This window comes from Pinus tabuliformis, chromosome 2_2 (genome assembly GCF_031772625.1).
Source record: "Pinus tabuliformis cultivar Carrire ecotype Pingquan chromosome 2_2, CPIR1, whole genome shotgun sequence".
Classification (NCBI taxonomy): Eukaryota; Viridiplantae; Streptophyta; class Pinopsida; order Pinales; family Pinaceae; genus Pinus; species Pinus tabuliformis.
Window position 1 is genome coordinate 613,176,090 of NC_142300.1, and position 72,089 is coordinate 613,248,178.

Here is a 72,089-nt window from a genome sequence, read left to right on the forward strand (position 1 = left end):
TATGTGTGTGTGTTGAGAATTGATATTTCCTTCCTAATGATCTCTAAATAAAATTCTTTTATTCTAAATCTAATGTAATTGTATTCTAATGAATAGAAATATCTAATTCTAAAACTAACCCGAGATTTAATCTTTCAGTTATGCGATCTAAAATAATTTCAAATGGCAATTTGTAATAAATATCATTCAATTGCTATGAGAAAATAATTCAATAAAGATAAACCATTTCATATAAAAAGTTAGACGAAACAATTGTGAAAAACATATCGCATAATAAGTTACTCATATATTAAGCATAAATAAATAGCTATCGTCGTACAGAAGTTCCAAATGATAACTCAAGCATTCAAGCATTCATATATAAATAACTGAACATGAATATCACCTTAACACATAAGCAGAAATAGTTAAGAGATAAAAGTACCATTTATAACTAGTTCTACTCATGAGCTTCAGCAATAATGATTTATCTCTTCTTAATCCAACATCTACTAAGAGTACAAAAGTGCAACATCAGTAGTAGATATTAAACGTAGATATCAATAAATCCTATTCCATTCATTCATCAAAACCTCCTCAGAGGGTGCAAAAGTGCATGTTCTGAGGACAAGTTTTTGACAAATTTCAGGACCCTTCTCTAAATGCATGAGAAGGGTTTAAATACTACTAGCTAAATCTAAAAATAATTTATTACAAAAATGTAGGAAACGGTTTAAATGACCGTCCTCATTTTAGGCAAAAATAAAGCAAAATTAAAACTAAAACTGAATCTAAAACTAAAACTGACAACTAACTATCTATGTATCTGTTCCTTGTAGTCACAAGCGTTTAGCATTTGCTTGAGGAGAGTTGGCTGGCCGACCTCTGACTTTAGCTATCCTACGAAAACGGAATCGGCAAGAACTAGTGCCATCTTCTCGGCAAAATTAATGATACATTTGAGAGTCATGCACTGGCTGTGTGTTTTTACCAAGTACGTCCAGTAAGAATCCCAATTTAACCTGGTTACCTTTTGATGGACTCTACTTTTTCTTGAGCCTTCTGTCTCCAGCTTGTCTGTAGATGATATACATTTGGTAAATATTTACATACCACTTGAGGATATAAATACCACCAGTTTTAGAGTTCAGGTTTTGCCTTTCACCTTTAGCACTTTTTCCTACAATTTTCTGGGCTTACAGGCAACTGAGCAATTAGAGGCTTTTCTTCTCAAGGGATTTTGCTTGGCGATGCGTGATTAGCCTCTGTTTCTCGATCTGGGCTTCCCTGGTGCGATTTTTTCCTCTTGCGTGCTTTTTGTTAGAGGATATAAACCTTAAATTTTGTGGAAAGAATGACTTCGTAAGTTCTTGGCTCTGAGTCTTAAACTGTCGGTTTGTTATCTCAGCCTTATCCAGTACCCGTTTGACCATGTCTGTGTATGGAAGAATCTTGGGCCTTGCCGCTATCCGGTGCAAGAACGAACATGCGAGTTCTGTAATTGACGCCTCAGAAGACCCATGTGAGCTTGCAGTAGCTGTAACCTCCATTATTCTGGGATTTTCTTCCTCAAGTAGACTGTACATGCCCTCCCAAGTAGTAATGCCGACATTTCTGTTACAGGTGGTGTCTGTGTCCAAGGGCATCATTTCTTTATCTTCAGAACTCGGAGCTTTACCCTTCTTTCCCATAATGTTCCGAACATTGCTATGTATATTTCTCTACTCTTCACTCCTGCAGTTTACAAATGAGGCAAAAGTAATGATAAGAAAAAGGTGACGGGAAAGCCTTAAATGCCGAAAACATATAAAATATATCACCCTACATGAAATGGCTCTTCGATCAGATAAAAACCATATTTCATTAATGATTGCCAACTAACTCATTAATTAACATTAACGCACATAACTAGGCATCGGTTTATGGAAAAAGCTTTTTCAAACAACGAGCCTTGTAGATCTGCGATAAGGCGATTTTGCGATTTGCTTCGCAATATCTCTAATCCGTTGCATGTGGAAATCATTCGTTATAATGTGTCTTCTGCAATTTGCGATTTGCGAGATGCGCCATCGCATATTGGCGATTTGAGGCATTTCAGCTTAAGTGATATTTGAGGCATGAGATGTGATGAGGGTCTTTTGATGCGTGATCTTGCATCGCGATTTCACAATCTTAGGATTCCGCTTGTAGGAAGATATCCATTACCTTTTTGCGATGTGACACTCTTTATTGAGAGAGTGATTTTATTCTAACTTATCATAAACTTAAGTCTTTTTTATATTTTTCGGGTACTCTCCTAAGTTTATGATAGTAAGTTTTAAAAAAGGTAATACTAACGCTAATTTATTTCCTAAATTTTTTGAACAAGGATCCCCATTTATTTAGTATTAGTGATAAAACTAAATAAAAAGGGGGGTTGTTACTGGCCACAACACCTCCTTAGATTATTCTTCTTCCTCCTCAAAACTAGAGGTTGGGTCCCTCTCATATTCAATGGCATCAATTACAACCTCGCTATCCATGTCCCTAAATGTGGACCATAGAATAGGGACTCTTAACTAGCTCAAGGCATCTTCTAGTATGAGCTTGATGAGTCCATGATGTGTCAGCTACTGAAGTTTTCATTCCTATACCTTTATGCTCATGTATATTATTGATTGCAACAAGAAGTAGGGTACACTAAGTCTTTTGTCAAGGGTTAACTCCTCTCCAAATCTCAGCTCATGGAGGATTCTAAATTGGCAACCATAGATTTTAATGAGCCTTCCTTCACAAGAAATATATTTCAGAATGTGATAGCTTACTTCATCCCAAGGATAGGGAAGGATATCCCTTATAATCCCATTTTTGTCCTCAGTTGGCTCTTCATCTATCAAGAAAAAAAATTTCTTATCAAAAGTGTTGCTATCTTTTTCCTCCTTTCTCCATTACATGCCTAGAGGAAGTGTAGTGGTTCTGCTAATGATTTCAGGGGCAATTGTTATTGACAATCCTCTTACCACATAAGTAGCACTGATTCTAGCATGAGGTGTGAGTAACATGGAAAATTCTCAAGATACATCATCATCATATCCTCTAAGAAACTCAAATAATAACAACCATTGATGCCTTCTAAATATCTCTACCGCAGAGGGATGGAGGTGTATTATGGATGTCCCTGTGGGCTCCCTTCTACTGAAACCTCCTGTCATTTTCTCCTCCCTTACAAGCTAAATGTAGGGAGTTTGGTGGCCTATCTCTAGATATTTCCAAGGTGACTGAGGGTTTAGTGTTTAGGAGGGTGACTACAATTCTCTCTTTATCCCCACACAATTCCTTCACACAATTTTATCTACCTCCAGGCCCACTGTAATTACTAAATAAAAACACAGATTTCGTTTTTTTTTCTTTCCTAGATATCAAGTCAAAGCATAGAGGATATGGGCCACCTATCTTTCACTGTGATGCACTAGGTGAGGAGAATTTCTGAATAGCTAGGCCCTAGGCACCCCTTGCATAGTTTTTTGACAATTCCCACAGTTTCTTGTAGGTTGGCCCTATCATGTTGTTTCCTATAGGATGGATGAAACTGGTTTTCTTCATTGATGCCTCTTCTAGGTGGTCCCATTTCTCTTGATCTTGAAATGAATGATGTGTGCAAGAAAGTTAGGAATTTTTTCTATTTATGGTTAATTCCTTGGAACGTTGTGTTGGATGGCAGTGTATGTGATTTCACCTTTTGCACCATTGTCCCACAATTAGTTATCATGCAACCTTCCCTCGTAATCATCACCCACTCCTGTACAACTTAACTTGACCACCTTTTCGACTCATTTGCTTTGATGTGACCTTGCCACGTGGCCTACTGACTAGGATTTTACTTTTTGTTTTTGTGCAATGGGTGGCCAAGTTAACAAGACACCTCTAGCTTAAATAATTAACATTTTCATATTTCTACACTTTTATCATATTCGTACTTAGGAAAGAATGTGGATGAGATTCCATACCTGTGCCTTCCTTCGCTTGGTCGATGCATGCTAGAGGGTGGCTCTGTTGTGCTTCTTCTTGTTCAGGTACATGTTTTTCCTTGGCTCTTGTTTTGTTGATTTCACCCAGCTAATATATTTGTCTTATTTGTTGTGGTGTGTAGGTGCTTGGCCTCCTCTGCTACTGCTGAGCTCTAGATAGGTGCCATAGTGCCTACAGGGGTGCTAAAACTCTTTTTTTGCATGGATGCTGAAGGAGAAGGCATGGAGAACTGTTGCTATCATAACACAGGCTACTACAGGGTTTCCTATAGTACTACAAGAAATCTTGTAGTTGCCTCTTTCATCATTTTTTTTTCTTCAATTAGAGGAGGGATGGTTGGTGATGAAGGAGTGTAGGAGATGGAGTGGTATGTGAGTGAGGCCAATGACTTGGACCTTATTTTTTTTGAGTGGTTTTTTTTTTATGGAAACAGAATTTGGTATGGTTATGAGATGGTGTTGGGCGAGAGGTGTAGGTTTTTTTAACATTAGAATAGGCATGCATCACTTAGAATAGGACTACATCATCTTTTTTTCAATCGAGACTTCTTTCCTGCATTTTTTTGGACATCCTGTAGTTCTGATAACTAAAGGAAACTCTATAGTAGTCAGAAAAATGCCTAAAAATTGATTTTTGATGCTTGGAAGTGAGGATGGATGATGGAGACATGGTAGGTATGGAGGATATGAAGTGAATGGAGAAAGAATAGGTGTGATGCTTGCCTTATTGTCCCTTGAGATTTGAGTCCTTTGTAGGCTTTGAAAACCTGCAAAAATCATGGAATTTTATTAGTGGGTAGGTTCCAGGTCCCTGCCATAGCATTTTCTTTTTTTATTTTTTTTTTCCTCCTTTTTTTTGAAAGATACACAAGTCACCTCAAAGGATGTTTTCAACCTATTAACCTGTCGTAGGCGCCTCAAGGGGGGTTTTCACCCAGGGATCTTTTATTTTCCTTTTTCACTCTTGGGTTGCCTCAAGGAGGTTTTCAACCTAAAATTTGGCCATAGGTGCCTCATGGAGGTTTTCATCTATGTCCCTTATTGTTTTTTTCTCTTTTTAAAATTTTTTTCTTCAAAAATAAAATAGTCTTCAAGAATTCGGTGAGTTGGAAGCTGAGACACTTCCAATCACATTCAATTCCTTACTGATAGTACTGATAAACTCTTCCCTTAACAGAGGTGTTTTTTAGGCTTTCAATATGTATCCATTGACAAGCAAGGGGATACCTTCTTCATCAATGGTTCTGATCTGAACAACCCCATTGTCATGGCACTTTTCTATCACATATGGGCCCAGCCATCTGGTCATCAAATTTCCTTTGAAGTCCTTGAACCTGAAGTCATATAGAAAAGCCCAATCAACCTCTTGAAAAACTTTGTCTGTGATGTTTTTGTCACTCCAAACCTTTCTTTATACTTGAGTCACCTATGTGTGTAGGAGGGCCTGCATCCTGAATTCATCCAAACCATTGAGTCTGTTATCACCAAAATAAGAGTTTACATTGTTCATAGTCATGGCCTTAGATAAGTGTCATGTCACCCTATTTTTTAATGGGTAAGGTGATAGGTTAGAAGTCTCCAAGGTTTCATTTTTCATATCCAAATAAAGTATAACAACCTTATTCCATGTTTCATGAGTCTTACATTCCTTTTAGAAACTCATAGCTTAAACCATTTTGAAAAATTTTGGAATTAGCCCCAAAACCACATTTTCCTAGTGCAGACAGTGTAAAATGTTTGTTTTGTGCTACGAAAACGCTACTCTTTTCGTAGCACTTTTTCCTGCGTGCTACGAAAGCGCGGATTCGTAGAAAAGTCTTGTCAAACATCAATCGTTAAAATTTTTATTATTAGGTGTCAGCTAGGAGTCAGTCCTTAAGCATGTCGCCATCCAAACTCATCATTTCAAATTTAGGGCTCATTATGAAAGGTAATTTCAAATTTGAAAGGGATGGCTAGTCTCTCATTTTAGTTTGCATGCAAACCCTCAAATAGAATTTGTTTTCGAACGGTAAGCTTTGGTAATTTTTCACCAAGGTTTTCCTCATCCATAATTCAGGCAAGGCTGACCACCATTGGCAAGTGAGGCTAATCAACAGAATCTCAAGCGAGAATGGTTTGTTATAGGAATTCAGAAGGAAAGACGACAGAGGAGAAGAAAAGTCACAGGTCTGGTCATTGTTTAAGAATAGAGCCTAAAAGCACCAAGGTCCTAGTTAGAGATAAATCAGTTGTAGAAGCCTTCAAGAAAGCAGGATGCTGGAAGTTTTGTAAGAAATTGCAGGGAGGACATACTCAGGTGACAAAGGAGTTTGCACTACATTTCACTGGCTCAAGCACAAAGGTCGAAATCCTGAACTTGCAAATTTCTCCATATGTCATAGCTTTGGTGATAGAAATCCCTAGGGGGCAAGATATATGGTTCAAAAACTTCAAATTTGACATGGAACCATGTAAGGTGTTTCTAAAGCCAAAATTTGTAGAAACAAACTTAACCAAGGTAGTTCCCAAAAGCTACATCAAGGACAGTTATGCCAACTTGCTCTTCAACATTCAACGTTATTTTACCTGTGAAGGCAGATATCAAAAGGTTTATTCATATAATTTTAAACTCATGTTGCATTTTACTGGTATGATTTCTTTATATTTGCCTTACTTCTTATATCGAAGTGTAGCTAAGATGGCAGATAAGGTATAGTTGAAATCTCAAGGATGTGAAACTTCCATGTTTCATCATGGTCTAATTAAACTGATAGTTCTACATGAACTCAAAAGGATCAACAAAGATTGGTATTCGTTTTTGTTTTTATGTGACTTTGGAGCAGAAAAACAAGGTGTAGACATTAGCCCTAAGGTTAAAGGAACCCCATCAGCAAAAACTAGCAAGTTTGTAATGTCCAGGGCAAAAAGGTATGTTAAGTTGAAACCTAGGAAGCAAGTGAAAGAGAAAGTAAGCAAAACCCCAGTAGTTATTCTTGAAACTCCTAAATCCACAAAGGAAAAGATATATGAGGTTAAAGGAATGACACAAGAATAGTCAACCAACAAACCAGTTCAAAGGAGATTGACTAGAAGTCAAATTGCAAAGGAGAAAGGTAAAACAGTGATCTCGGGAGAAGTTTCAAGCTTGAAGGGTGATTTAAATGATATTTTAAAAGCCATTGATATTGCATAATCCCCTTTGGTGCAGGAAAATGTGATAAAATTTGATCAAGGAAAGTCAAAGAAAATGAAACCCTCCAAGAAACTGGAATTTGAGGATGATGTTACAGCATTTGTTTTCAAACCCAGAAAGCCCTTAACCAGGAAATCCAAGAAGATGCAAGAGTCAAATATTGAGTTGGGAAGAATAGAAGAAGCCTCCATTGTTCAAGAATATTTGATAGATTTTCCATCTCCTAGACATGAAGGTGACAAAAACACAGTTCTTTCCACTCAAACAGAAAAAGCCAGTTACAAGGTAATGGAAGAAAGGTTAAAAGCTGCTAATAATGAAATTGCTAGACTAAGAGTGAGAGCAAGAAGGCATGTTGTTGAAAGGACAGATTTCAAAAGGATAAAGGCTCTCTAGGAAGTTGAAAAAGTTTCCAAACCAGAAATAGTCAACAGTGAAGCTCAGTACTTTACCTGGACTGTTCCTGCAATCAAAGAAGCCAGATTTTTAAGGAGGATTAATGTTCAATTGAGAGCTACTAATAGGAGATTTAAGAGACAAATTGAAGATCTAGAAATACAGTTAACAAAATCTGGAAAAGGGGCTACAACAATAATGAAACAGGGTGATGAAAAAGGGTAGTGAAGGATATATCTTAAAACAGTTTTGGCATATAAAAAGAAGGACAGTTGTGAAGAAGAACATATTATAAGGGTAAGTGGTTTTGATTTTTTGTTGATTATATCAGTCTTTATGGTATTTTGAAAAACTCCCAAACTACATATTTTTGAAGGCCGTGTTGAAAAAGAGCATACATAGTAGTTTTGTAGCGCGCTACGAAACTGTTGAAGATGATCATTTAGCACTTATAAATGCTTTTCGGAGGTAAGGTCTGATTAATTTCAAATTTTGAAGTTGCTAGTAGACATGGGATCATATATGAAGTTTCAGATGGCAGTGGTGTAGAAAGAAAAGTTCCAAGAATTATTTCATAAGTGATATAAAGGTTGTGCTATGAAAACAGAGTATTTTCGTAGCACAGTCATGTTTCATCCTTTCCTCCATATATTCGAGTTTCCTTTTTGCACAAGTGGAAAATGATGTTTTAATGGATTATTAATGCATGCCACATGTACACCAACAAAACTGCTCGAAGATAAGCATAAAGGATTAAGGGCCTTAAAAGGAGGAACTCTGTCTCCTAGTTTTCAGGATAGTTAGGTCATGACTCAGCAGGTTTTGCAATAGCACTATGGACATCATAAAGCTCAAAGACATGGGTTGGAAACTGATTAAAGAATGTATTGAAGTCATAGATAAGGTTTTTGAAAGCATGTTTTAGGAGTTTCACTCCTATTTGTATTAGGACTCTTAAAGACAGCTAGCTGTCAAGTTGTAATTAAGTAGTTTGTTTTATGAATAGATAGGTGTCAAAGTTAGGAACTTTAATTCCCCTAAAGATGTATCATAGTATCCAAGGTTGTAAAACTCTATATAAAGCTTGAGAATTGAATTCCTCAGGGTTGGTAATTTCATTAGCAAAAAAGAAAGTTGTGTTATTGTAAGAAACTACAGTTTTTCAAACATAATACAGAGATCAGTTTGACTACTCAAGATTCACAAGGAGTTTATGTGTTTGATGTTCTTATGGCCTTTTCAAAATTACTTATTTGCAGTGGTACGAGCTTGTGATACTTAGAATTCATTGGAAAATGCTCTAACTTCCTTCACATGCTTGTAAGCTATGTTGATTCACTATGTTACTGTTTCATTTATAAACCTAAACTCTAAGTGCCTTGACTTCCATGTTTTGTTGACCATGTTGTTTTGTTGAAGACTATCTTGACTCCATAGCCTAATAGATGTTTGCTAATATTTGATTCAACCAGTCAACCAGTTATACATTTATCCATTTTGTTCCTAGAGTTAGCCATCTAATCATTAATCAAAAATCTTAAACCTATTGAGAGAGCCCTCTCAGGTTGAGGAGGCTAAGTCTCAACCAAAAGATTGGTTTGAAAGAGTTACTCAGAGTCTACTTGATCAGCAGCCTATCAGGGTCAAATTTTGTGATAACAGAGCCAGAGAAACCTCTCTTGTTGTGCCCTTGTAACATCCAAATCCAACTGTGCTTCCATTCTTAAAGTGTTTTACTCAAACTCAATGGAGAGAAAAGCCTTCTTCCAATAGACCAAATCATAAGGGGTGAAGCAAGTGGTTGTCTTCCAAGTTGTATTATAGGCCCAAGTGGCCTCCACTAGTCTGACAGCCCAAACTTTCCTGTTTTTTCTCACAACCTTTGTGAGAATGCTTTCCAATGCTCTGTTGTTAACCTCTACTTGTCCATTTTCCTGAGGATGGTAAGAAGTTGACTTCTTGTGCTTGATCTTATGCTGACTCAATAGATTCTCAATCAGGTGTGAGGTGAAATGAGCACCCTGATCAGTAACTAGCTCTCTAGGGTACCCAAAATTGTAAAACACATTCTCCATTAAGAACTCAACCAGTTTATCTTATGTTTATACCTTGACAACATTGGTTTCAACCCACTTTGTTAAGTAATCAATGCACACAATTATGTACTTTTATGCCCTGATGGTGGATCAATGGGCCCAATGAAATCCATGCCCCACTTTTCAAATGGCTCAAGATTCACTTAAGGTTGCAAAGGCATTTCATCCCTAGGAGTAGGTTTCCCCATTCTTTGGCACTGGTCACATCGACTGGTATATCTTCTTGCATATTGATGGAGAGTGGGCCAATAGTAGCCAACTTGTAGTACCTTGAAGGTTGTCCTCTTGGTTGCAAAGTGACCTCCATAAGGTCTATCATGACAAGCCAAAAGGGTGTCAAAAACTTCCTCCTCCCTGACACATCTCCTCAAAATTTGATCTGGGCCTAAATTGAAGAGATTTCCCCCAATCCAAATGAATAGTGTGCTTTTTCTTATAATTATGCTCTTTTCCTTGGAGGACGGATTTGGAGGGAAATGTGCAGCCACTAAGTAGTTGGCTATGTTAGAAAACCATGGAGAGAGAACTGAAATAGTGAATAAATTATCATCTGGCAGTTGATCATCAACCATTCCTTCCTCACCTGCAGGCAAAGCATGTCTAGACAAAAAGTCTACAACTACAATTTCTCTACCAAGCTTACCTATGATAGTTAGATCAAACAGTTGTAACAAAATCAACCATTTAATAATTTTGGCATTCACATCAGGCTTGTTCATCAAATATTTAATAGCAGCATGGTCAGTATGTACAAAGGTCTGGTAACCAGTGATGTAATTTCTAAATTTATTCAAGGAATGGACAACAGCTAGGAGCTCTTTTTCAGTCATAGTATAGTTCAATTCAGCCTTGGACATATTTTTGTTGATGAAGTAAATGGAATAAGGTAACTTGTCATCTATCTGGCCTAGAGATGCTCCTATGATTTGTCAGAGGCATCAACATGGATGTGGAAAGGAAGAGCCCAATTTGGGCCTCAAAGTATAGGTGCAATAGTCAACTTGTCCTTTAGGGTTTCTAGGGCCTCTTGGTAGCTTTCTGACCATAAAAATTCGAAGTCCTTGGCCAATATTCCAAACAAAGGTGAGGCTACTTTGTTGAATTCCTTTATGAATCTCTTATAATATCCAACTAAGCCCAAGAAACTTCTGACATCCCTCTACTTCTAAGGATTAGGGACCCTCTTTATGATAGCAATTTTATTTGGGTCCACTTGTAGTCCTTCCTGGGATACTGAGTGACCTAGAACAATCCCTACATTTATCAAGAACTCACACTTCTCAGGACTAAGGGATAAGTTCATTTCAATGCATATGTTTAATAACTTCCACAAGTTAGAGAGAGCCTCCATGAAATCACACCCATAGGGGGTGAAATCATCCATATAAATTTCCACAGAGTCTTGGACTATATCTACAAAGATGCTTAGGACTGCCCTCTGAAAAGTGGCAAGGGCATTTCATAATCCAAAAGGAAGTACCCTATAAGAAAAGGTACACTAAGGAAAAGTGAAGGTGGTTTTATCTTGGTCTTCTGAGCTAACCTAAATCTAATTGTAACCACTGAATCAATCTAGGAAAGAAAATAACGTCTTTCCTGCAAGACCATCTAATACTTGGTCAATGAAAGGTAGAGGGAAATGGTCCTTTTTTGTGGGTTTGTTTAGCTCTATGTAGTCCACACAGTTCCTCCATTTCCCATTATTCTTTGGGACCAGAACCAGAGGAGACACCCACTCACTATCTGAGATGGGGTAAATGAACCTTGCATCGAACAACTTTTGTCATTCCTGTTTAAATATATCTTTGAGGGTTGGGTTCATTCTCCTCTGAGGTTGACACACTTTCTTGCAACCTTCCTTGATGTAATTGTGGTGAGTACACACTGAACGGTGCAGTCCCTTCATTTCCTTATAACTCCAGACAAAGGCATCCAGATGCTCTCTAAGCATGTCACATATCTCCTTTTCCTGTTGTGCAAAGAGAGAGGGGTTGATTTTAAATGTTATTTCTGGACCAAATTCTATCATCTTGACATGAGTAGGACTTGAGTCAGCTAGGCACAAATCAATCCAAGGGTTAACTTTAGCTTTCTTTACTAACTCCTCAAGAGACATGGTGTTGGGAGGATTCTTCTAGAGGATTTGATCAATCAATTCACCTTAATTAGGTTTCCCCCCTCCTATAGTAGCATCTAGGATACATATTAGGTAAGAGGTGGCAAAGTAGACTTCATCTTCCTCCTCCTCTTCCAACCATAAAGGTAAGTTGTGCTCTAGAGATGGTTGAGCAGGAGGATACAAGACCAATTGTTTGGATGGTCATATTCCCAGCCATACAACTTATGTAAGAATAAAAAGTGGCTAATAATGGTCTTAGAAGGATGAGATGATAACCATTGAACTTGGTCTTAGGTTGGAGAACTAAGAATTCAACGGGGTATTCCCAGGAATCAATGGAGACCATCACATCCTCAACGATTCCCTCAGGAGCTACTGTGGATATGTCTACAAGAAACAAGACTGTTGTGGTATTCCTTAATGATCCTTGGAGATTCAGTTTAAGCATAGTCTCCTTAGTCATCACATTGATGGCAGCCCCAAGATCGATCAAGGTACGAGGGGGAAATGATGCCATCTATGTGTGCATCTACCATAGAATTTCCAGGATCTAGATACTTTGCGAAAATCACTCGCCCCAGCATTAAGTCAAACAATTATCCAATGACATTAATGGTAGGGGTGTCTTTCTTTTTCCTTCCAGGATCTTTGAAGCATTTCCCCTTGATTAACTTGTTGTAGATGGGAACATCCTTGATAGCTTGGAGGAGTGGGATTTTAGCACACAAGTTTTTCAATTCACCCAGAAGTTCATTCTCTTCTGTGTTGTGCTGCATAGGATGGATTAATCTCTCAGGGAAAGGAGGTGGATTGGCTTGAAGAACACTCTCCACCTTTTCCTCTTCAAGCTCCACTAGTGGATATGGAGGTTGATTATCTGGAAGCACTTTTCTAGACCTGAGGTTGATTTCATGAATTTCCAAAGCATTTGCAGGGTAATATGTTTCCCCACTATAGACGTGTTGTGCATTTTTGTTGTTCGGGTTCAGATTTGGTGGAGAAGGAATATGAGGTTGCTTAGATGGAGAAGGGTGAAGGAGTTGTGGCTGATATGGAGGTGGAGGAAATAAGTATGGAGATTGGTTGTATGGGGGCCTCCACCCTTGGGATGGTGTATTCCACTGAGGTTGTGGGGGAGAATATGGCTAAAATGATTGATTGGAAAGTTGGGAATGGTATGGAGGTGAAAACAACTAGGGAGAAGGTGTGGACCATGAAGGATGAGAAGGAGGAAACTAAGGGGGAATGGTGTTTTAATATGAATAGGATGCCCCTTGCATGCCTTGCTAGTATGGTTGAGGTCCTGGAGGCCTCCTTTGGTTGATATAGCAAAGTTGTTCAGTCACACCTTCAATTCCTTGATAGACAAATTTTAATCTAGATAGAGAAGGGCACTTGTCTATAAGATTCAATGGACGTTTGTTTCTAGGGTGTCTTCTAGTGCATGTAGGGCAAAAGACAGTTAAGGCTATTTCTGCTTCCTCTTGCTTCCTCTTGATTTGCATGGTGTCCATTTGCAAAGTAAAGGTATGCAAGATTTCACTCTTGAAGTCTTCCAACATGTTCCCAATTTCACTTTTGATGGATGTGTTGGAGGAGGATGAACTGGCCAAATCTTGACTAGCCCTACCCTTATTTTTGTCTGCCTAGAACGATTTTTGAAAATTGTCTTTATATCATCATAGGATAACTGGTAGATGTCCCCTCCCGAAAACATGTTTAGATTTTATAGGAGATCTTCCCTGATCCCTCTAAGAAGGACTAGCTTGAGTCATTCAAGATCGAGGGTGCATCTAGCCCTTTTGTAGCTGAGTTGGAACCTTTCCTCATAATCTTCCAAAGACTCATCATGTCCTAAGGTCATTCTAAAGATTTCCTCTTTGGTATCTTTAGATCTACAATAATCCTCGTACTCATTGTTGAAGGCTTGTTGCATTTGAGCCCAAGTAGTGATTTTATCCCCAGGTAAACCCATGAACCAGCGCAAGGATGCATATTTAAGGGTGGATGGGAACAATTCCAACTTCTAGTCGTAAGAGGTATAATCATAAGTTCTGCATATGACAGCAAACTCAAACAAAAAGGTATCAGGGTCCTCTGAGGTTAAGCCATGGAAGTGAGGAAGGGTAGAGGGGCTTATGTTTTTCATCCTAACATCTCCATTAGTTTCTTTGATGGGAAAAGCACCCTCAGTTCTATTTTCAGCTCCATTTTTGTTTTCAATCCCATTTCTATTTTCAGCCATGGTGTAGGTTGGTGGAATGGTTTCTTCTTCTTCTTCCACAATAGGCTCTTCGAAGATCTATGGTTTTTCGCCTAATGGGTCCTCTAGCTCACAGCCACTGAAGAAGAGGGAAGGTTGGTTGTTAGATGCGGTAGGCGTATTTGGAAAAAAAATTCCTAAGTTGTCTCTACTCTTACGGGGCATGAAGGAATTTGTTTTTTCATTTCTTAGGGTTTTTTCAGAACTACTTGCAGATGGAAAGAAAGCAGGATTTGTAACTATTTGTTGAATGGAACTACTTGCAGAATGGAAAGAAAGCAAAGATTGCATCTATCTATTGAATGCAAAACAAAAAGGAAAGCAATAATTGCATCTATTTATTGAATGTTAAATGTAAAGGAAAGAATAAATCACATCTACTTAGACACCTCCCTAGCAATGGCGCCAAAAAGTGATGAGCTCCAATATTGCACCAAGGATGTTGCAACTCCTAAGGCTAGCAACTTTAATTCATCAACCCGAAGTTCGTAAAAGCTTGGAGGTGATAGTGTTGTATACAAAGTAGATGCAATGGTATACTCTTGTCACTTTTCATCTGGGATGATAGACCACTAGGGTTTTTCAAACCAACCTTCTATTGACTAGAAGGAGTCTGACTACTAACAGCAAATGGAAAACTATCTGTAATGTAAAAAGTAAATGCTTCCTATATTCGGAAATGAAAAAGCTGAATGGGAAAGTTCTATGAAGTAGCATGGAATTATCTAGCTAAGAATTTACACATTACTTGTAAAAAAGACCTAATTTAACCTTGCATTCTAGCACCTAGTTATTTAGACTAAGTAAGCATGGAAATTAACCTCAAACTACTCTGGCTCTTGTATGCATGTACTAATTAGAAATTGCAGAAAAGAGTTTTTATTTTTTTATTATCAATTTTATAAATGTAAATACTAAGTGAACCAATCTGATCTTGTGCAGGGAAGAAAGGCATGTGGAAATAGGTCCAGAATGGTGTTGAGGGTATGGAATCCGAATGGAGGCCTAACATAAGCTCAGATGATCATTTCTTCTTAATTTGGGCTTAAAACATGCTACTACAAGGTTTCATGTAGTACTACAGGATGTCCTAGTTTACTACAGGAAACAGGTTGAAAGCTATAGGAGGGTAGGAGAGGTGGAATAAAGTGTGGGAAAGGTGTTTGATGGTGGGATAAGGCATAGACGAGGTGTATACTACCCAAGGCTCAACCTAACTTTTCAATATGGTTGGATTTTCTCAAGGGAGATGTCCACTTTGCTACAAAATAGAAATTCGGATTAGGGGTTGGTAGATTTGGGTAGTATGGGTGAAGAATACTTGGATGAGGCTAGCGAAATGAGTTCTCCCTGCAAGTCAAAAACTCATGCAACAACATACATTATTTCCTTCATTTATGCACAACTTCATTTACATATGGAAAAGATGAGTTGAATTTAGGAAAAACAGAATTATTGATGGCTAATGGCGAAATCTGTGAAATGCAATGCTTTCTAAACTACAACAACTTAAAAAAAAAATGAAAATTGCAGGTACTTCTAAGGAATTATAAACAATAATCTTCTCAATCAAGAACCCTACCCATGTAATGATCTAAAGAGACAAATCTGTTTTTGGGGATCTGAGAGTGGGGCCCTCAAACCCTAATCCCATGAGGGGGATGAGGAAGAGGCCACTATCACAATTTTTCTGAAGTATTCACCTTCTCTATTGTACCATTGATCTACCTTTTCAACCAATGGGAGAAAAACTACACAATCATTCAAGTACTTGCAAAATGGGATAAAACATAAATAACTTCAACAACTAACTACTAATGTAATCTAAGCATACGTATAAAAAAACAAGAGGAACCTTTGTTGCTAGGGTTGGGACCTAACCCAAGAGCTTCATCCCTCTGAGTCAACTCAGTTCTGGATCAAATAAACCCTTTCCATTATCACCAAAATTTCAAAAATAACATGAGAATAATAGTCACAATATCTTATGCTCAAAATTGCCTCTTGGCTATAATAAAAAGTTGAATCCTAATGAGGCCCTATGCCTTCTTATTTATACAATTGAAGCTACCAACAACTTCCTTAATGTTATGAAACTAGCTCAAGAAAAGATAGAAAAGATAGATCAACGCCTTAGAATTCAGCCTCTTCGAGGGGGCAACCTCCTTTACATTACATAAATGAACAATTCTTGGATGATACAAATGACAAAACCTCCTTTCTATATATAGGAGTCTAAGGAGTCACAATATAATCCAGCCGACCTAACAATAATAATATAAAGCCACCAAAATAACAATAGAGGGATTCTATGGGGCACAGAAATAACAATATGGGGGTAATAGGGGCACAACAATATAAATAAGGGGTATAACTACAATAGTAATGGGGTAATCACTAGTATTATAGGGACCCAACATGCCCCTCTCCTTCAAAAAAATGTTGTCCTCAACGCTTGACTGTTCTAGATACTTCTGCATAAAATTCTCATCCTCCCATGTGGAATCTTCAGCGGATAAGTTCTTCCACTTGATAAGATACTCTGAAATTGATCGATTTCGTAGCTGTCGAGTTCTTGTTTCTGTGACTGCTTCCGGTTCCAATATAATTTTTCCTTCCTCGTCAAGTTCTGGCAATATTGTTTGAATTGGGAGCTTGTCACCTATAACCTTCTTTAAACATGAAACATGGAAAACTGGGTGCAATCGAGAAGCTGCAGGAAGCTCCAATTTGTATGCCATAGTACCAATCTTTTGCAACACCTTGTACGGACCATAATACTTTGGTGATAATTTATTATCCTTCTTAGCTTGCTTTAGGGACATTTTCTTATATGGTTGTAGCCGTAGGAATACCCAATCACCTACATCAAAACTTCTTTCACTGCGATGTTGATCTGCCTGTTGTTTCATTCTATTTTGTGCCAACACGAGGTTATCCTTTAAGAGTTGGAGGACTTGTTGTTGATGTTCGATGTGATGTTCCACTGCCTGAACCTTAGAATTTTCTCTTAAATATGATGTGATGGATGGTGGTTGATACCCATAAAGTGCCATAAATGGGGTCATTTTTTTTGCTGTATGGAAGGAAGTGTTATACCACCATTCAGCCAGAGGCAACCATTTGACCCATTGTGTCTGTTTATCAGATACAAAGCAACGAAGATATCCTTCCAAACATTTTTTTACTATCTCAGTTTGCCCATCAGATTGAGGATGATAAGATGAGCTATGAGCTAACTGAGTACCAAGACAAGAAAATAATTCTGTCCAAAAATTTCCAGTGAAAATGGGATCTCTGTCACTTACAATAATCTTTGGGTTTCCATGTAGCTTTTGAACTGTTTCCATAAATGCAGTAGAAACTGTACTGGCTTTAAATGGATGTGATAATGCACAAAAGTGTGCATACTTGGTAAGTCTGTCAACTACCACCATGATGACACTCTTTCCCTCAGACTTGGGTAAACCTGTGATAAAATCCATTGAAACCTCCTCCCAACGTTGGCTTGGAATGGATAAAGGTTGTAATAGACCTGGTGTCTTAATTGTTTCAACTTTATTTTGCTGGCAAACCAAACATTCCGCCACAAACTTTTGAATATCTGATTTAAGGCCATCCCAAAAAAATTCCTTCTTAACCCTGTGGTAAGTTTTTAAAAATCCTGAGTGCCCTCCTAAGGGAGAAGTGTGCAATTCCATAAGAATCTTTTGTTTTAGCTGGGAATTCTTACAGAGGTATAAGCGATCTTTGTACCATAACGAATCATTTTGCCAGCTAAATGTATCAGAAGTACTGGAATCTTGTTGTAGCTTTCGAATAAGTGCCCACACTTCTTCGTCATTCTTCCATTCCTCCCTTGCTTCGTTTATCCAATCTGGTTGGATAATAGAAATGGCACACAACAATGCTTCCACATCCTCATCCTTTCTTGAGAGTGCATCTGCCACCACATTTTGCTTCCCTTTTTTGTAGATGATTTCAAAGTCATAACCCAACATCTTTGTGACCCACTTTTGTTGCTCTTCAGAGGATAATCTTTGTTCTAAAAAGTATTTAAGGCTATCATGATCCGTTTTTACCTTGAAGTGTCTTCCCATTAGGTAGGGTCGCCATTTCTTAAGTGCATGGAGTATTGCCAACATTTCCTTCTCATAAATAGCTTTGCTTAAAAACTTTCCCTTGATTGGACGACTTTCAAAAGCAATGGGTCTTTCATCTTGCATTAGAACAGCACCAATTCCATTTCCTGAAGCATCACATTCCACAATAAAGGTTTTTGTGAAGTCCGGTGTAGCTAAGACCGGTGCTTGGCACATTGCCTCTTTAAGATGTTCAAAGGCCTTTGTTGCTTCCGGAGTCCATGAAAATGAATCTTTCTTCAATAATGTTGTTAGAGGTGCTGCTATTCTCCCATAATTCTTAACAAACTTGCGATAATACCCTGTCAACCCAAGAAATCCTCGCAGATGCTTTATGGATGTGGGGATTTTCCATTCCTTAATGGCTTTAATTTTGCTAGGGTCTACCTTAACTCCTTCATGAGATACAATATGACCCAAATATTCCACCTCCTGGACTCCAAAGAAACATTTGGATCTTTTTGCATATAATTGTTTCTCCTCCAATAGTTGTAGCACCCTGTCAACATGTTCAACATGATCCTTCCAAGACTTGCTGTAGATTAGTATATCATCAAAAAATACTAACACAAATTTTCTAAGGAATGGTTTGAAAATTGAATTCATCAAACCTTGAAATGTTGAAGGTGCATTGGTAAGGCCAAAAGGCATGACCAAAAATTCATAATGACCCTCATGAGTTCTAAATGCCGTTTTCGGAATGTCTTCAATCTTCATTCTGATTTGATGATATCCCGAACGAAGATCCAACTTGGTGAAGTAAATTGATCCATGCAATTCATCCAGTAATTCATCAATAACAGGAATGGGGAACTTATCTTTAATAGTGAGCTTGTTGAGCTCCCTATAATCCGGACACATGCGCCATGATCCATCCTTCTTGTGCACCAATACTACTGGAGCTGAGAAAGAACTTTGACTCGGTTGAATTATACCAGCCTCTAGCATTTCTGCAACCATACGTTCAATTTCACTTTTTTGGACATAGGGATATCTGTACGGCCTGATGTTTGGAGGAACACTTCCTGGAATCAGATGAATAGCATGATCATGATCACGCATAGGTGGGAGACCTTTGGAGTCTCAAATACCTTGGAATGATTGTCCAGGACTTTTTGGAGATCTGGAGAAATAGATGATTCCAATGTGGAAACATCTAGCGAACATAATTGTGCAATTACACCTCTTTGCTCCTTTTTTAGAAGCTTTGTCATGCCATTAGAGCTGATTATCTTTCCTGGTTTCCCTGCAATACCCCTTAATTCAACTTCCTTTCCTTCCGTAGAAAATTTGATGAAAAGTTCTTGAAAATTAAAAGCTATTGTACCCAAGGATTGTAGCCATTGGACTCCTAGTACAACATCAGCACCTCCCATTGGAATGGAAAGCATTGGGCTAGTCAATACATATTCTCCCATGGATAGCTTGATATTATGGCACTTTCCAGAGAAATTTATTGTTCCTCCATTTGCAATCATCACTTGACACTCTGGTGCTGGATATAGGAAGCAATTCAATTCTTTTGCTACCCTACAATGAATAAAATTGTGGGTGCTTCCTGAATCAATCAACACTATTACCTTTTTCTTCTTGATTTGTCCTTCTATCTTGATGGTTTGAGGAGTGGTAATTCCCGCCAATGCATTACAAGATATGGTCGGATTTATTTGTTCTTCATCTAGGCTTTGTTCCTGGAGTATATCTTCTTCTTTTGACCTTTCTTGCTCCTTTTCTTCTTCCTCTTCACAATCTATGTAGAATAATTTCTTCTCAGCACACTTATGACCTTTAGTGTATTTGCTATCACAACTGTAACAAAGCCCTTTTGCTCTTTTTTCTTCCAATTGTTGTGGTGTCAACCTTATAGGTTGTGGAAGACTAGGGGCAACAACACTTCCGTCTTTATAGTTGTGAGTGGTATGCTTCCTGGTTGCCATAATTTTGCTTTCCATTTTTCTTGCTAACCTGAATGCCTTCTCTAATGAATCAGGTTCCCAAAGGCGAACATCATGTTGGATATTATCCTTTAAAGACCCTATGAACACATCAATCCTATGCTCCTCTGGAATATCTTTTACCCTTATGTTCAATTTTTGGAACTCCTCAATGTGCTCCATTATTGAACCCTTTTGTTTGAGACTTATCAATTGGCTAAAAAAAGTGTTGCTTTTTGTATCTTCATAATGTGCTATCAATTCTTCCGTAAAAATTGCCCAAGTGATAAATTGTTTACGAGAGCAAAGCCATTGATACCATACAAACTGATTTGGTTCCAAATATACAGTTGCCATACGTACCTTTTGTGTGTTTTGCACATTATTGAGATCGAAGAATTGCTCCATCTGTAATATCCATGTGGCGGGATCCTTGCCATCAAACTTCCTCATATCGATTTTTGGAATATGGTGATTCTTCGATCCAACATTAGCGTCTATGGAATCATGATTAACATTTCTTTTGTTCTCATCATGAGTTTCCTTTACTACCTTTTCACCATTAGTGACCCTTTCTTGTAGCAACTTCTTCAATTCTTCCATGTCTGTCTTCAAATCTATCTTCAAATCTGCCATGTCTCTCTTCAAATCTGTCTTCGAATCATCCATCTTAGCTTCCATGCCCTTTATCTTAGATTCCACGCCACTTATCTTAGCTTCTGTTAGCTTTTGTGAGCGTGACATTTGTTGCACTTGTTCTTGTAATTTTGATATATCATGTAGCATTTCTTCCTCTTCTTCATGAGTCATGCTAGAGCTTTCAGGTTCCTTACTAGGTGTTTGCATTTTCTTTCCTCGGGGCATCAGTTACCGATAATAATGCTTTACTATGCCCTTTGAATTCCGTTAAACCAAGCTTACACAAAAATTTAAAAAAAAACTACACACCTTTTTTCACTTTATAGAAGCCTGATATTGAATCTGATGTATCTCTGTAATTTCAGATCATCTAGTTCTGAAATTGCTACCTGTAGTAGCCTTCTGCATCCTCTTTCCAATGCCACAAGTCTGAGCCAAATTGGATTCTCCAAGGAAGAGTTATGTGAAATCTCCCACAGTGACTTGCTTTTAGACTGGTTCAGTAGAGCGAAATTGTACGACGTGCCACGAGTCACTGTTTCAACCTTTGAATCTGAAACACACACACAAGAAACTACAGTCCGTCCTCTTTCTACACCTTCTTACGAAATTTCAATCCGATCTCCAGAGAGAAAGTTATGACGATTTTCCCCAGGTCACCTGTTTTGAATGTAATTCAGGAGTCTGCAAAAAGACCAACTTCCTCAGATCATATCTCCGCAAATATCGCGCTAAAAGCTCTGAAATTTGGACCCAAGGTTCAGCACGATTTCTTCTCAAATGGGTTTTTTTGCAACTTCTGAAACGTCACAGAAAAAGTTATAGCGAAAATGCCACGATGACCTGTTTGGAGCAGCGAAACCCTAGAATCCAAAGCTCTGATACCAAATGTTATGAAACCAGCTCAAGAAAAGATAGAAAAGATAGATCAACGCCTTAGAATTCAGCCTCTTCGAGGGGGAAACCTCCTTTACATTACATAAATGAACAATTCTTGGATGATACAAATGACAAAACCTCCTTTCTATATATAGGAGTCTAAGGAGTCACAATATAATCCAGCCGACCTAACAATAATAATATAAAGCCACAAAAATAACAATAGAGGGATTCTATGGGGCACAGAAATAACAATATGGGGGTAATAGGGGCACAACAATATAAATAAGGGGTATAACTACAATAGTAATGGGGTAATCACTAGTATTATAGGGACCCAACACTTAAAATTATGGAGGCTTGGCTCCCAAACTTGAGATTAACTTGTCTTCAACTATCACTGACTTGGCTGCCAATGAACTCAGTGGGGTTGGCTGCTTATAACTTCGAGCTGATGAGATCTGGTGGAGGAATCTTGAAGTGATTGAGGAGTTAAGGAGGGAGATCCAATATCCTAAAATCCCTCCTGTTTGTCTATGTTGGAGTGTCTTCTTCTCAAAGGTGTACGAAAAGAAACCACTTTAGGTTATGGATGACAAACAACCTTAACAATAAAAATGGTTTAAACAAAGTCTTTCGATAGAAATCACATGAGAGAATTTTTTTAGCTGATGTGTTTCGAACCAACAAGTGTGGTTCATCATCAAGACCAAATGAAGAGGCAGGCCATGGCAAAGGCTTAAATAGAGAGCAATGTAGAGACATAATTTCAAGTAATGGATATATTTGAACAATAATGTTTAAATTATAATATTAATTTATTAATATATTAAAAACAAATATTTTTAACGGTTACATTAAACGGCTAGTTTTTGAAAAAAAAAAATGATATTATTTAATTAATTTATTAAAAATATTAATAGGTAACGACTATATTAAATGACTAGTTTTTGAAAAATAATATTTAAATTAATTTATTAAAACCAAATATTACTAGTTCTTGAAAAATAATAATTAAATAATGATATTAGTTTATTAATTTATTAAAATATTAATATGTAACGACTATATTAATGGATCACAAAAACTTGAATACAGAAATAAAAATGGTTGTTAAACATTATAGATATGCAACAAATTATAGAAACAAAACCTGCCAAAGCCTTGATATATGCCACAATCATAGTTAAACAACAAAATGAAATAGTAAAATAAGCACAAATAACTCCAATAATCCAATGGAAACCAGATATATAATGTTACCAGCCCCCCTCTATGGGATGGGTTCTTGGCTATCCTCAAATGTCTTTAGCTCTTGTAGAGTCTCTCTCCTCTATAATGTGTAAAACCCAGCAAACAAAATGTTTGAGATAAATGAGAACTCAAATAAAAAAAAAATGGTGTGCGACAGTGATAATAATCAGAGCTGCAACAGTGAGTGCAACAATGAAAATAATCAAAAGTGAAGAATGAATGGAAAACCCTTATATTTATAAGAAAATATTAGGTTATCCTCGAATAATGAGCAATAATAAAACATTATTAACCCCATTATAAAATTAACCATTTGGAATATTTTATTATATTTGGTTTGGAAGCAAAAAGTATTTAAACTTTTATTTAGAAATAATAAATAAATAATTTATTTATCATCTCAAGAAATATGGTTAAGGAATAATAAACAAATAATAATTTATTTAATTATTTCTAAGGGATTGGTTCAAACTTGACAAAGAATAATAACTAATTAATGATTAATTAATTATTCCTAGAGAAAAATAAGATAATTAATAATTTATCTATTTATTTCTCATAATTGGGTCAAATGTGACAAGAAATATTAATTAAACAATGGTTTAATTAATTATTCCTAGAAGATAATTAAATAAATAGTGATTTATTTAATTATTCTTCATGGGTTTAATTATAAATGACTTAACAAATGTGGTTTATTAAGTAATTTCTCACAATGAAAACAATTTTACTATAGTAAAATTGGCCCTATATGGTGTACTTTGATCCATCTAGTAAATCATAGTTAGATGATCAATTTTTTGTGATAATGGTCTACTTCGAGTTCCTGCACTTAAATTAGCCAAAAAATGCTCCAAATCCTACAATTAATGCACAGGCCATATGACATAACATCTCACCTATACCCTTCTTACTAAACAAAATATAATAAAATATGTAAAGAAATGTGAGAAAATTTGATTTAATAAGTTGGAGAGTGGCATTGAGGTCCATATAATTTACCTATTGATGAGCCTCATCAATACTCATGAAGATGAGACTATCCAATTAGTCTCCACAGTTGTGAGCACTCAAATACACAGGTGGAAAATAACTTGGTATAATAAAAACAAACTTTGACGTCGGTTCAAACATTCAAATCAGGGGATAGGCATCTCCAGGCAGTCAATTAAAAGGTGTGTACTTGGTTTCCTCCATCAAAAATGAAGTAATCAGTTCCATAATTTTTAGGCATCGAAACTAAATAGTGGTTGAGTTTTTCAAGGCAAAAAATAAATAATCAAATACCACCTAGTAGCAATCCAACAGATTTCCAGCAGTCTTTGAGAAACTCAAGATACATTGCAACCAATTTAGTTTAGTTTTTATCTTTTATGATTTTAATTGATTTTATTTCCAACAAATTACAAAACAGTTTAAAATTTGTATTTGTATATATTCAAGTTTGAAAGTGTAAGGATGGGTGGTTGATAGTGAGGAAAAAGAAGACTTTATTTTTTACTGTACGCTATGGAGCTCAAACAGAAGTAACTAATTCAGTGATACAGAGGTAGTTTGGTTTCAAGATTCTTGTGTCAAACAAATGGTGATGTTTTCCTTTTTATAAATAGTTATGCTACCAGCTCACAAAATAGAAGAAAAGATAGATCAAAGACTTTAAACTTATCCTCTTCGAGGGGGCAACCTCCTTTACATTACACAAATGAATAATTCTGTGATGATTCAAATGAAAAAACCTCCTTTATATATATAGGACTCTAAGGGGGTCGCAATATAATCAAAGCCGACATAACAATAATAATGTGATGGCACAACAATAAAAATAAGGGCTACAATGACAATAATAATGGGGGAATACACCAGTATTATACGAACCTAACATGCCCCTCTCCTTCAAAAAAGTGTTGTCCTCAATGCTTGAGTAGTTTTGGATGCTTCTGTATAAAATTCTCATCCTCCCATGTGGAATCTTCAGCCGGTAAGTTCTTCCACTTGATGAGATACTATGAAATTGATCGATTTCGTAGTTGTTAGGTTCTTGTTTCTGTGAGAGCTTCAGGTTCCAATATGATTTTTCCTTCCTCGTCAAGTTCTGTCAATATTGTTTGAATTGGGAGCTTGTCACCTATAACCTTCTTTAAGCATGAAACATGGAAAACTAGGTGCACTCGAGAAGATGCAGGAAGCTCCAATTTGTATTTCATAGTACCAATATTTTGCAGCACCTTGTACGGACCATAATACTTTGGTAATAATTTACTATCCTTCTTAGCTTACTTGAGGGACATTTTTTGGTATGGTTGTAGTCGTAGAAATACCCAATCACTTACATCAAAACTTCTTTCGCTACAATGTTGATATGCATGTTGTTTCATTCTATTCTGCGCCAAAGTAAGGTTATCCTTTAAGAGTTGAAGAACTTGTTGTTGATGCTCGATGTGATGTTCCACTGCTTGGACCTTAGAATTTTCTCTTAAATATGATGTGATGGATGGTGGATGATATCCATAAAGTGCCATAAAAGGGGTCATTTTTGCTGCAGTATGCGAGGAATTGTTATACCACCATTCAACCAGAGGAAACCACTTGACCCATTGTGTCTATTTATTAGATACAAAGCAAGGAAGATATTCTTCCAAATATTTGTTCACTATCTCAGTTTTCCCATAAGATTGAGGATGATAAGATGAGCTATAAGCTAAGTGAGTACCCAGAAAAGAAAATAATTCCGTCCAAAAATTTCCAATGAAAATGGGATCTCTGTCACTTAAAATAATCTTTGGGTTTCCATGTAGATTTTGTATTGTTTCCATAAATGCAGTAGAAACTATACTGGCTTTAAAAGGATGAAATAATGCACAAAAGTGTGCATACTTGGTAATTCTATCAACTACCACCATGATGACACTCTTTCCTTTGGACTTAGGTAAACTTGTGATAAAATCCATTGAAACCTCCTCCCAACATTGACTTGGAATGGAAAAAGGTTGTAACAGACTCAAGGTCTTAATTGTCTCAACTTTATTTTGTTGGAAAACCAAATATTCCACCACAAATTTTTGAATATCAAATTTAAGGTCATCCCAAAAAATTCCTTCTTAACCCTGTGGTATGTTTTTAAAAATCCCGAGTGCCCTCCTAACAGAGAGGTGTGTAATTCCAAAAGAATATTTTGTGAGTTGGGAATTCTTACAAACGTATAAAATATCTTTGTAGCATAAAAAAATCATTTTTCCAACTAAATGTGTCAGATGTACTGGGATCTTACTACAACTTTTGAATGAGTGCCCACACTTTTTCGTCATTATTTCATTCATGCCTTGCTTCGTTTATCTAATCTGATTGGATAATAAACATGGCACAAAGAAATGCTTCCACATCCTCCTCCTTTCTTGAGAGTGCATCTGCAACAACATTTTGTTTCCCTTTTTTGTAGATGATTTCAAAGTCATAATCCAACAACCTAGTGACCCATTTTTTTGTTGCTCTTCTAAAGATAATCTTTGTTCTAAAAAGTATTTAAGACTATCATGATCGTTTTTTACCTTGAAGTGTCTTCCCATTAGGTAAGGTTGTCATTTCTTAAGTGCATGTAGTATTGCCAACATTTACTTCTCATAAATAACTTTATGTAAATACTTTCCTTTCATTAGAAAACTTTCAAAAGAAATGGGCCTTCCTTCTTGCATTAAAACAAAACCAATTCCATTTCTTGAGGCATCACATTCCACAACAAAGGTTTTTGTGAATTTTGGCATAGCTAATACTGGTGCTTGGCATATTGCCTCTTTAAGGTGTTCAAAGGCCTTTGTTGTTTCCGGAAAACAATAAAATGCATCTTTCTTCAGTAATATTGTTAGAGGTGTTGCTATTCTCCAATAATTCTTAACAAATTTGCGATACTACCCTATCAATCCAAGAAATCCTCGCAGTTGCTTTATGGATGTCGGAATTTTCCATTCCTTAATGACTTTAATTTTGCTAGAGTCTACCTTAACTCCTTCATGGGATCTAATATGACCCAGATATTCCACCTCCTCTACTCCAAAGAAACATTTGGAATTTTTTGCATATAATTATTTCTCCTCCAATAGTTTGAGCACACTGTCAACATGTTGAACATGATCCTTCCAAGACTTGTTGTAGATTAGTATATCATCAAAAAATACCAACTCAAATTTTCTAAGGAAGGGTTTGAAAACAGAATTCTTCAAAACTTGAAATGTAGAAGGTGAATTGGTAAGGCCAAAAGGCATGACCAAGAATTCATAATGACCCTCATGAGTTCTAAATGATGTTTTCAGAATGCCTTCAGTCTTCATTCTGATTTGATGATATTCTGAACGAAGATCCAACTTGGTGAAGTAAATTGCTCCATGTAATTCATCCAATAATTCATCAATGACAGAAAAACAATGTAAACTTTGAAATGGGAACTGATACGATTACCCGTTTCGTAGAGGTAGCCAAAAAGTCAACTGATTTTGAAAAATGGTGATGCATAATTCACTTTTTTTTTCAAAGCATATTTTTGACACTTTAAATTTTCTTATGTATCAAATATAAATATTTGTTTTTAAATGTTAGTGATTTTCATGCTAATTTTGAAACATGTTGATGCAACATCACCCCTTTTTTTAGAGGACTTATTTTTGACACTTCAAATTTTTTAATGTATTAAATGTGAATATTTTTTTTTTAATTTGACATTTCTTGACGCTTTAAAATTTTTTATGTCCAATTTTTTTTGAAATCATGATTTCTTAACAAATTTTATAGTTGTCTTATTTTTCTTTTTTTTTTTTAAATGTTGATTACTTAAAAAAGAAAATATAAAAATATATATATAAAGGACAAAAAAAAACATAAAAAATGTTTTAAAAAAAAAAAATTATCTCATAAACCATTAAAAAAATTAGAAAAAAATAAAATAAAATAAAAACATTTAAAAAACTATAAAATTAAGTAAATAAAAATAGAATTTTTTTAAAAAGAACTAACATAAAACTTAAAAATAAAAGTTTAAAAAATAAATAAAAACAAACTAGATTAAATAACAAAAAATAGAAACGTTGATTCCCACAAACATGAATGCAATGACTCTGGAAAATAACAATACACAGAATATAGCTCGCAGAAGCCTCAAATCAATAAAAATATAAAATTAACAAAAAAAACCATAAAAAAAAAAAACAAACAAACAAACAAACAAAAACAAAACAAAACAAAAATATACTAAAAAAAAATACAATTTAAAAAAATATATATTTTTTCAATTAAAAAAAAAAAAACAGAAAAACATTTAAAATTTTAAAATATATATATATATATATATATATATATATATATGATTTTAAAAAAAACCATTTAATTTTTTTTTTAATATATATTTTGATTTAATAAAAAAACATTATATATATATATATATATATATATATATATATATATATAACAAAAACATTTAATATTTAAAAAAAACACATATAATTTTTTATTTTAAAAAAAATGAAATTTGATTCCCCTGCCACCCTGCCCACCTATGGGGGCACAACAACAAGGAATCAATTTTTTTATTTAATATATATATGATAAAAATTTTAAATGTTTTTTTATTAAATCAAAAATATATATTTAAAAAAAAATAGTTTTTTTTTAATCCAAAATATATATAAATTTAAAAATTTAAAAAAAAAATATTTTCCTAACTTTGAAAAATATATATCTTTTTAAATTTTAATCATATTTTGGTATTTTTTTTTAATTGAGTATATTTTGGTTTTTTAAGGTGTTTTTTTAAATGCTTTTAATCTTAATTTTGATAGTTTTTAAATTTTCTTTTGGTTTTTTAGGTTAATTTTCTATTTTTATTTTTTTTTCATCTAGTTTGTTTTTATTTTTTTATTTATTTTTCTAGTTTTATGTTAATGCTTTTCTAAAATATTCTATTTTTACATACTTAATTTTATAGTTTTTTTAAATTTTGCTTCTTCTTTTTTTAATCTAATTTTTTTATGGTTTACAAGTTTTTTTTTTTTTTTTTGACATCTTTTTGGAAACATGTTTTTCTTATTTATTTCTTTATATTAAAAAAAAAAAAAAAGGGAAGAAGAAGATTAGTTTTTCAATTCTTATCTTTTTTTCTTTTTTTCTTTTTTTCTTTTTTCTTTTTTACATTTTTTTGAAAACATATTTTTCTTATTTACTTCTTTATATTTTAAAAAAAAAAAAGAAGAAGAAGAAGAAGAAGAAGGTGGTTTTTTAATTCTTATCTTTTATAGGTTTTTTTTGTTTTTTTTTTTTTAATATATATTTTTATTTACGTTTTATTATTTTCTTTTAACTTTTTTTTTTTCATTGTTTTTAGTTTTTATTTTATGTTTTCATTATTCTTTTGAAATTTTAATGTTTTTTGGAGTCATGATAAAATCTTTTATGCCATTATTTCAAAATGTTGAAAATTTACCCAAAAAAAAATATTCCAACATCAACACTTTTCGTTTTGAGGGTGTTTTTTTGCACAACTTTTGCACAAAAAATTGGTTTTCACTGCCATTTGTAAAACATGTTGAAAATTTAACCTAGAAAAAAACAAAGTGTTATTCTAGCATCAACACTTTTCATTTTTAGCACTGTTTTTCATGGTTTTTTGGGTTTTTTTGGCTACAGTTCTCGTTTTGAGTTTATAGTTCCCATTTCAAAGTTTACATTGTTGGAATAGGAAAATTATCTTTGATAGTGAGCTTGTTGAGCTCCCTATAATCTAGACACATGTGCCATGATCCATCCTTCTTGTGCACCAATACTACTGGAGCAGAGAAAGAACTTTAACTAGGTTGAATTATACCAGCCTCTAGCTTTTCTGCAACCATACACTCAATTTCACTCTTTTGGGCAAAGGGATATTTGTAAAGGCCTAGTGTTTGGAGGAACACTTCTTGGAATCAAATGAATAACATGGTCATGATCACGAATAGGTGGGAGGCCTTTGGGAGTCTCAAATACTTTGGAATGATTATCCAAGGCCTTTTGGAGATATGGATAAATAGATGATTTCGATGTGGGAACCTCTAGTGAACATAATTGTGAAATTACACCCCATTGTTCTTTCTTTAGAAGCTTTGTCATGTTGTTAGAGCTAATTGTCTTTCTCGGTTTCCTTATGATGCCCCTCAATTCCACTTCCTTTCCTTCCCAAAAAAATTTCAAGAAAAGTTATTGAAAATTAAAATTTATTGTACCCAAAGATTGTAACCATTGGACTCCTAGTACAACATCAATACCACCCATTGGAATGGAAAGCATTGGACTACTCAATACATATTCTCCCATGGATAACTTGATATTATGTCACTTTCCAGAGCAATTTATGGTTCCTCCATTTGCAATCATCACTTGACACTCTCATGCTGGATATAAGAAGTAATTCAATTCCTTGGCTATCTTACAATGAATAAAATTATGGGCACTACCCAAATCAATCAACACTATTACCTTTTTATTCTTGATATGTCTTCTATCTTGAGAGTTTGAGGAGTGGTAATTAGTGCCAATGCATTATAAGATATGGTCGGTTCATTTATTCTTTATCTAGGGTTGGTTCCTAGTGTATATCCTCTTTTTTTGACATTTCTTATTCATTTTCTTCCTTCTCTTCACAATCTATGTAAAATAATTTCTTTTTGGAACACTTACGAGCTTCAGTGTATTTGCTATCACAACTACAACAAAGCCCTTTTTCTCTTTTTTCTTCCAATTGTTGTGGTGTCAACATTGTAGGTTGCGGAAGGCTAGGGGCAACAACACTTCCATCTTTATAGTTATGAGTGGTAGGCTTCCTTATGGCCATAATTTTCCTTTCAATTTTTCTTGCCAACTTGAATGCCTTCTCCAGTGAAACAGGTTCCCAAAAGCGAACCTCATGTTGAATATTATCCTTTAAATTCCATATGAACACACCAATCCTATGCTCCTTTGGAATATCATTTATCCTTATATTCAATTTTTGGAAGTCCTCAATGTGCTCTACCATTGATCCCTTTTGTTTTAGATTCATCTATTGACTAAAGAAGGTGTTTCTCTTCATATCCTTATAATGTGCTATCGTTTCCTCCATAAAAATTGACCAAGTGACAATTATTTTACAAGAGAAAAGTCATCAATAGCATACAAATTGATTGGGTTCCAAATATAAAGTTGCAATGTGTACCTTTTGTGTGTTATTCACATTATGGAGATTGAAATATTCCTCCATCTGTAGTATCCACGTTACGGGATCCTTGCCATCAAAATTCCTCATATCGATATTTGGAACATGATAGGTCTTCAATCCAATGTTAGAGTCTATGAAATCATGATTAACATTTCTTTTTTTCTCATCATGAGTTTCCTTTACTACCCTTTCACAATTAAGAAGCATTTCTTGTAGCAACTTTGTCAAATCTATCTTCAAATCTTCCTTGTTGTCTTTAAGCTTTGCTTCCATACCATTCATCTTAGCTTCCATGCCATCTATCTTAGCATCCATGCCATCCATCTTAACTTCCATTCCATTCTTTAAACCATCCATCTTAGCTTCAATTACTTTTTGTGAGAGCGAAACTTGTTACACTTGGTCTCGTAATTTTGATATATCATGTTGCACTTCTTCCTCTTCTTCATGTGTAATAGTAGAGATTTCGGGTTGCTTACTAGGTGTTTCCATTTTCTTTCTTTGGGTCATCAAATAATGATAATTATGCTTCACAATGCCCTTTGATTCAATTCAAACTATTTTTTTAAACAAAACTTATGCAAATTTTAAAAAAACTACACACCTTTTTTTTTCACTTTCTAGGATCTCGATAATGAATCTGATGTAGTCAGAAAAATCAATTTTTAGGCATTTTTAGGCATTATTTTCATGTATTTCTCATTTTTCATGTAGCAGGGACCATCGAAAGTATGCAACATGGGTACTCTTTGGATGAGGAATCAATTTCTGCATCCAATGAGCGTTGCCGCCTGAAATTTGAGTAAACCCATAGGAAGATAAGTTGAAAATATGAGTTGGAAAAATAGTTTTTTCTTTTTTCCCTCTAAAATTTGATGATGTAATCTAATCTTATTTATTATTTCCACTATTAGTTTATAATTTCCTTAGGAGGCCCATTTTAGACCTCAAAAATCCCCTAATGTATGTGTTGAAGCCCCGAAAATCGTTGTATCAACATTGGGGTATAACCACACGGTCCGGACCTTAATACAACTCCTTTTCCGTTTGGAATGGTGGCTCTGACTGGGATAATGGGACCAGTTTCCCAGCAATGGATAAACGGAATGGATGAATGATTGATTGACTAATCTAATGATAGGCGAATAACTTAATTTATTGGCGAAATAAAAGAACTACTACTAATCCCGGGAACTATTGTACTTTAAAGTGTAGCGCTTGATGATCTATGTTTAGAAACAGGCATGTAGATGACTCTATTCAACAAACATGGACTTTTATTCATTCAAGAATTACTTTTCTTAAATCGTTAAACAAAGGGATTAGCGCAATATTGCTACACTTATATATCATCGATACATATATGATCAAAGGAAAAGCATCCCATAAACATCCAATAGTGGAGGGAATAAAAAAAATGTTGTTAAAACACATACATATATTCGATAATAGCAAAGGCAATCAAATAACAATTCATATGAAAAGAATGAATTCAGACATAGATAATAGTACCATATGAGCTGCTAGTCACTCTCAATATGAATCGCTATTTGAGATTCTTCTTCCAACGCAGAAATACTTTCAAACAAAGACAGTAGTGCACATTTGCATAAAAGCTTTCTTGTCAAAATTAGAATAACTGGTCCAGTTTTATAAAAGAATATGGTTGAAGCACAATAGTGCAACTTCAGTCTTTAAGTCAAGTACAAAACTTTACGACTCTTTCCAAAATAATGAAAGGGTCTATAAATACTTAATTAATCTAACTATCTACGAAACTGAAATCCTACTTAATTGGTATCGATTGATTTTGATCATATTCTTCTCAGCAACCTGGCAGTCGGCGGCATGAATCATCAAGGTTGTTTACCTTTAAACCTGAGCTGACTTATCGCGAGCATTGGCTCCACTTCGGGCGGTCTGTTGAGGCGAGAGTTAAGCTGGGCGGCATAGGTGGCATCCTGAATATCGGGGATAATATACCCGATTGCATCTGTAAGGCATTTAAGGGTGGCTCTTTGGCTGTGTGGTTTTACCAAGAAGAACCAATAGGTGTCCCATGTTAAACTGTTAATTCCGGCAATTAATCTCCCCTTTTCCTCTAGATCTGGATAACATGACTGCTCCAATGTTTTCATCGCTGTCAATTTTCCTGGAGTGCATTGGGAAATCATGTTTGACAAGTAGAGAGTATTATTAACCAATTCAACTAAATTGCTTGTAGTTGATTTGCACCTTGCAATTGCCCTCTCTGCTTTCATTAACTGGGACTACCATTCTGTAAACAATATATCTTTATGTGACTCTAAAATTCTTGGTAAATTTGCCGCTTGTCCCTGATCAGTATCTTGCCAGTCAAGAAATGCAGCTATCTTTTCTTCAGCTTGATCCAATTCCGCTCTAGCCTTTTCTGTTTTCTCACTTATTGATGCCGTCAATTCGCATAGTGGTTCCGCCTGGGCAATTTGTTGACATAGAAGCTTGATTTGGGCTATTAATGCCATATCTATCTATAGTGCCTCTACTCTAAATTCAGTTATTTGTGGAACGCCCTTTTTCTTCTCAAGTTGTGCTGATAGCTGAGCAATCTGCTCATCTTTTGTTTTCAGCATTTGTTCATTTGCTGCCCTCAGTTGTGCCAAGGCCTCTGACAACTCTTTCTGCTTCTGGATTGCACTGTGATCAATCCTTTGTTTCTCTGCCTGGAATTGTTGAGTTAATTAATTATTTACTTGTTGTTGTGTCAACAATTGCTGTTCTGCCTGCTCCACTTTCTGTTGTGCTTCTATTCGCTGTGTCTGCAATGAAAAGATTTCCTGGTCTTTTATTTTCAATAAAAGACTCACCTCTGATGCTTTGTCTATTGTTGCTGCCGAATAGGCTCCAGCATATTGTGATAGTTTTGTTAAGTCATCAGAGGGGTCAAATTCCTCCTTCCAAACCACATTGCCCATGACTGTCTGTTCTGGGAAAAGGGAAGGTTGATCAGTCCTTCTTCTCTTCCTCTGTCGTTTTACTACAGCTTTATGCCTTGGGCTATAGAAGACATCCAAGGGAGGAATCTCTTCTACTTGCAAAATGATTTGATCGGAGGGGTCCTTTGGTATTATTTCTACTTCCTTTGAACTGGGTAGGCCGCTGGTTCCACTTGGAACCTGTTGTGAAGTGGTTTCCTGTGTGTCTGCTGCTTTCGAAGTTTCGGTGTCCTTTGAACATTCCAGACTGCTGATAATAGAATCAAATTGTTGCCATTCCTGGAGCAGTTTTGGATCAATATGAGTATCCACATTTACTTCTATGTTGCTCTATTTCTGCTCTTTAGTCTGGGTCTCCTCTCGCACTTTCTCCTGCTCTTTAGTCTGAGTTTCCTCCTATGGTTTCTCTTGTTCTTTTGTTGTAACCGGAGGTTCCTTTGACTGTTGCCGTTCAGGCTCGCTTGATGCTGTTGTTGGGGTTGTTGCTAACAGATCTAGAGGCAGAGTTTGCAACCTCTGTTCTCTAAGTCTGTTGAATTCAACCAACCCTTCATCCTGATATTTCATTCTGGCTAGTTCCTTAACCTGCAATATTGACTCAGCTGAGGAGAACAGGTCATCGAACATATATTCTTTATGATCAAACTTTGCCAATTTGGCCTGTTCAAGTGCATTATAGGCGACTTTGTTGGGATCAAATTGCCTATTAGGGAGAGTTGCTAGAGTTAATGATTTTATCCTTGTAGCTTCTTTCTCTGCATGTTTGAATCATGCAACATGTAGACACTGCATATCAAAGGAAAAGAGGGCCAGCCCTGCTTCTTATTTTTCTTGAAAGTCTATGTAACTCCCTCGGCAATGATCTGATAGGCTATTTCCCTTGCCAGCAGTTTATCAAGTATGTAAAAGGGAAGGACATGAGGTTCGGCTTGGCTACCGAAAACTCTTATATAAGTAAACTTCTCCTCCCTGAACCATCTTCCTATTGATGTTAAATCAATCCCTGCTTGGTAGGAAATCTTGGGAGCAGGTTTATGAAAAATAGAGTAATGAATGGGTAACATAAAGCCATTGCAGACTTGGTATAAATGGTGCTTATAAGAAGATTTCCACACTTTCTGATGGTATATGTGAATAGGCATGGGGTCTTGTGATGTCCACCTCCAGCCGAGCATGGGAAATTCAGAATTAAAACACAGGGTATCTAGAATATAGGCACTGTAGTAGAACAGGGGAATTAACCTTTCAGTAATGCGGGTCTTGTTTCTAAAATCAAGAACAGTTGTTGCTAGTTTATCTGATAGTATAGTTGCCCAATCCATTATTTCACTGTTACACGCCGCTTCCATCAAGGGAACCATTTCTATAGTGAAATTAGAGGAATCGTGCAACCCCCACAATCTACACATCATTATCCCAGCATAACAATAAGGAGAACATAGGGAATCAACCGAGTACTTACTGGAAGATTCATGCTTGTGTTTTGTCGGATTTTGTCTCCAATCCCGGATGGGTTCGGATTCAATTTCGTTCTCTTTTCAGAATTTCTCCAAAAACGCCTTGTTGTACTTCTTCTCTAGCTCGGGCAAATGATACATTTGCCTTAAATCATCAGCCTTGAATGAACTGAAGATTCTCCCATCTCTGGTGCAGAAAGTTCTGTCTGTGATTGGGATTTCCTCAATTGCCCACCTCACTACATCCGTATATGGGAGAATTTGTTCCCGAGCTGCTATCCGATGAAGGAAGGAGTCGGCTAAGTCCTTTAAAGTACCATCAGATTTCCGAGTTGCATCTGCCGTGGCTTGTACTGTTGTCACTTCAGGTTCTTCGGCCTCAATCAAATTATAGGTACTTTGCCAAGTAGTTTTGCCGAGACCAGAACATGTAGTATCAGATATCAATCCTTTCTTTTTATTTGCTGGATCAGCGACGGCTTGTCCTGTGGCTGGCGCAGCGGAAGCGACTGTGGTTTTCTTAGACTTCTTCCCCATTCTGCTTGAGTTTTCTGCTTTGGAAGAATTCATCACAGGAGTGAAAATAAGCGTAACACAGAGATTTGGTAGTGAAAATCAAATATGAGCAAGATATATTGATCAATGCGTGATGAGGGATTAACTTTAAAGTGGTCGCGGATACAATCTATGGGAAGATTTTAGGACTTACTATTACATTAAATGGCCGTTAAAACCTGCCAATCCTTTAAATTCCCATCATATCATTAATCGGCCGAATGATTTGTTTAAGCGTGCCTTGGATGTTTTGGCGGTTGAGCGCAGGTAAATCACTGTTCGGTAGATAAGGCCTTTAATATGAATTAATCGTAATATCCCTCTGTTTTAACGACTTTTTTGAAGTTTGCGCTTCTAGCTTTATAGCAATCGGGCGTCGGGGAAAGCTTAAATCCTTATATTGGCACCTTTGGAAATCCCCGACCGCCGATAGCGATATCGCATCGCATCGGGAGTATGGGCACTTTACGAACGCATGGATGGTATATCGACGATTGCCGATAGCGATATCGCATCGCATCGGGTGTATTACCTAGGGTGCTTTAAAAACATGCATAGTATATCGCCGATCGACGATAACGATATTGCATCGCATCGGAGCGGAAGGGACTTTATCGCATCGGGGAAAACCAGTGGGCCTTTAAAGTATGCCTCCTATGTCATTGCGATATGCGATCTTGCGATCGCTTTATCGCAATGATAAAAGATTAATTATTTATATTATAAGGCCAAAATTGGTTTGTCCAAAAGGTTTTTTTATAATGTCTTCATTTAGTTTTCGGACCTTTTTTGAATAATACAATGTTGATACCAATCAAAACTAAAAGGAACCCATTTCACATGATAGTTTTTTGTGAATAACAATGATATGAAATGGGGGGTTGTTGTAGAGCACAACAATTGGCGATTCGCTGGAAGAAACAATTATCTCTGAAAAGTATGGAAATACTTAAACTTTTTCAAAATAGAGTTCTCATTAAAGGGGAAAATTCTAATATAACTAGGTATATATGCATTCTAAATAAAATGAATCTATCTTTGTTAATTTCCTCTCTTGTTTAAGATTAGATACATTCTAAGTTTTAAATTGGCCATTATTGGTTTATAATGATAAAACAGAGAACCTTTCCAAATCAGCTTTTAGAATTGACTCCTTTGTCATAGGTAGAGCCTCTGCTGCCAGCAAACGTTCATAGTTTCGACAGGGATACCTTTAAACCATATTATTGTCCATTGTCCCATCCATTTAAGAGTGTGATTAACAGAATGAATTCAAAACATGTTTTCATATTTTGTATTTCCTTTCTTTTTCTATTATTGCTAAGATAAAAAGCCATTGTCCTGGTTTGGTGGCCAGCTATTGACAATGCCATTCACTGGTAGTAATCTAACTGAACAAGCTGGCTCGTGATGAGACCCCTTGTCTTATAATTCTAAGCCATTACCCTGTTTTGGTATGCAGTATTGGTAATGTCGGTTAAACTATTTCCCTATGAACATGGTAAGCAGGCTTGTAATAAGACCTCTTATCTTTAATATCAGATATTTTAGAATTACACTCTGAGTAACCATAAACTTTGGTGAATGGGATGGACAATTTTCTCCTTAAGAGTAAATGGATGACAAGGTAAGAGTTAAAGATGCTGAAGTTGGATTAGTTTCTGTTTTGATATTGATAACCTTTTTGTGACCAATCTGAAAACATAAAATGATTTACAATACTTCTAAACTTTGAGAAGGGTTCACAAAAATTGAAGTGTGGTTTTGGAATGCAATTATACCTAGTTTCCTAGAAATTATCCCTCTTGTGTAAGACTTCTATTATTTTAAAAGTAAATATCCTCACTACTTCTGTTGAGCAACTTTTAAGTACAGCAAAGGTCAATGGAAGATACCTTACAACTTTATTTTCTAATGGTCCTACAAACTACAAAACTCTATTAAACTAAAAGGAGAAGGGGTTACCTCCTCAATTAAAGAATTTCTTTAAGATAAGGCCATTAACAGGGAGAGAATCTCTCAAACCTGATAAATCTTGTAATATGAAGGTCGAATGGCCTATCTTCTCACAGATCTGAAATGGCCCAAGCCACATCTTCTGGAACTTGGTGTGTTTTCCCTTGTCCTCATGGGCTTTGTCCCATTTCAGAACTAAATCACCGACTTGAAATTGTTTTGAACCGGATGAGACTGAATCAAAGGATGACTTGATGATTTGCTGATGTTTTGCATGAATAACCTTGGCTTTTTCCCTTTCCTCTTCTAATTTTAGAATTTGGTCATGTCTAAGTTGAATAGAAGAAGAAGGGCTTTCCTCAATAAACTGAACTAGGGCTAAGGAAGGAAGGACAAGATTTGTTGGTAACACTGCTTCTTTTCCATACACAAGGTTGAACGGAGAAGATCCTATGGAAGCCTTCTGTGTTATCCTATCAGCCCATAGTGCGAATATTAAGGATTTGTGCCATGTTTTATGGTTCTGTTCGATAGTTCGCTTAATAATTTTAATCAGATTTTTATTTGTAGACTCTGCTAAACCATTACCCTGAGGATAGTAATTAGCAGAATATTTTAATTTAAATCCTCTTTTAATAGCGAAATCAAACATAGCATTGCCTGAGAAGTAAGATGCATTATCAAAAACAAGAGCATTTGGGACACCAAACCTGGTAATGATGAATTGATCTATGAATTCAATGATTGCCTCAGAATTTGTTGTCTTCAAAGGAATTGCTTCAACCCACTTAGTAAAATAATCAGTAGCAGTAAGGATATACTTATGTTGTTTGGAAGAATGCGGAGTAATTTCCCCAATGATATCCAATCCCCATTGCTCAAATGGTTGTTCAATGTTGACCGGCTGCAAAGGAAAAGCTGATTTTCTTTGTCTTCCACTAGAAGTTTGACAATTTCGGCATTTCCTTACATATTCATGAGCATCTCTAAACAGAGTGGGCCAATAATATCCAGCATGAATGATTTTATGGGCTGTTGTGTCAGCTCCAAAATGTCCTCCTGCTGGTCCATCATGTAATTCCTGCAAAACCTTTTGTGCTTCAGGTTTTTCTAGGCATCTTAATAAGATTGAATCATAATTTTGCCTAAAAAGCACATCATCAATAATTGTGAAATTTTTTGCTTTCAATCTAATGGCCCTTTTGTTTTTGTAAGACAGGTTAGGAGGTGCATATCCATTTTTCAAATAAAAGATTAAGTCAGCATATTGTGACTCAGAATCAGTAATACTTATCTGGTTGATTTCTTCGGTTTGATCTGTATCACCTGATTCTGGAATGTTGGATGCTCCTGCCAATAACCTGCAAAAACCTTGGCCTCTAACAATCTTTGCTGGTTTAATTTCTAAGTCATATTCTTGAAGTGTTGTAACCCAATTTGCCCTTTTTTCACCTAGTTCCCTTTGGATCAATAGTTGCCTTACTGCAGGAAAAGGAACTATAACTTTTGTGTGGGTTTTTAAAAGGAAGGGTCTGTAATGTTTGACAGCTTTATATACAGCAAAGGCTTGTTTTTCTACTTCGGAGTAATTCAATTCAGCACCCTGAAGATTTGAACTATAAAATGAAATGGGTGCTTCCAAATTGTGATCATTAAGCTGTGTGAGTACTGCTGCATAAGACAAGTTGGATGCGATAGTATACAGTGTGAAATGATTAGAAAAATTAGGAGTATTTAAGGCTGGGGCATTGATTATTGATTGTTTGATTAAATCAAACGCTTCCTTTTCTGCTGATCCCCACTTAAAGACTGAATTTTTCTTAATCATAGTTTGAAGTGGCAAAATGATTTGAGAAAAGTCTGGAACAAATCTTTTGACAAAATTGATTTGGCCTAAAAATGACTGCATGGATTTTTTATTATGAGGGAAAGGGATTTCAGAGATTTCTTTGATCCTGTCAGGATCAATATAAATGCCATCTTTAGACACAATAAAGCCTAAGAGCTTTCCTTGGTCAAGAGCGAAGAAAGATTTTTTAGGGTTAAGAGAAATACCATATCTTTTGCAGCGTTGAAAGATTTGATTTAAATCATGCAAATGATTGGACTTCTCCTTAGAAAATACAGTAATATCGTCTAGGTAGACGACTACTGTTCTATTAATCAACCCTTTAAAAGCTATATCCATCGCTCTTTGGAACGTCGCTCCTGCATTAATAAGTCCGAAAGGCATTTTCTGATACGCATATGTTCCCCATTTTGTTCTGAATGTGGTTTTGAGCTGGTCATCAGGATGGACCAAAACTTGGTTATATCCTGAGAAACCGTCTAGAAAGGACATTAACTCAGAGCCTGCTACTGATTGGAGTATCTGCTCCATAGTAGGTAATGGGAAATTATCTTTTAAGCTTGCCTTGTTCAAATTTCTGAAATCGATACAAATCCTAATGTCGCCATTTTTCTTTCTGACTGGCACCATATTGGAGACCCAGTTTGAGTGCCGAACGGGAAAAATAATCTTAGCTTTCAAGAGTTTGTTAAGTTCAGATTTTATTTGACTCTCTAAGTTCGGATGTATTTTCCTCAACTTCTGCTGAATTGGTTTCTGTTCGGGAAGCATTGGAATGGTATGCTGGATGATGGATGTATCATATGTCTTTAAATCATCATATTTCCAAGCAAAAACCTGTTTATTTTTCCTTAACAGTCTAATGAATGCCTCCTTTTCTTCCAAGGAAAGTCCTAATCCTAAATTAATGTTTTGAGGAGTTTGCTCAGTGCCAAGGTTTATCAACTCAAACCTTAGGGTAGAACTTTGGAGCTTTGCATTAGTCACAGGTTTAAACCTGTCTTTAATATCATAAAGATCCTCAAGCTTCACCACAGGCTTAGGGATTGAATTTTCCTCAGGTTTACCTCTCATTTGAAGGTCATGCTCGTTTTCCTCGATGATTTGATCATCATAGGACTTTTCGGAAGTTAAGAACTGTAAAATGTCTTCATCATGGTTGAATACTCTCCAATTAGTGACATTGTCAGGAATTGATGGCCTAAAAAGCAATTCTACTGAAAATCTATCTGGGCTGTAGTCTTCGGAAGGTAGGAGCTTGGAAGCAACATTGGCTAGCAGGTCAGCTGCCGAATTTTGAGACCTGGGAATAGAAGAAATATTGAATGCCAAAAAGTGGGAGGTGAGTTCCTGTATCAGCGATTGATAATGCTTGAGATGGGTGGAAAGACAATGAATTGTATTCCTTACCTGTTTGATAATAATTTCAGAATCTCCAAACACTTTCAAATATTGGACCTTGAGGCCAATAGCTTTATATAGTCCTTGGACTAAGGCTTCATACTCTGCTGTGTTATTTGTGCATTCAAATTCTAACCTACAGGACAACATTGTTTTTTCCCCTTGTGGGCTAATCAAAATACATCCTGCTCCTGAGCCCTCACTAGATTTGGACCCATCGAAATATAACGACCAAAATAAAGAAGTATTAACAATTTTATTTACAGTTTTCTCAGTATCATTGAAACATCTTGACCTATCTGTTTGTGAAAAATTTTCAATCTGAGATGTAAAATGGTTTACTGAGAAAGGGGATGGCTGGGCAGCGAAGTTGCCAAAGAATGACTCTGATGAATAATTCCCCAAAATGTTGTTATTAAATGCTATTGGTTGGTTTTCTTGTTCAAACTCAGTAACTGTATGGGTCATATGTTTTTCCCGATCGATCCTTATTTGATTTGGCTTTCCCTTATAGGGAAGCCACATATGTGACCAATCAGTAGAAATATACCCATGTAGTTTCTCAGACCAATCCCTACTCAAGATTAAACCATAAAATTCAGGTATATCGGCTATTAGGATATCAATCCTTTGTACTATTCTGGGATCAGCAGATAACCTGATAGTTACGGAATTAATCTCTCCCAAAACCTGTACTTTAGTCCTGTCCAACTGTACAATATGAATAGCAGACTTCTGGGGTTCAATGTTCAGTTTGGAACAAACTGAAGCTGGCATTATGTTAGAAGATGCCCCTGAGTCAATCAAGCAGTTGTGCAGGTTTCTATTGTAGATCTCATAGGTTAGAAGGAAAGGTGGAGTATGAGAGTTTGATCTATCTCCTATTAGGACTGCATCAGTAGCTTCAACCATACCAGAAGGTGGTTGACCTGTATCGTTTGCAGCTTTAGCACTGGGAAGAGGTGAAGTAGGAACAACATTTAATTCTTTGAGAAGCAATTTCTGCTGATGTTTTAATTTGCTAAGTTCAAACATGGTAATGTTTGCCTTAGTTTTCTTCATATCATCAACAATATTGTAATCCATTGAATCAGATACTACCAAAGTTTTAGATGTTGAAGGAGTATTTGAGGTTGAAGGTTGGTTTTGAGGAACTGCTGCAGGTGGCTTCTTTGTAGATACTTTTTCCTTTGTTGTAGCAGCACCTGCACTCCTTTTCTTTGAAGTTGCCTGAACAGGTTCGGAGGTACTTTTACTCCTAGTAGTGACAGGAAACGCTTCTTCTTCATTATCTGTATCGGAGTTAGGCAGTATGAAATCCCACATTCCATGACATTCAACAACTTCCTCTTCTTCATCAGTAGGTGTAGCTGTTTCTTCTTCTCCTTCTTCAAGATCTGAATCTGCATTTGATATAACATTTGGTGGTTTTGATTCAGTTTTCTTATAATTTCTAAAGGGTCTTTTGGTCGAGGTTTCGGCTACTTGTTTTTTGATTTCAACCATTTCGTTTGACATAGTCTTGAGGACCTTTTGCAGACCCTCCATGTCATATGGATCTTTTGGGGTTTTCTTCTTTGAATCATCTTTAAAAGAAACTTTTTTGGCTTTTCTGTCTTCCAGAGCAGCTTTCTTTTCTAGAGCATTAATGCGTTTCTCCACAGCAAGTGCTTCTTTCATGTTTTCAGCTAAAGTAGGTTTCCCAGCCCTGTCTACAAAAATAGCTATATTGGCAGGTAGGGCAGTTATATACCATTCGCTTCGGATTTTCTCACTTGGTTTGGAGGCCGTTGGGATTTTATTCAAGAGTTTATTGAATCGGGCGTTAAATTCCTTAATTGGTTCCCTATGCTCTATCCTAAGATTGGAGAGATCATTTATTAGTGTAGCCAAAGACCTATCATCTCCATACTTAGTAAGAAACTGTTCTTGGCAAGTGTTCCAACTGGTAATGGAACCAGAAGGTAAAGAAAAATACCAGGATCCTGCTGATCCTTGCAAAGTATAAGGGAAAAGTCTAACAACAACATCTTGCTCTGTTACTCCCTTCAAGTTGACTGCCAACATGAAGTTATTAATATGTTCCTCAGCTTGCGTTCCATCATCTGGGTTAAACTTGGGTAGCCATTTTTCAGGAGCATCAGGTAATGCATGCAATGGTGCAGGCATGTTGACTGCACCAGGCCTGGTCCATGGATCTGCCATTATAACAGCAGTAGTAGATGATACTACTGTTGAAATTCCAAATGTCTGGGAAGGAAATGATGTTGCGGAGTGAGCAGGTTGGGATGTTAAAGTTCCTAATCCCTGATGAACAACAATATGTAATGGGGGAGTGGATGGTTGACTTCGCACAGGGGAAGGTGAGATGGAGGATGTGGATGAAAGCTCTTCACTGTCAGATCCCTCAGTATATTTCTTCGCCTTTTTCCTTTTGGGTAAAGGGAACTCAGTGGGTTCAATACCGAGCTTTTCGCTCTGAAGTCTGGTGAGAGGGTAAATTGAACTGCGAAGTCGCACTGCTTTGTGATACCTCAGATTTCTGTGGTGAAATCGAGAAGCTCTGAAGTTTGTGGATAAGAGACTGGACTTCAGGGGATTCAAGACTTAATTGTTCTGGAGTATGATGGGTTTGAGCAGTGGTAGTTGATTCCTCTTCTTCTTGTTTGGATACTAGAGAACCAGCATGCAATTGGGAAGTACGAGGTGATACGGAGGGAGAATTACTCTTAGAATGGCCTGCAGATTTGGGTTTGCTTGCCATTCACAGTTGGGGCCCTCCTTCTAGCGCCAAAAATGTTGATGCCCCGAAAATCGTTGTATCAACATTGGGGGATAACCACCCGGTCCGGACCTTAATACAACTCCTTTTCCGTTTGGAATGGTGGCTCCGACTGGGGATAATGGGACCAGTTTCCCAGCAATGGATAAACGGAATGAATGAATGATTGATTGACTAATCTAATGATAGGCGAATAACTTAATCTATCGGCGAAATAAAAGAACTACTACTAATCCCGGGAACTATTGTACTTTAAAGTGTAGCGCTTGATGATCTATGTTTATAAACAGGCATGTAGATGACTCTATTCAATAAACATGGACTTTTATTCATTCAAGAATTACTTTGCTTAAATCGTTAAACAAAGGGATTAGCGCAATATTGCTACACTTATATATCATCGATACATATATGATCAAAGGAAAAGCATCCCATAAACATCCAATAGTGGAGGGAATAAAGAAATGTTGTTAAAACACATACATATATTCGATAATAGCAAAGGCAATCAAATAACAATTCATATGAAAAGAATGAATTCAGACATAGATAATAGTACCATATGAGCTGCTAGTCACTCTCAATATCAATCGCTATTTGAGATTCTTCTTCCAACGCAGAAATACTTTCAAACAAAGACAGTAGTGCACATTTGCATAAAAGCTTTCTTGTCAAAATTAGAATAACTGGTCCAGTTTTATAAAAGAATATGGCTGAAGCACAATAGTGCAACTTCAGTCTTTAAGTCAAGTACAAAACTTTACGACCCTTTCCAAAACAATGAAAGGGTCTATAAATACTTAATTAATCTAACTATCTATGAAACTGAAATCCTACTTAATTGGTATCAATTGATTTTGATCATATTCTTCTCAGCGACCTGGCAGTCGGCGGCATGAATCATCAAGTAGGTTGTTTGCCTTTAAACCTGAGCTGACTTATCGCAAGCATTGGCTCCACTTCGGGCGGTCTGTTGAGGCGAGAGTTAAGCTGGGCGGCATAGGTGGCATCCTGAATATCGGGGATAATATACCCGATTGCATCTGTAAGGCATTTGAGGGCGGCTCTTTGGCTGTGTGGTTTTACCAAGAAGAACCAATAGGTGTCCCATGTTAAACTGTTAATTCCAGCAATTAATCTCCCCTTTTCCTCTAGATCTGGATAACATGACTGCTCCAATGTTTTCATCGCTGTCAATTTTCCTGGAGTGCATTGGGAAATCATGTTTGACAAGTAGAGAGTATTATTAACCAATTCAACTAAATTGCTTGTAGTTGATTTGCACCTTGAAATTGCCCTCTCTGCTTTCATTAACTGGGACTGCCATTTTGTAAACAATATATCTTTATGTGACTCTAAAATTCTTGGTAAATTCGCCGCTTGTCCCTGATCAGTATCTTGCCAGTCAAGAAATGCAGCTATCGTTTCTTCAGCTTGATCCAATTCCGCTCTAGCCTTTTCTGTTTTCTCACTTATTGATGTCGTTAATTCGCATAGTGGTTCCGCCTGGGCGATTTGTTGACATAGAAGCTTGATTTTGGCTATTAATGCCATATTTATCTGTAGTGCCTCTACTCTGAATTCAATTATTTGTGGAACGCCCTTTGTCTTCTCAAGCTGTGCTGATAGTTGAGCAATCTGCTCATCTTTTGTTTTCAGCATTTGTTCATTTTCTGCCCTCAGTTGTGCCAAGGCCTCTGACAACTCTTTCTGCTTCTGGATTGCGCTGTGATCAATCCTTTGTTTCTCTGCCTGCAATTGTTGAGTTAATTGATTATTTACTTGATGTTGTGTCAACAATTGCTATTCTGCCTGCTCCGCTTTCTGCTGTGCTTCTATTAGCTGTGTCTGCAATGAAAAGATTTCCTGGTCTTTTGTTTTCAATAAAAGACTCACCTCTGATGCTTTGTCTATTGTTGTTGTCGAATAGGCTCCAGCATATTGTGATAGTTTTGTTAAGTCATCAGAGGGGTCAAATTCCTCCTTCCAAACCACATTGCTTGTGACCGTCTGTTCTAGGAAAAGGGAAGGTTGATCAGTCCTTCTTCTCTTCCTCTGTCGTTTTACTACAGCTTTATGCCTTGGGCTATAGAAGACATCCAAGGGAGGAATCTCTTCTACTTGCAAAATGGTTTGATCGGAGGGGTCCTTTGGTATTATTTCTACTTCCTTGGAACTGGGTAGGCCGCTGGTTCCACTTGGAACCTGTTGTGAAGTGGTTTCCTGTGTGTCTGCTGCTTTCGAAGTTTCGGTGTCCTTTGAACATTCCAGACTGCTGATAATAGAATCAAATTGTTGCCATTCCTGGAGCAGTTTTGGATCAATATGAGTATCCACATTTACTTCTATGTTGCTCTGTTACTGCTCTTTAGTCTGGGTCTCCTCTCGCACTTTCTCCTTCTCTTTAGTCTGAGTTTCCTCCTGTGGTTTCTCTTGTTCTTTTGTTGTAACCGGAGGTTCCTTTGACTGTTGCCGTTCAGGCTCGCTTGATGTTGTTGTTGGGGTTGTTGCTAACAGATCTAGAGGCAGAGTTTGCAACCTCTGTTCTCTAAGTCTGTTGAATTCAACCAACCCTTCATCCTGATATTTCATTCTGGCTAGTGCCTTAACCTGCAATATTGACTCAGCTGAGGAGAACAGGTCATCGAACATATCTTCTTTATGATCAAACTTTGCCAATTTGGCCTGTTCAAGTGCATTATAGGCGACTTTGTTGGGATCAAATTGCCTATTAGGGAGAGTTGCTAGAGTTAATGATTTTATCTTTGTAGCTTCTTTCTCTGCATGTTTGAAATCATGCAACGTGTAGACACCGCATCTCAAAGGAAAAGAGGGCCAGCCCTGCTTCTTATTTTTCTTGAGAGTCTGTGTAACTCCCTCGGCAATGATCTGATAGGCTATTTCCCTCGCCAGCAGTTTATCAGGTATGTACAAGGGAAGGACATGAGGTTCGGCTTGGCTACCGAAAACTCTTATATAAGTAAACTTCTCCTCCCCGAACCATCTTCCTATTGATGTTAAATCAATCCCTGCTTGGTAGGAAATCTTGGGAGCAGGTTTATCAAAAATAGAGTAATGAATGGGTAACATAAAGCCATTGCAGACTTGGTATAAATGGTGCTTATAAGAAGATTTCCACAATTTCTGATGGTATATGTGAATAGGCATGGGGTCTTGTGATGTCCACCTCCAGCCGAGCACGGGAAATTCAGAATTAAAACACAGGGTATCTAGAATATAGGCACTGTAGTAGAACGGGGGAATTAACCTTTCAGTAATGCGGGTCTTGTTTCTAAAATCAAGAACAGCTGTTGCTAGTTTATCTGACAGTATAGTTGCCCAATCCATTATTTCACTGTTACACGCCGCTTCCATCAAGGGAACCATTTCTATAGTGAAATTAGAGGAATCGTGCAACCCCCACAATCTACACATCATTATCCCAGCATAACAATAAGGAGAACATAGGGAATCAACCGAGTACTTACCAGAAGATTCATGCTTGTGTTTTGTCGGATTTTGTCTCCAATCCCGGATGGGTTCGGATTCAATTTCGTTCTCTTTTCGGAATTTCTCCAAAAACGCCTTGTTGTACTTCTTCTCTGGCTCAGGCAAATGATACATTTGCCTTAAATCATCAGCCTTGAATGAACCGAAGATTCTCCCATCTCTGGTGCAGAAAGTTCTGTCTGTGATTGGGATTTCCTCAATTGCCCACCTCACTACATCCGTATATGGGAGAATTTGTTCCCGAGCTGCTATCCGATGAAGGAAGGAGTCGGCTAAGTCCTTTAAAGTACCATCAGATTTCCGAGTTGCATCGGTCGCGGCTTGTACTGTTGTCACTTCAGGTTCTTCGGCCTCAATCAAATTATAGGTACTTTGCCAAGTAGTTTTTCCGAGACCAGAACATGTAGTATCAGATATCAATCCTTTCTTTTTATTCGCTGGATCAGCGACGGCTTGTCCTGTGGCTGGCGCAGCGGAAGCGACTGTGGTTTTCTTAGACTTCTTCCCCATTCTGCTTGAGTTTTTTGCTTTGGAAGAATTCTTCACAAGAGTGAAAATAAGCGTAACACAGAGATTTGGTAGTGAAAATCAAATATGAGCAAGATATATTGATCAATGCGTGATGAGGGATTAACTTTAAAGTGGCCGCGGATACAATCTATGGGAAGATTTTAGGACTTACTATTACATTAAATGGTCGTTTAAAACCTGCCAATCCTTTAAATGCCCATCATATCATTAATCGGCCGAATGATTTGTTTAAGCGTGCCTTGGATGTTTTGGCGGTTGAGCACAGGTAAATCACTGTTCGGCAGATAAGGCCTTTAATATGAATTAATCGTAATATCCCTCTGTTTTAACGGCTTTTTTGAAGTTTGCGCTTCTGGCTTTATCGCAATCGGGCATCGGGGAAAGCTTAAATCCTTATATTGGCACCTTTGGAAATCCCCGATCGCCGATAGCGATATCGCATCGCATCGGGAGTATGGGCACTTTACGAACGCATGGATGGTATATCGCCGATCGCCGATAGCGATATCGCATCGCATCGGGTGTATTACCTGGGGTGCTTTAAAAACATGCATAGTATATCGTTGATCGCCGATAGCGATATCGCATTGCATCGGAGCGGAAGGGACTTTATCGCATCGGGGAAAACCAGTGGGCCTTTAAAGTATGCCTCCTATGTCATTGCGATATGCGATCTTGCGATCGCTTTATCGCAATGATAAAAGATTAATTATTTATATTATAAGGCCAAAATTGGTTTGACCAAAAGGTTTTTTATAATGTCTTCATTTAGTTTTCGGACCTTTTTTGAATAATACAATGTTGATACCAATCAAAACTAAAAGGGACCCATTTCATATGATAGTTTTTTGTGAATAACAATGATATGAAATGGGGGGTTGTTGTAGAGCACAACAGTATGGAAGTAAATATTGCCAGTAAATACATCAATCACATTCCTAATGAACAATGCATCTACACAACTATATTTCCAATGGGCTTACCTATCTAGAATTTGGCTTTAAAGGAAAACATTTAGTAGAAGAACACTACTTTTGAGAAGTCCAAGATGGAATAATTGCTTGTTTTTGGGATGATTATTGGCATCAATTTCCCAAACTTTCTTCCCAAGAATATCTTCAAGATATACACTGTGCTATGTAATCTCAAGGAAAATTTTTGTGTCTAATTACTTGGAAACATCTCCACATAAACTAATTATCATTGGTTGCAATCTTCCACCTTGTTGGGCATCCCCTTATCATCCAAAGCTCTTGAACAGTTCAAGAAAATTTGTCTACATTAGTAAATCTAGTTTTTTGAAGATACAAACAAACTTAGTTAGGGATATTAGCCACATGTTTCTTTCACCATCAAATAAAATTACTTCCTAGTAGCCAATCACACTCACACTTTGAATCAATAGGAATGGTATACAAATTTAGTGTCAGAAGTTTTTCCCCGAGATAAATTATATTTTTTTTTCTTCTCCATAGAAAGGATAATCTTCATTCTAAGGGTTATAATGGTCACTCATTATGTTTATTATGTCAAGCAAACAAAGAAATCCGTGAACATCATTCCCACACTTGTCCTGTGGCCTGAGATCTTTGGAATCAAGTCTTCAATCTCTTTAGACAACCTTTCTGACTAGATATTTTCCCCCTAGACTTGATCAATAAGTGTCCTCTTTCTGTATTCCACAATCCCATTCTCAATAGAGATTGGATTCTTGCACTTGGCTATGTCCTCTATATTTTTTGGGAAGAATGCAATCAACGTATCTTCTGCAACTCTGAAGACTCCAACCTCTCTCTTTGAAACACATTTTTATGTAATCTAAAATAAATCATCCTTATCTCTAAGTTGTTATCATCATACTAGAAAGTTTGAGAATCTGAGTTGCCCATTCTTGTTGCCCTCAATCTTCTCTTTTCCCCAGCCCAACTTTTGTCTTCCCTTCCCTCATCAACTCCCTCCTTCCCCTCGCACTGGTCTTCCCCTCTTATTAATTTAATCAAAATAAACTTTGATGGTACCTCGAAAGGAAACCCTACTCCTATAGGATACAAGAGAGTCTTTCACTAGAAACATGAGATATTATTCATCGATATTTTGGCTACATTAGTTATAATAGTAATAATTCAATGGAACTCAAAGCTCTTGAAATGGAATTGACAATTGTCTCCACCCTCAATTTCTCTCACCTAATCCTCGAAGGTGGCTCTCATATTGTTATTTCCTTGATTACTAAGCTCCTCTATGGATCCTCCTCTCTCAAAATCACCAAAAGTTGGAGACTTGAAAGCTCCCTTAATATTATCGAACAACTCTTTTCTCAAACCTTTGTTTCCATCCCCTCACATAAGTGTAGATTAGTTGATTGATTCACATATAAATTAACCAATGAAGGTTTTGTTGCACTCTCTATGTTTAGCCATTCTTATTGCTATTCTTTCCCCCTGTCTTCATTAAAACATGAATGTCAATAAATAATAGCTCAAGATGTTAGTACCCTGATGTTGGTGGCAAGCAATGAAATAAATGGAGCTAAGCCATAGTTATGTTTTCCTTTACTCCCATGCTAAGTTTAATTTTCTTGTTAGCACATAATCTATAACTTAACAAGGTTGTAGTTTCTGTTTGTTGTTGCTAATCTCCCCATGAGTGAGGCAGTGTATGGTTTTAGTATCTATTTTTCATAGACCCTCCTCTAATTTAGCAAGTTCTTGACTCCTTACTTTATTATCTTTGGTTTGGTTTCCAAAATGGTAAGCTACAGACAATAATTTTGCTAAAGTGATGTAATTTTTTTTTATTTCAATACAAAAACAACTTACCAAAAACATAAAATTCTTTATTTGTTTTATTATTTATTTTTATATAGATTTTTTAACTATTGTTTTTTTCTTTTTTCTTTATATTATTTATTCATTAATTTTTAATTCTTTGTGATTTATTTATTTATTTTTAAAATTTTGTTTTATAAAACTAACTTAATATTTTGTTTTAATAATTTTTTATGGATTTCTTTTTTATTATTTTTATTTTTTTCATTTGAAATTTTAACATTTTAATTATTTAATTTGTTTAAAAAAATCATATTTCTAATTAAATTTTTAAATTTTTTCGGATTATCATTTTTAAGGGCATTTTCATGATTTTGTGTACAAGAATGATAATTTTATAAACTAGTCCCAAGGGTTAGCCAATTGGTCGAGTTCTCATTTCTAAGTACCTTGTTAATTGGGAGGTCATAAGGTCAATTCTCCTCGACACCCTTGTGGTTAGGCCTTGCCAGTTGGTCGGGGGGATCTAATTCCCGTTGAGGTTGATCTACCTAGATTTTCCTGTGGATGTAGCAGCCAACCAATGTTTGTGAACCACCATAAAAAGAAATTGATAATTTTATAAACCATAATTAAAAAGTATTACAATTTTAGTGTCCCATTGAAAATGGGTCAAATTGACTTAGGTTAAGATCTCACAAAACATATAACTTAATAGAAAAATACTTTTGGGAGAATTACGCTTTGATTTAGGTGTTGATTTTTAGTCATGATATTTGGTTTATAATCTTATGGTTGAAAAATGTTGAAATTTTAAGGTTTGTTGCACTCATAATATTTAGATGCTATTTCATGGTTAATTTTAAGGTTTTTCAGAGTCATGTTATTTGATCTTTAACACCATGTTTGAAAATTGTCAGAATTTTAAGGTTTTCTATGATCATCATTTTGGTTCTAATGTCATGGTTGAAAATTGTGGGAATTTTCACCCTTTAAAAAGGAGGGTGATTTAGCATCACCACTTATCCATTTCAGGGTGTTTTTCATGTTTTTTTTCTTCCAAAAATAGGGATATTTTGGGCTAAAGTTCTCTTTTTGAGGTTCTAGTTTTTGTTAAGTTGATAACATTGTTGTTAGTGCTTCATAAATCCAGGTTTAAGATGGATTTATGCTCCTTTATTTTTTTTAATTGTTGCCACATACATATATAGTTTTTTATATTTATGTCTAGAGGAATCAACAACTCAACTAGGCTCGTTTCTAAATGACACAAGGTTGATTCTGATCGCTGCCACCATAACCTCTAGTTGAACCCATATGGTGCCTCCATTCACGGCTCACACAGTAAATCAAGAGATTCTAATCTCCAACCTCAAATTTGCACAATGTCTTCATATCATGGCAATCACCGATCAAACTACACCGTTGGGGGCAGAGTTATTTATTCTTTATTCAATTAATTTGATGTTTAATAATTTTTAATGTAATGTTACTTGACAATGTCTTCCTCAAACTGGATTGTAAAGTGCCTCTCAATGCAACAAATTTGTGCCTAATAGTAAGTTTCTTTATAAACTGGTATGGGGAAGATGTTAAGTAACACTAGAATAGTCATATAATTTAATGGCTAGTAAACAAAAATAAACATCAAAATGTTTAACTCATGATACATCTCGCATTTTTAAGATAAAAAATAAAAAAAAATCATAAAAAGTAAATAACTTACAACTTTATTTTTATTTTTGTTAAATTGTGTGTCTTAAGATGACTGCACGCTTAACCTTTGGCTTAAGAAACCACAACTCAAGGGCATCTAAGTTGTCAAAATCACCAATGGATCATACCTTGTCTGGGCCACACCAGCCCTTAACATGGCTGAATTTTTGTTTCCAATGGAGTTTTGAACCAATGACGTTCACACCATGGAGTGTATGTATATCTATATATATATATATATATATATATATATATATATATATATATATATATATATATATATATATATATATATATACAATGATGGGGATCCTATTGATGAGCCCCAGAAATGGGTAATTATATGGGCTCATTTAGCCTCCTAATTCGACTTAATCCACCATTCTCATTAGTTTATTGCATGCTTTTTATTATATTTATGCTAATAGAGTGAATTGGGTTAGTCATTATGCCAACAAGTCTAATGTGTGCTTTATGCAGTTTTTTGGTCAATTTTGAGACAAAATCAAAGGTTTAATGAGCACTTGGTAGCCAAATTCATGGAAGAAAAAGGGAGAGGATTTGTAGGAAGGTGTCCCCTTCATTTATGAACCCTTACCTCGAATTCTCCATCAAAAACTCGGAGCACAAGGGGCAGCCAAGCAAGTCAAGTAGGACTGTTGTTAACTGCAAGTTTTGGCAACTGAGTCCCTAAAGTTTAGGAGGGTTGTTGGGGTCCTCAATTTGTATAAATAAGAAGGCTTAGGGCCTCATTTCAGTTAGTCAGGAGTTAGTCAGATTTTAGTTAGATTGTAGTTAGATTTTAGTCAGTAGGTTAGCACTTTAGTGCAGCTCTGTATCAGCACATTTTCGATCTTTTTCTTATAGACAGTTTTTGGAATGTAACTATTATTTTTTTATCAATAAAGATGAATCCATCTTTGCACCAGCTCTAATCTTTCTTAGGAGGCTGTAGCTCTTGGGGTTGGGCCCAACCCAAGTGCAGAAATTTTGAATAACATGACACTCATTCACAGAGATTATCCTTATTATACACTATTGCGGAATACATGCACAATACATAATCTCCTCTATGTTGATCATCAATTTAGCAGCATTAAAACAATGAAACATCAATCGCATGCGCACATAGAAGCATCAATCACACATATCAACACAGTATGTATCCAGGGAAAGCATACAGCTGAAAACCCCCTGCTATCTGTATATTATATTGATTGAGAACATGTAACAATACATAGGACAATACTCCTCGCAAGTACCCAGTACTATCTCCACCTGTTACACATAAACTAGCTCAGATCTGATGCCTCAAATCTCCTCCACTGTTTGCCTGCCTCCACTGGGCAATCCTGGAAGAGAATGAATGAGAATGGCTGAACCAAACTCGTCTTTTACCTTAAGAGAATCACCCACACTGGAAATCATGTGAACACAAGCTATATTTCACTTGGTATTGGCCCACACTGCGTAATTGTCATTGGCATAACTCAATCCCATTGATTGTGAAAATCTCATGCACAACTGATAGTAGCAACTCACCCTTTCACTTACCTCTAACACCTGTCTCCACTGAAATGTCCATGCACTGAGTTAACTGATGTATTCTTCAGTTTCTTTATGAGTTAATAATTAGTGAATTAATTAACAATCAATTCACACAACTCATCACTAGTGTATTCTTCAGTTAGGCTGAATACAACTAGTTCAACTGAACACAACTCCATCAACTCCACATCCAACTCCACAGAACTCACATGCTTGAGTTCTAACTGAAGTCCTCCATGCAATAGCTCAACTAACACATAAGAAACCACACGATTCCTTCTATCGGCTACATGTTCCACATCCGTAGCTTGAACTGAAGTGCTCCAAGAGAATAAGATAATGTTTAGAGTCCAAATATTACTAAGTGCTAATAATATTTGACTGTTTCTATTTTTAGCCTGGCAGTCTAAAAATAGACTCTGGTCACACCACTGTGAACCTAAAATAGAAGTCCATCTATTCTTCCCAACATGACCAATCATCCACAAATAGCATACTGCAACTCATAGACCATGATCCATATGTCTAAAAATAGACATAGTTTAAAAATAGACTTTGCGCTAAAAATAGCCTACGGGCCCACTTAGTGAAGGCGACTCCTTTCCACTAAGCTCCATCATCTTGTTGCATTCTCAACACTCCATCTCAACAAGATATGGATTATCTGCAACCCCTATCCTGTAACTCTGTAATTGTCTGCATGGAACACATTTGCCCGGTCCACTTGCTCCAACAACACTTGGAACAAAAACACTCCCAACTAACCACTCTGTTGGGCTAGGAACATACTCTGATGCTAAAGCTCTACCTGCTGCTGACAAGTGCTCCCTCTCTGACATCTGCGCTACTGCAACATCTCCATGCATATCGCACCATTGCACACCTCTCTGTGCCACCTAGCATTGTGCAAAACACGTGTGCCTCTCGCATTGCTGCAGCCTACTCGCTATGCACTGTCCTTGGATTCCCTACACTGTCGCTTTCTCTGCCACTCCATCCGCATCTGTCTCTACCCAATCAGACAGTTCCTGCTACTCCACATCGGGGCTCCCGTAGCAAGGTCTCATCCAGGGTGTTGGGTACCTCAAGGATCCTACCCCTCCTCCTTGGGAAGATCAATCCACATCACCCCACCTCCTACCTGGAGGTATGGCTACATGTGATCCCTCAGCCCCCCTGGCTCAAAGTTTCCCCCTACTAGAGGTCTGTGCATGAGTAGATGTCTCTACTCGTTCTCCTCTCAGCTTCCCTTGTTATGGCTGCTCCACAACCTCCTGAAGCTACTGCACCAATCATGGCTCCTCCACAATTGTCTGAGACTTCTTCTGGCTCTGCATGTTGAGAGGTAATATACGCTCCCTCTCAACCACCAAGTCTCCATCAGTTGCCTCGCTGCTCAAGGCTTTGCATGCATATTGAACCTCAAGTGCATACAGGTTCTTGACCCGTGAACCAATCTGCTTCACCTGTCTAGTGATGATGTGTCTAAGGAAAACCTTTCCCTTACTGAAGACTACATCATAGCCTCTGTCTTCCAGCATCGCGATCAACACCAAGTTTCTCTTCAGTCCTGGTACATACTTGACATCGGTCAAGGTAAGGCAAGCTCCATGCTTCCTCTGAAAAATAACTGTGCCTACACCTGAGACACTATACTTCTCATCATTACCAATCCCTATGAGTATCTGGAGATCTTTCTCCTCCAAAGTAATGAACAGACTTTTGTCACCGGTCATGTGGAAAGAAGCTCCACTGTCAAGAAACCAACCACTTCCCACCATGGATGAAACCATGCATGCGAAGAGTGTGAAATCCAACTCAAACTGTGAAGCAAGTGCCTCACCTTCAGATCCTTCCCCGGATCCCTTCTTGGACTTCTTCTTTGGGCAATTAGTAGTATAATGGCCCAACTCATGACAACGAAAGCATCTCACCTTCGACTTGTCAACCTTCTTCCCATCATTAGAAGAACTGGATTCGGAAAGAGAACCCTTCTCCTTCCCCTTCTTCACCTTACTCGCTAAGGAATAGTTCTCCTCATCATGCATAGATGAAGAACTGTCTCTGGTGCTCCGTTTGATCTCCTCCTTGCATAGGATCTGACCAAAGTCTCTCCCATCCTGGCAATCTCTCCCGACCATTGACAGAGTCTTGACAGGAATGCCAACTCTTCGGAAGACCAAGGAGAGCCAAGCTCACCAACATCGACAGTCACCCCCACACTTCCCAGCTCATCCCGGCATTGGGTGAACTTCGTGAGATACTGGGGCATACTGTCTCCATTCTCACACTTAGATGACTCTGAGTTTATCCTTGAGCGCCATTCCACCAACTCAAAAAACTCAACCGCTTTTGATCTAGAATTCGTGAGAATAAATTATTTCTTGTACAGAGATCGACTGTATGGGCATTCACCGGATATCTCACCTTCCAAAGGAAGGATGAATCCAGAGGCTACCTGGCCCAATTACAGACTCTGCCTGAAGAAATAGAATGTAAACACTTTCTGAATAATAGATCTGATGATCAACAGCTCTGATACCATGTAGAAATTTTGAATAATATGACACTTATTCACAGAGATTATCCTGATTATACACTATTGCGGAATACATGCACAATACATAATCTCCTCTACGTTGATCATCAATTTAGCAGCATTAAAACAATGAAACATCGATCGCATGCGCACATAGAAGCATCAATCACACATATCAACACATTATGTATCCATGGAAAGCATACAGCTGAAAACCCCTTGCTATCTGTATATTATATTGATTGAGAACATGTAACAATACATAGTACAATACTCCTCACAAGTACTCAGTACTATCTCCACCTGTTACACACAAACTAGCTCTAATGCCTCAAATCTCCTCCACTGTTTTCTTGCCTTCACTGCGCAATCCTGCAAGAGAATGAATGAGAATGGCTGAACCAAACTCATCTTTTACCTTAAGAGAATCACCCACACTGGAAATCACATGAGCACAAGCTATATTTCACTTGGTATTGGCCCACACTGCGCAATTGTCATTGGCATAACTCAATCCCATTGATTGTGCAAATCTCATGCACAACTGATAGTAGCAACTCACCCTTTCACTTACCTCTAACACCTGTCTCCACTGAACTGTCCATGCACTGAGTTAACTGATGTATTCTTTAGTTTCTTTATGAGTTAATAATTAGTGAATTAATTAACAATCAATTCACACAACTCATCACTAGTGTATTCTTCAGTTAGACTGAATACAACTAGTTCAACTGAACACAACTCCATCAACTCCACAGAACTCACATGCTTGAGTTCTAGCTGAAGTCCTCCATGCAATAGCTCAACTAACACATAAGAAACCACGTGATTCCTTCTGTCAGTTGCATGTGCCACATCCGTAGCTCGAACTAAAGTGCTCCAAGAGAATAAGATAATGTTTAGAGTCCAAATATTACTAAGGGCTAATAATATTTGACTGTTTCTATTTTTAGCCTGGCAGTCTAAAAATAGACTCTGATCACACTGATGTGAACCAAAAATAGAAGTCCATCTATTTTTCCCAACATGACCAATCATCCACAAATATCATACTGCAACTCATAGACCATGATCCATATGTCTAAAAATAGACATAGTCTAAATATAGACTTTGCGCCAAAAATAGCCTGCGAGCCCACTTAGTGAAGGCGACTCCTTTCCGCTAAGCTCCATCATCTTGTTGCATTTTCAACACCAAGTGCCAGTACCTCCTTTGTGTACCTTTATGTGTCTTTGTTGTATTCATAGAATAATTTCTGCTATTTAGATTAAAATCTTGCTTTGTTACTTAGGTTGTTTTTGATGATTAAAATGGTTTTTCATGCTTCAGGTTGATTTGATAGTTTGATAAAGGAAAAGACCTGCAAAAAGGTCATCAAGCAACCCTTGGTCTCACCCCTCCCTCCTTGGGACCATGAGCTGAGACCAAGGCATACTTGCTGCCACAAAAACACTGTTTTTCCCTCTTCATGCAATTGCTAGTGTTAGATTTTTAGTTAGGAAATTCGATGGCAGTTGTACTTGCATGTTTAGAATTTGTTCTTGCTTAGTTTCCATAGTTATCTTGCATGATTTTCCGCCAATAAACTTCTGTTCATCATGTTTCTGGTTTCTAGGTCAAATTAGGTCAAAATAACTAGATCTTTGGTTTTCTTAGTCTTTGTTGATTAGTTTTGGAAAATAGTGTACAGAACACCTGTGATACCTCCCTGCCTATCCTTCCTCCATCAATACAACCTGCTCCATCCCCTAACTCAAATTCTTGCCCTTCATTTGCCACATTTTCTCACTTTTCCCTGATTTCACATTCTTGTGCGATGTTGCTCCCTCCATCCTTGCACGAATCCAATCACCCTAATCACTCCCCAGCCTCATTCACTAGGTCCTAGACCCCTTCACATCTTCATCCAACCTCCATTTCCACTTTCCCATCGTTTTTCCACCATTAACCCTCCAAAACCCTCTTTCGGAACATCCTGTAGAACCCCTGCAGACTTCCTGTAGAAGTTCACGAGAGCGGTTTTTCGAGATCTGATCACTGTGAAACTCTTTGGAAGGGTGCTAGGGACCCCTTAGGCCCTCTTCTCACCTTCCCAACCTCCTGCAACGCCTACCCCATTTCCTTTCGCCAATCAACCTCTGCACAGTCCAAAACAGTTAAAGCACATGCATAATAATTCTGACAACTTACTCAAAAATACAAAAAGATGTTTTCTTCATATTTCTCTTCAGAAGTAGCTTAGTCACATGCATTTCACCTTTCCAAGAGTCAATGGCATCCATTTCCACCGCTTTCATCTCTTTTCTTGCACCAGTAGGGCTAGTCGGTAAAACTAGGGTTTGCTAGGGTTTACATTTCCTTTCAGCTTTCTGCTCCTTTCTGCAAGTAGATTAGCCTCTTTTGAGTTAGCTTTTGTCCATCACAGTTAAAAGCTTCTTCTAAGAACTCATATAAGTTGGCTTAAGCTCCTAGCGGACTTGTGTCAGCTGATCAAGTGACAGCCTGCGGCAAGAGCTAGTACTTGTGCGTATAGCATCGTCGCTTCCAAGTTTGTTACGAACTACCGGGTTGATAGAAGTAAAGAAGGGAGTCCCAGGAGTTGCAGCATTATTGCTGCAATACTGGAGCCCACCATCTTTTTGGCACCATTGCCGGGGAAGCATCAGAGTATTGGTGATTGCTGCTTTTCTTCTATTTTCTACTACAACCTTCTGCTAAGTAGTTTATTTTAGCAAGCGTAGAGTAGATTGTTTCATTTCCATTCTGCAATTTCATTTCTGCAAAAGTAGATTAGCATTTCCTGCTTTCATAGATTAGCATTTCAATTCCGCAATTTCAATTCTGCAAGCGTAGCCTAGCATTTCATTCCTACAATTTCATTTCAGCAAAATAGATTAGTCATTTCCTGCTTTCATTTCAATTCCGCATTTTCATTTCAGCAAGATAGTTAGTTGCAATTCAATCTATTTTAGTTTTTGCAGGTACAAGCAGAAAAAAAAAAAAAAAAAAAAAAAAAAAAAAAAAAAAAAAAAAAAAAAAAAATTAATAAAAAAAAAATAAAATAAATAAATAAATAAATAAAAATAAAAATAAAAATAAAATCAACCAAAAAGATTTCTTTTCATGCCTTGTAGGAGTAGAGATAAGTCAGAAAAATGTTTGCACAACACCCCCACTGCTTCACACAGCCAACCTTCTCTCTTCTTCGATGGTTGTGATTAAGAAGAACCCTTAGGTGGACAACAGGACATATTTGAAGAACCTCTAGGGGAGAAGAAGAAGAAAACATTCCTCTAGAGCAAATGGCTGGAAACAGAAATGTTGGGAGTAGTACCTTTTCTTCCAACTCATCCATTGAAGGTGAAATTGGGAACATGTGGGAAGATGTCAAGAGCGAGATCAGACAGACTATTGCCATGCAAATGGATACCTTGTGGATCCAAAGGAAGCAAGAGGAAGCTAAGAGGGCTTTGGCCATCTTTTGTCCCAGGTGCACTAGAAAGCATCCTAGGAACGAATGTCCATTGCACTCCATAGAAGTGTGTTTTGTCTGTGAAGAAGACCATCCTACGAATCAGTGCCCTTCCTTGCCCGAGCTTAAAGCTACATATCAGAGGGCCAAAGGCGCCACTGAACCACTCTATTATATGAACGAAAGGAGGCCACATGGACCCATACCTTACCAGCAAGGAATGCAAGGGACATCCCAGACTTATTAAAACCTCTATCAAGCCACTTCCATGCCTTCTTGGGGTCCCCCTGCTCATTCTTCCTGGTCCACACCCCCTCCTTGGCCGTATCCATCTCAATATCATGCTCAACCAGTTACTCATCCATTTCACCCCTATGCTCAGGTACAGCCTCAGTGGAATGCACTTCATCAGGGGTGGAGGCCCCAATACAAATCTCCTCCAACTCCTTTGCCTCCACCACCTGCCCAACCACAACCCCATCCACATCCATCTCAAATATACATCCCCACTCAACTACCCATACCACCATTTCCAAACCCACACATTGGAGTAGCTCAACCCAATTGCAAAGTTGAGGTACAACACTTCCAAACAACTCCTCTTGAGCTCAATGATATTCACCATAGCTCAGGAAGAGTATTGCAAAAAAGAGATTATATTGACAGCATTGAAGGACCACAACCAGCAAAAGAAGATTCAAAAGAGGAAATCAAAGAACCATGGGTTTCACTTGATGAAGAGAAGACAACAGAATTAGAGATCAAGAGAGCTCCCTCATGGTTACCATCAAATCCTCCATGTATTCAAGAGAAAAATCAGCAAAAAGAGGAGGATGTGAAAGTCATGATAGAAGGTGACATGAAGAATGATCCAGATCAGCAAAAGAACCAAGGATATCAGAGATATATTGAGATATGGTTCCAGACGGTCATTAAGTTGCAGCAGTACTCTCTTCCTTAGCTATGCTTGATCCCTTCAAAGTCAAATCATTTGGTCTCTAAAATCTGGATAGCTGTGAAAGCATGCATTTCAAGCCTCCACGTCATTTTGTCTCTAATCTCGATGTGCACATTGGAAGTATTCTTATACTTGAAAATGATTTTGTTTTTCAAGTAGGGTAGGGTAGAAAAAAGAAAAAGAAAAAAAAAATGAAAATAAGAGGAAAATAAAAATCTAAGGTGAAAACCTCCTCGGAGGCGCCTCAGATTGGATCATTGATTGAAAACCTCCATGAGGCGGTCAATGGGTTGGAAAGAAGAGAAAATAAAAATAGAATAAGATCCCTGGGTGAAAACCTCCATGAGGCGCCCTAGTTGTTTTCAAAAAAAAAAAGAGAAAAAGAAAGAAGAAAAGAGAAACCTAATTTCTATTGAATAATTGTAGGAAGGACATTGCATGTTAGGAGGATTGCACAAGACAAGGACAGAGGTCAGCACCAGGCTGCCAACACCCCTCACCATCCATTCCTCCATGACCACTACCCTTTCCTAAGATTTGGTCTCATTCGGACTAGGATTTCACCTTCTACAGGAAGTTCTGTGTCTTCTACAGGAAGTTCCTGTAGAACCTGCAAACAAGCCAAAATCGATCTCAGAAGAGGACCCGAAGGTTGAGAATCTGTCCATGAGGCCTGTAAACATCCCTGCTTCCATCCCTCACCCTTCTCCATCATTTTTTTCCACCTCATTGTGCTTCTTTTATGAAAATTGTTTTCTACAGGAAGTTCCTGTAGAAATTACAGAAAGCTAGAAATGGATTTTAAAAAGCAGTTTGGCGAACATGATAACTTCATAAAGGGTTCATAAATCCTCTTGCAATCTTCAAACCCTTCTTCCATCATTTCCATGCCTGCATCACACCCAAAGCTCATTTTTCTTACTGTCTAAAAAACTGCAGAATGCTTTGAAACAAAAATACATAGAGCAGAAATTTGTTTTTTCCATAACTTGAAAACCATGCATCCATTTAAAAAACTGTTTTATGGAGAGTTGTATAGGGATGATGGCAACATGCCCGAGCAATTTCAGTCAATTCCAGCGCACGGTTTCCAAGAAATTAGCCTCCATCACCTTCAACCATTTTTGCATTTTCTCCATATCCGTGCATCCATTTCAAAACCTGTTTCATGGGGAGATGCATATGGGTGATAGTAACCTACCCAAGCAATTTCAGCCAATTCCAGTTCATGGTTTCTGACAAAATTGACCTCTGTCATCTTCAGCCATTTTCATTTTTTCTCGATATCCGTGTATCTATTGACCACAATTTTTCTATGGGAGGTGCATAACGATGATAGAAGCATGCTCAGAAAGTTTCAAGTCAATCTGATCTATCGTTGGGGGCTATGGAGAAAACAAGTCGTTGTCCTGCAAAAATCCAACATCAACAGCATGAGGGTGCAAATCTGAAGGACGAAACAGACTTTTGCAGCTTAGATCCAGCCAGAGGATACCTGCACAAGAAAAATAGCCACACATCAGATAGCAAAAAGCATATAGCATAAGGGATCCAGGCATGCAGCAATGGAATATGAGCATGCAGCAGCAAAAAGAACCAAGCAGCATGTTGACTTACAAGAAAGTGTCTAAACCAGTTCCTTTATTTGCATCTGTATGATTCGAAAGTGCATGAACGAATGAAATGGTTTGATTGAGCCAGAAAGCTAGCCAGTTAACCCGACACCCTCAGCTAGTTCGATTGCACTCATCCAGAGATCACCCAGTGCACGTGTCTAGTCAACTCACGAGAAATTTAAAAAAACAGGTAGTGGTAGATGTTCTCAACTCCAGTGCACATGATGTCAAGTGATTAACAGGTAGAAAACATGAAGTTTCGTGACAGCACTGCAATCTGCATGGGGCCAACACACATTTCTTCCACCTCATCTCCTCACCATGAATCACGCTAGCAGTTAAAAGACATCTCAGTTAACGCATTCACCACTCTTTGTTCACTGTGCCTTCACGACGTCCCCAACTGGAGTACGTGTCCACCACTTCCAGAGCAGCTAACCAGTGGTCCTCTGTAAGATTTTTTCCTGATTTTTCGAGATTTCTGCCTGTTTGTTTTAAAAATCTCTCACCTATCAGGCTCTACAGGAAGCACAGTGTCGTTCTATAGGAAACGAAAGCCTTCTACAGGAAGGCTTCTACATGAAAGGCAGAAAACAGCCCTGCAAAAAGAAAACTCGGGATTTTCAACGAATTTCAAGCTCAAAACGAGGTAGGCTTGAAAAAACTCCTTTGTGCATGATTTGTTTGTGCAAGGTTGTGAATTAAACACGACATTAGAATGAAAAAGAGAGTGAAAGTCTACCTATGTATTGAAAAAACCGTGAAATATTGTCAGCATATTCCACTGAATTTACCCAGTTCTTTCTCTGCATTCCAAAATCTCCTCATCAGTTTTAAAAAAAATTCTCCTGTAAGGAAGATACATGCTACAGGAGAGGCCACCCTGTGTGCATGAAAAAACTAAATTTACATATCTATCTATGTGTTGAGAAGAGAATTTGTGCCCTTGTGCTCTGCCTGTAAAAACAAAATTCTTCCTTTCATAAGAAAACAGTCAAATTCTAGGTGACAGTAGTTTTCAAATAGGGGAATTACTGCCATTTGATGTTGTAAGGAGCACATGAAAAATTCCTTCTTGGGTTCAGAAAAAAATGAATTCAGCTATCCTTTGTTTCAGGGATTGACTATGTTTTTTTTCCACCTGAGCATTTTCTTTCCTGGTTAAAACACAAACTCAACACCATGCCAATTGAATAAATTGAGAAGAACATTGATGAGGGAGCACAGGACATTCAAGCAGAGGGCAAAACAGAGGAAGAACAGAAGGAAAAAGAGGAATTTGACAAGACCGCTGAGCATGAGACAGAAAAGGAGACAACAACAAAAACAGAGAAGGTGAAAAAGGAAAAAGGTTGGGAAGAAAAAGGCCAAGAAAGCCCAAATGAAGGCTACCACAACCAAAGCAGGCACACAAAAACAAAAGGAAAAGACACACCCTAAGATCTTAGCAACACACACAGAAACAATTGACACAGGGATTTCTACACGAAGCAAGGAAAAAGAACAACAAGATGAGAAATCACTTGAGATATGTGCAAGGGAGACTGTAGCTATGCTTGCTGCCTTAAGCACACCTCCAAAACAAAAAGGGAAGCGAAAGAGACAAACCTCCATGTACTTTAAAACAAGGAGGAGCACACAGATCAAAGTGGGCAGACCCCAGCCATAGTCAAAGGAGCCAATTAGCATTGAGGACTCCATAGCTAAACAAAAGAGGAGTCTCCTTCAAAGATATCCATCACCTATGAACAAGGAAGCCCAAAAACCTCCACCTGGAGAGAGAGAATTAGGATGATGGACTCAAAGAAAGCTCTACAGGAAGCTGAGACGGTTCTACAGGAAACTCTGGCTAAGTTAAAAGAGACTGAGAAATTGGAGGAAAAGGAAACCAAACCATCACAAGAAGAAGAAAAGGCTGAGGAAATATTGGAACCAAGCCCTCATCCTAGCTTGGGCTCATACTACAACCTGTTAGAAGCCAGGAAGATAATTCCTCAGAAATTTGCGGTACCACTCTTCTTTGCACTAGAACAAGAAAGGGTGAGGACTCACACTTGGATGAGGATTGCCAAGTCCAAGGGTGTGGCAGACATAGGTCACTTGGAAGAACAACTCAAGGAATCAAGAAAGGAATTGGCCATGGTAAGGCATGTGGAAAGCAGTCAGAGGGCCAAACTACAGGAAGAGAACGAGTTGTTGAAATAGCAGCTACAACTACAGGGACGCTATAAGGAAGACAGGCCCTCTGTTTTGGATGAACAGCAGCAGCAAGAGGGACCTCCATCAGGCAAAGAAGCATATGATGGATAGCAGGAAGAAGATAAGCTGCAGGCTGAGGTTGAGGTGCTAACAAAATAGCTACAGGAGAAGGAGTCATAGGCAACAGAGGAAATACAGTTTCTAAAGCAACAGGTGCAAGAGAAAGAAATCCAACTGGCTTGCATGGCCAACTGGGTAGTAGAAGCCTTACAATGTATGCAACCTACTAAGTCATAAGCCTTATATCTCAAATATCAATGGTTGCAATCCCAAATTAACACCTTGGACCAAAGGGGCACCATTCCATTTCAGAATTACCATCAATTCATGGCTTTGTGTGACAATAGCTCAGTAGCAGATAAGGTCAAGTTATCAGAATTCTATTTACACAACTTGGCCCTTCCAAACATGAATCTGTGGGACCCCAATGTTGCATTGGGAGATGTGCAACTTATGGCCATGGCCTCTTGGTTAAATAATGAGGAAAATAGGGCAGCAGAGATTCGGAATATTATGAATAGGGAGCTAAGTGAGCCACTCATGATCAGGCCAGAACCAGAGGATCCCTCAGCTTTAATATATGCCCATCAGCACTTGGCCAATGACCCTCAGGTTCTCCCAGATTACATTGAAAAACAAGCTCAGGTCATTGCTCACTTTGAGGACATGGAAAGACTGTTGGGGGATAACTACATTCATGCTTGCACAAGGAGATGGAACACACTGTCCCACAGTCTAAAAATAAGAGAATACCACTCCCCAACAAGGATGAGGGAGGCCTTGGCAAGAGTACCACTCTATGAACAGTCAATGCAAAATCTTCAGGCCAACTGGATCGGCCTAAATTTCAATCCTCCCTTGCTTTTAGGACTGCTGGAAGGGGTCAAAGAAGAAGAGGAGCACAAGCAGTGGGAGGAAGTAGAGAGAAAAGCAAGGTTTCATGACTGAGAAGAGGACATCACCTCGGAAGCCTGGGATGTGAGAGAGGCAGTCAAAGCAATCAAAGATGAAGAGATAGATTAGTTTCTCAGAGGATGAGCAACACTTCCAGTAGGGGGGTGATGATGAGCCCCAGAAATGGGTAATTATATGGGCTCATTCAGCCTCCTAATTCGACTTAATCCACCATTCTCATTAGTTTATTGCATGTTTTTTATTATATTTATGCTAATAGAGTGAATTGGGTTAGTCATTATGCCAACAAGTCTAATGTGTGCTTTATGCAGTTTTTTGGTCAATTTTGAGACAAAATCAAAGGTTTAATGAGCACTTGGCAGCCAAATTCATGGAAGAACAAGGGAGAGGATTTGTAGCAAGGATAATTTTAGGGGCGAATGTTCGCCCTTTGGCGAAATTAAGGGGTTTTAAATTTTTAGTGGGCGAATATTTTGTATCATAGTACATTTTTACAAATCACCTCAAATAGCCCACCTTATTTTAAGGGAGAGGGTAAAAAAGGTAAATTTAGCCCTTGAAATTAGGACTTACAACCTTCCATTCGCCCATTTTCAAGAATAGGTTTTATTTAAGTGAATTCATTCGCCCATTTTCAAGAATAGGTTTTATTTAAGTGAATCCTATGGGCCAAATACCATATTTATAAAAGAGGTATGGTAAATTAATAAAAATATAAATAAATGAGAGGTATGGTAAATAAATAAAACATTTTTTATATTTACTCCATAAGTCACCTTATATACATGTAAGGGTGTAAACAAATAAAAATATAAGTAAAATGGAGGTATGGTAAATAAATAAAACGTCTTTTTATACTTACTCAAAAGGTATGGTAAATAAATAAAAATATAAATAAACTAGACGTATCGTAAATAAATAAAACCTCTTTTTATATTTAGTCCATAACCCTCGTTCTATTTATGAAGGCTCAAGAAAGAGGTTTTATTTAAGTGAATCCTATGGGCCAAATACCATATTTGTAAAAGAGGTATGGTAAATTAATAAAAATATAAATAAACGAGAGGTATGGTAAACAAATAAAACATTTTTTTATATTTACTCCATAAGTCACCTTATATTTACGAACACTCAAAAAATGGGTTATATTTAGGTGAAACCTATGGCCAAAATACTATGGGACAAATACCATGGACTAGATTGTTATTAATACCATGCAAAAAACCATTATTAACCCTAATATTAAAATTAATAAAAATAAAAATGGCACATGGTATTGACCCATGGTATTCACCAAAATGGCACATGGTATTGACCCATGGTATTCACCTGGAATGTAGCCTATTTAAATGGGGGAATTAAACCAGCATGTAGCCTATGCTAAGATTCACTAGGACTTTACAAAGTTTTATTATTTAGTGAAAAACTCGCCAAGATCTTACAAGATTTTATAATTGAGTAAAATATTCGCCATGCCTGGTGAGAGATTCGCCAAAAAATTATATATACATATTATATTATTGATAAAATCGCCTTTCATTTTTCCTATATACCATGGAGATTCGCCCATTTATTATATTTATAAATTTAGGGGGGGTTCTTAAAATTTTCCCTGATTTGTAGGAAGGTGTCCCCTTCATTTATGAACCCTTACCTCGAATTCTCCATCAAAAACTTGGAGCACAAGGGGCAGCCAAGCAAGTCAAGTAGGACTGCTGTTAACTACAAGATTTGGCAGCCGAGTCCCTAAAGTTTAGGAGGGTTGTTGGGGTCCTCAATTTGTATAAATAAGAAGGCTTAGGGCCTCATTTCAGTTAGTCAAATTTTAGTTAGATTGTAGTTATATTTTAGTCAGTAGGTTAGCACTTTAGTGCAGCTTTGGATCAGCACATTTTCGAGCTTTTTCTTGTAGACAGTTTTTGGAATGTAACTATTATTTTTTTTTATCAATAAAGTGAATCCAGCTTTGCACCAGCTCTAATCTTTCTTAGGAGGTTGTAGCTCTTGGGGTTGGGCCCAACCCAAGTGCCAGTACCTCCTTTGTGTACCTTTATGTGTCTTTGCTGCATTCATAGAATAATTTTTTCTATTTAGATTAAAATCTTGCTTTGTTACTTAGGTTGTTTTTTATGATTAAAATGGCTTTTCATGCTTCAGGGTGATTTGAAAGTTTGATAAAGGAAAAGGCTTGCAGAAAGGCCATCAAGCAACCCTTGGTCTCACCCCTCCCTCCTCGGGACCATGATCTGAGACCAAGGCATACTTGCTGCCACAAAAACACTGTTTTTGCCTCTTCACGCAATTGCTAGTGTTAGATTTTTAGTTAGGAAAGTTGATACCAGTTGTACTTGCATGTTTAGAATCTATTCTTGCTTAGTTTCCATAGTTATCTTGCATAATTTTTCGCCAATAAACTTTTGTTCATCATGTTTCTGGTTTCTAGGTCCAATTAGGTCAAAATAGCTAGATCTTTGGTTTTCTTAGTCTTTGTTGATTAGTTTTGGAAAATAGTGTGCAGAACACCTGTGATATCTCCCTGTCTATCCTTCCTCCATCAATACAACCTACTCCATCCACTAAATCAAATTCTTGCCCTTCATTTGCCACATTTTCTCACTTTGCCCTAATTTCTACATTCTTGTGCGACGTTGCTCTCTCCATCCTTACACGAATCCAATCACCCTAATCACTCCCCAGCCTCATTCACCAGGTCCTAGACCCCTTAACGTCCTCATCCAACCTCCATTTCCACTTTCCCACCATTTTTCCACCATTAACCCTCCAAAACCCTCTTTCGGAACATCCTGTAGAACCCCTGCAGACTTCTTGTAGAAGTTAACGAGAGTGGTTTTTCGAGATCTGATCACTGTGAAACTCTTTGGAAGGGTGCTAGGGACCCCTTAGGCCCTCTTCTCACCTTCCCAACCTCCTGCAAGTGCCTACCCCATTTCCTTTCGCCAATCAACCTTTGCACAGTCCAAAACAATTAAAACACATGCATAATAATTCTGACAACTTACTCAAAAATACAAAAAGATGTTTTCTTCATATTTCTCTTCAGAAGTAGCTTAGTCACATGCATTTCACCCTTTCAAGAGTCAATGGCATCCATTTCCACCGCTTTCATCTCTTTTCTTGCACTAGTAGGGCTAGTCGGTAAAACTAGAGTTTGTTAGGGTTTGCATTTCCTTTCAGCTTTCTGCTCCTTTCTGCAAGTAGATTAGCCTCTTTTGAGTTAGCTTTCGTCCATCACAGTTAAAAGCTTCTTCTAAGAACTCATAGAAGTTGGCTTAAGCTCCTAGCGGACTTGTGTCAACTGATCAAGTGACAGCCTGCAGCAAGAGCTAGTACTTGTGCATATAGCACCGTCGCTTCCAAGTTTGTTACGTAAAGAAGGGAGTCCCAGGAGTTGCATCATTATTGCTGCAATACTAGAGCCCACCACCTATTAAGTCACTCCATGGTGTGAACATCATTGGCTCAAAACTCCATGGGACAAGATTCTTAACTATGGAAATTCACTCCCTCTTTACTATGAAGATTCTTATATTTTAAATAGACTTTCTTACAATATAATGGGACAAGATTCTTAACTATGGATATTTACCAATTCTTAACTTGTAAATAGGCTTTGTTATAATATAATAAGCCAATATCAAGACTTACTAATACCACATGCCCAAAAAATGATAACTCGTGTTTATATGACATTTTTTTCAATTAATTAATTTAATTAAAAGAGAGGAAAAAATGCATAACTAATTTTGAGATAAATCTCAACCTTTGATTTGTGACTAATAACTAGTACAACCATATAAATAATATGGCTACTAAATGTTAACAACAACAACAACAAAATTATTCTTTATTATTATTATTATTGTACATCTCACATTGACTAAAAAAAAGTATAGCTGTATTTTAAATTATTATTATTATTATTATTATGTAGGCATGTCTATTTTAGAATTAACCTTGCATAATTTTAATTTAATTATGAGTAATTAGTAGGTGGATGGCATAGATTTAACCTCCATGGAATATGATGGAATATATTTATATTAGTATTCACAAATAAAGAGTTAAAATTTATCTCCAAGTTCATTATTTTCTTTTAATTTATTTATTTCAAATTAATTAATTAAAGAAAATGTCATATTGACATCTTGGAATGTGGTGTATTGTAATAGAATCTATTTACAAGTAAATAGTTTCTATGATGAAGTAGGGGTGAATCTCCATGGTTAACAATATTGTTTTAAAAAATGCCTTCAAGATCCATCGCATTAATGTATTAGTTGACAACTCCTTTCAAACCAACTAATGTGGTTCATTATGAGGATCTAGTAGGGGATTCTTAACCATGGATCATATTTTCTCTATATTTTCATCCTAATGATGAACCACATTAGTTGGTTCAAAAAGCGATTGCAAGTAATACATTCATGTAATCGATCCTGAAGACATTTTTTTCTAAATAATTCTACTCACAGAAGCTTACATTAAGATCTTATTTTTTAACTCATATTTTAATTCTTTCTATAATTAATAATTGTGATAATTTAAAATAACATTATAATTTAGTTAATTTTTATGATTTTATTTTTAATCTAGGCAATGTGAGATGTATTTTGGGGTAGGTGTTTTAATGATTCTCATGAATTCATGCCTAAGGACATTTACCAACCACTAATTCATATGGCCACAATAGTGATTAAAATAATTAATATATAAGGGCAAACATATATACATTTTAAAAAACATGTAACAAGAATATTAACTGTGGACATTCACCCCACTTTATCATGAATATTTTTAATTTATAAATACGCTTCGTTACAATATCATGGGCCAATACCATGGAACAATCCTTCTATTCTCGTTGGCCCTTCCTCCTTTCCTCGTTGATGAGAGAGGCCTTGTAGACATAATTTGTACCCAAAAATTGTGAGATATAATGACCTGCACCTTACTGTAGTTATAGCTGCAGGCAGTCCTTACTTCTTCGCACGTGTGACTATGTGTATGCCCTAAAGATAGTCTTTTCTTCTTCTATGTTTCTCCTTCTTTCTTCACTGCCCTTGCAACCCTCTTTCTCACCTTTTCTTCGTGTTACCTTTGTCCTCCTTGCTTGTGGATTTCAAAGATATGATTTTTGTGTGTAAATGAGGAGTGGGCAGCCTCTATTTATAGAGGTATGTATCTCCTGTCTCAAGCCGACATGACTGTCCATTAGGTCGAGTTGACAGTTGCATTATATTTCACATTTATTCATCATTTTTTATTCTTATAGACTTCGTTGGAGCTAGGAGAGGATTTTACCATGCTTGGAGTTATTTCCTTGACCTTGTATGATGAATTACATGATGTAACATGCTCTCAAAGGGTATTTTCATAATTACATTTTGACTTTGACTCTCTAGAATACTTCAAAATGTGCTTAACCTATTTTCAATGAGCAAGAAACCCATTGACAAATAATACAAAAAAAAAAAAAATCACTTTTCTTGAATAAGTACAAATATCAAAATTACATATATGAAGGTTGAACCTATTACATCTTCTCCAACACTTCCTCTTAACTAGGGAGGTATTCATAGAACATTACAAGGTGTTTGGTAATTTTCAATCTTGAAGAATTCACATAAGAGAAACCGGATTAGCAATCCATCTGTTATAGCATCATATTCGTCAACATTGTCATAAGGCAAAGCCTTGACTAACAGCTCCATCTCTTTATGAGACCATGAGCCACAATGCTGGTGAGACCAATGATTTATAGACACCTTCGTCATTGTCTCTCAAGGTACATACCCACCCGAGTGTTCTTGAGTATGAACTTCTAGGACTACTCTTATCTTGGGTTCCCATCCCTCAAAGATTATCGGTCATCTTGCCCACTCTTGTCTTGGATGCCCTACACATCCTCAAAGAGTATTGGATGCCAGATGATTACCTGATCCTCCCATTCTTTCTTCCAAAGTGAAGACAAGAATGTTGTGTCTATCTTGTGTCTACATTTCCATTCATGGCCTTCATCTAGACTTATGGTTGTTAGTCCTGCATGACCCATGACATGGAAAAACACAATAGTCACTCCTTTGTAATCAGGGGTGATTCAAAACTCCCTCTTGATTAGGGACTTATCAGAGCTCCCTCTTAACTGGGGGCTCTTTCCTTCATCAAAAG